The 56,394-nt window shown below is 35.3% G+C and overlaps 6 protein-coding genes, 1 long non-coding RNA gene and 1 pseudogene across 15 annotated transcripts; 7 read left to right on the top strand and 1 right to left on the bottom strand.

Annotated features, from left to right (window-relative positions):
* Positions 1 to 10,722: 10,722 nt before the first annotated feature.
* On the bottom strand, positions 10,723 to 17,892 carry LOC100853102 (uncharacterized). 2 transcript variants are annotated; one of them, XM_003634124.4, is made up of 14 exons: positions 17,547 to 17,892; positions 17,311 to 17,395; positions 16,805 to 16,907; positions 16,583 to 16,667; positions 16,049 to 16,129; positions 15,329 to 15,834; positions 14,735 to 14,816; positions 14,463 to 14,639; positions 14,338 to 14,391; positions 14,051 to 14,146; positions 13,907 to 13,972; positions 12,952 to 12,998; positions 12,098 to 12,808; positions 10,723 to 11,330 (listed from the first exon to the last, which is right to left on the bottom strand). In XM_003634124.4, the coding sequence occupies exons 1-14, from the start codon at positions 17,661 to 17,663 to the stop codon at positions 10,946 to 10,948; spliced, it is 2,595 nt and encodes an 864-aa protein (XP_003634172.1). In that variant the 5' UTR covers positions 17,664 to 17,892; the 3' UTR covers positions 10,723 to 10,945. The 2 variants fall into 2 exon arrangements, with proteins under 2 accessions (XP_003634172.1, XP_010662928.1); XM_010664626.2 differs by lacking the exons at positions 17,311 to 17,395; positions 17,547 to 17,892 and having other exon boundaries at positions 16,583 to 16,677; positions 16,805 to 16,909.
* Positions 17,893 to 18,988: 1,096 nt separating this feature from the next.
* LOC100853709 (serine/arginine-rich splicing factor SR34A) lies at positions 18,989 to 24,610 on the top strand. Of its 8 annotated transcripts, none has more exons than XM_059743319.1 (14): positions 19,017 to 19,270; positions 20,333 to 20,368; positions 20,440 to 20,704; positions 20,858 to 20,980; positions 21,479 to 21,544; positions 21,626 to 21,700; positions 21,781 to 21,892; positions 22,025 to 22,071; positions 22,157 to 22,214; positions 22,685 to 22,734; positions 22,839 to 22,895; positions 23,356 to 23,438; positions 23,534 to 23,630; positions 24,318 to 24,610. In XM_059743319.1, the coding sequence occupies exons 4-14, from the start codon at positions 20,894 to 20,896 to the stop codon at positions 24,336 to 24,338; spliced, it is 753 nt and encodes a 250-aa protein (XP_059599302.1). In that variant the 5' UTR covers positions 19,017 to 19,270; positions 20,333 to 20,368; positions 20,440 to 20,704; positions 20,858 to 20,893; the 3' UTR covers positions 24,339 to 24,610. The 8 variants fall into 8 exon arrangements, with proteins under 8 accessions (XP_019081809.1, XP_019081807.1, XP_059599302.1 ...); XM_019226265.2 differs by having other exon boundaries at positions 20,333 to 20,373; positions 20,564 to 20,704; XM_019226261.2 differs by having other exon boundaries at positions 20,333 to 20,373.
* Positions 24,611 to 26,416: 1,806 nt separating this feature from the next.
* LOC109124269 (large ribosomal subunit protein P1) lies at positions 26,417 to 27,755 on the top strand. The gene is made up of 3 exons (XM_019226299.2): positions 26,417 to 26,664; positions 26,773 to 26,985; positions 27,478 to 27,755. The coding sequence occupies exons 1-3, from the start codon at positions 26,596 to 26,598 to the stop codon at positions 27,529 to 27,531; spliced, it is 336 nt and encodes a 111-aa protein (XP_019081844.1). The 5' UTR covers positions 26,417 to 26,595; the 3' UTR covers positions 27,532 to 27,755.
* Positions 27,756 to 30,812: 3,057 nt separating this feature from the next.
* On the top strand, positions 30,813 to 31,288 carry LOC132255268 (uncharacterized). Its single transcript, XR_009467935.1, has one exon. It is a non-coding gene; the product is annotated as an uncharacterized LOC132255268 (long non-coding RNA).
* Positions 31,289 to 35,798: 4,510 nt separating this feature from the next.
* LOC100853133 (uncharacterized) lies at positions 35,799 to 40,796 on the top strand. The gene is made up of 3 exons (XM_010664630.3): positions 35,799 to 36,729; positions 37,812 to 37,888; positions 37,997 to 40,796. Exons 1-3 carry the CDS (start codon positions 35,953 to 35,955, stop codon positions 38,130 to 38,132), a joined length of 990 nt encoding a protein of 329 aa, XP_010662932.1. The 5' UTR covers positions 35,799 to 35,952; the 3' UTR covers positions 38,133 to 40,796.
* Positions 38,936 to 40,796, top strand: LOC104877361 (transcription termination factor MTERF8, chloroplastic). Its single transcript, XM_010664629.3, has 2 exons — positions 38,936 to 39,197; positions 39,267 to 40,796. Exons 1-2 carry the CDS (start codon positions 38,936 to 38,938, stop codon positions 40,559 to 40,561), a joined length of 1,557 nt encoding a protein of 518 aa, XP_010662931.1. The 3' UTR covers positions 40,562 to 40,796.
* Positions 40,797 to 40,801: 5 nt separating this feature from the next.
* On the top strand, positions 40,802 to 45,637 carry LOC100853174 (subtilisin-like protease SBT3.6; annotated as a pseudogene).
* A 703-nt stretch (positions 45,638 to 46,340) lies between these two features.
* LOC100853897 (subtilisin-like protease SBT3.5) lies at positions 46,341 to 52,603 on the top strand. The gene is made up of 10 exons (XM_003634104.4): positions 46,341 to 46,895; positions 46,981 to 47,072; positions 47,182 to 47,279; positions 49,732 to 49,890; positions 49,969 to 50,642; positions 50,760 to 50,839; positions 51,063 to 51,302; positions 51,396 to 51,510; positions 51,619 to 51,811; positions 51,899 to 52,603. The coding sequence occupies exons 1-10, from the start codon at positions 46,788 to 46,790 to the stop codon at positions 52,468 to 52,470; spliced, it is 2,331 nt and encodes a 776-aa protein (XP_003634152.2). The 5' UTR covers positions 46,341 to 46,787; the 3' UTR covers positions 52,471 to 52,603.
* Positions 52,604 to 56,394: the final 3,791 nt, after the last annotated feature.

The following is a 56,394-nucleotide window of genomic DNA, read 5'->3' as shown; positions in this document are numbered from 1 at the left end:
GGATTTATCTAACATGCGCATGGGGGCATATATCGCTTACTTGCGACACGTGTATGTGGGCATTAGGCTGCGTCCCAAAGCTGTCACTTTCTGCAGCAGTGACAGTCATCGAGATATTAATTCTCTTTTCTTTTTTTTTTTAATTCTCTTTTCTTTTTTAATAATAATAATAATATTTCTTGGGAAGGGCATCGGTTCTGGTTTTGCTACGAGACAAATTTGGCAACACCTTCTGATGTAAGCAAACGCTGACGCTTTCCGCCTTCTAAACGGCGTCGTTTTTGGAATTCAGCATTTTCAATTTTTTTTTTTCAGAAATTAACCAATTTGACTAATGTGTCAGCCTCAACCATGATAAAATATAATATTCAAATATTCTAAAATATTAAAATTAGCATGGTATATTAATAAATAGTTGATTCCACAACTTTCCTTTGAATATTTTTTATATATTGACCTAATTTTCATATTTTAGAGCATATTAATTATAATTTGTCATATATATTTATTTTATAAAAAAAATATTCGGATATAAATCATATCATATATCACATAATAAAAAAGTGCACCAAATCGTATCAAAAACGATTTTTCATATTTTTAAAAATAAATATTAAAATTATTATCAGGCTCGAATCCTCGTAAGATTATTAATTAATTATCGCATATTATCTAGCCTAGAATTTAACCATATATCACAAGATGAGTACAAATTTGAGTTGGGTAAGGCAATCATAGCAAAGAGAAGGTGGAGGAATAAATGAATGGATAGGGACCAACTACCAAATCAAGATCCATGAAATGACCTCTTTGTCTTAACATATATGGGTGTGTTTGAACTTTCAATTAAAATATTACATCATTTCAATGCATTAACATGATTCCATAATCTTGTGGCCATTTTGGACACTTCATTAAATCTCAATAATCTACGTTTCTTCCCTGAAATTCAGGGTAACAAGTTTAATTATTCCATATGAAAAGCGACGGTAAATGATTAACAAATGTTTACTTCATAGGAATATAAATGAAAATAAGATGAAAGTAAGGATAGTTGGATGTAACGTGTGGAAAAGACAGACCAAAATCTTTGTAAAAGTGGGATACGGTTTTCTATCACCTAAACACATCAATAAATAAGAATGAAATCGATTTATCATTTCATTTTTTATTTGAGTTTTTCAAATATGCGTATTTTCTCGAAAGTAAATTTATAGATATATTTTGTTTCAAAGAGTTATAATCATCATCGAAAATTAAATTATGTTCAAAACATTTATTAAAACTTAGTGATTAAGATGAATTGTGGTCTAGAGCTTTAAAAAAGTGGAAAAAAATTACGTGGTGTTAATATATTTTATACTAGAAAATAAATAAATAAATATTTCAATGAAAAATAGTATGCAAAAGGGCAAGAAATACCAAACCCAATGTTTATTTCTATGTAAATGCCTTGTGGATTGCAAAAATCTACATTAAATTAACCACCTAACATTGATTTGGTGGACCCCTATATATTGCCTTTAACCTCATTCTCAAGACATTAATGTGAACAAAAAAAAAAAAAAAAAGTGTTATGTGGGTGATGTGGGCATTTTCAAGATTCTAAAAGCCCCACCATGGGCCTAGCAAATGGTCAAGTTCTTGCCACCTCAACCATTTTGCCTTTGCTTTTGCTAACAAAGCACTGTCACATTGAAATGTACATGAATGATTTTCCATTTTTCTAAAAATAATTTATTTAGAGTACATAAATGCATAATTTTTATGGCAATAAAGCGAAGGAATATGGTAAGTACGGATCATATCAAACTTTCAATGTGAATTGTTATGTTCACATTATCATTGTCATGGGTGGTGGTTACATCCATATCACTGATTAATGATATGTTCACATTATGGCATGTAGTTACATCTATATCATTGAATAATGATATTGTTGGAATTGGGTTTGGGTGCTCAAGTGGGTTGATACGATCTGACCCAATTAATGGGAGAGATAAGGGAAGTCGTTCTAGATAGTTCTCTCTCTTTTCCTGAAAACAAAGAGGAAGAAATACGTTTTCTTATTTCCCTTAAAAATATAAGAAAAAATAATTTTTTCTTATAAATAAAAAGTCTTTTTTTCTTGAAGTTATTCATGTTTTTTTTTTCTGTGAAAATGAAGATCAAGACTCTTGTGCTATGAGAAAATAATGGTTTTCATATTTGTAGTTTCATTCATGACTTGAGGTGATAAAATTAGTTAGATTTGGATTTTGGGCATTCCAAAAGGTAATTCAGAAACCTTATTTTTCATTATAGAAATTAGGGATGAAATATATGCATTTTTTGAAAATTGTGAGCCTTTTTGGCCATATTTTCGTTCTTAAACTTGTTTTTTTCAAAATTGTTTCTAAGTTAACAAACAAAAAGTAGTTTTCTAGTATTTTATAAAAATAAAGATGTTTGACAAATTGTTTTTAAAAACAATTTTGAAAAATTAAAAACAAAAAACTTGTTTAAATAAATTTTATATATTAAGTACAATTTGATTTGAAATTTATTTATTTAATGAAATTTTTTACAGAAGTTAAAAGAAATTCATAAAAATGCATTAATATAAAGAAATATCATAAAAGTGGATGTAATATAAAGAAATATCATATTTAAAAATTTTCACATTGATATTAGATTATAAAAATATAAAGAAAATGATATTATGTTTAATTTTATTTATTTATTTAAATCTTCTATGTTTTCCTTTTATTTTTTAAAACTAGTGAAAATGGTTTGTACTTATTCTCTAAAAGCTATTATCTGTTTTACTTTGTTTTTAATGTTTGTTTATAGAGAATAACGATCAAACAATATTATGAATTTTTTAAAAACAACTTTCTATTTTTAAATCATTCACACAAACTTTAATTTTGAAAATTAAATTTTTAACTAAAAAAAAAAAGAAATACTTATTTGAGAATTAATTTGAAAAATATGTTTTTATAGGACAAATTTAAAAGATTTTTTCTTGTTTTGAAAAATTATTATTTTAAATTAATTTCAAAAACATTTCCAAACATACATGGTTTGTAAAGTAGTATTTATTGTATTAGAAAGTTGAACACAATTTTTAGAGGCATTAAATTAAAAGTAAAAGAGAAAACTTAGAAAAAGTTATTCTTCAAACAATTATTTATTTAATTAAAAAAATTTAAAACATAGAAATTAACCTTATATTTAATAAAAAAATATTTGTAATCCCATGATAATAATTATTTTATTTCTACTTTTTTTTTACCACTAAATTCATAAATTAAATTAAAATTTTTGAGAAAGAAGCATAACATCATTTGAAAATATTGGATGAATGCTCAAGTGTTAATTAATAATTATGAAAAGGTGGAATCTCAAATCATGCCAAGGATTGAGGAATTTGTTTGATTAACTTGTGTTGGAAGTTAGAAATGATGATCATATTTAAGGACAGACCTACCTTCTAATGATCACAATTGAAAACAGCCAATTTTCTCTTCCTATTCCTATTCTTTGGAGAAAATGTTTCTAAAACCCTAACTTTGATTTTACACACATTTCTAAGGTTGGTAATTTTTTTTCAAATCGCTTCCACTACAATTTCAGATCAAAGAAAACAAGATTAGAAGTGTTTGTCTCACATCAAATTATTAAAACCCATATTTGGTTGTTGTTTCTTAAGTTATCAATTTATTTAAATACTCCTAATCTTATGCTTATCGGATAAAAGACAAGTAACATCCAAAGTCTTGTTGCTTATCAAAAAAAAAAAACATCCAAAGTCTTGTAAAATTCGTATAGGGACTTATTTGTTTTTTTTTAATCATTTTTTGTCTAAAATTATAATAAATTTTAAAAAATTTAGCTATTTTTTTAATTTAATCGCATTTCTATATATTTTGTCTGAATACAAAGAGTAAAAAAATTGAATTTTTATGTAACATTTTAGTCTGACATATTTATATATTGGTCTTTATTTAAGTTTAAGACAACTTTAGATATATTCAATTTTTAAATAAATAAATAATAACAAATAAATAAATTTTACTTAAGTTATTCATTTGGGTTCGATCATAGTAGTAAAATATATTTTTTCGATTACAATTGTTTCTAATTAAAAAAGCATCATCAATTAAATAATATTATATATTCATTTTTTAGTTCCATTGTTGCATTCTCCTCTTATTTGTTTGTATTATTATATCTAAATCTCATTGGATGTTACCACGATATAGCATTTTTCTATTCATTTATTTGAAAAATCATGAGAAAAATAAATTTCACATTACATTGAAGTGGCATTATACCACGAGGATTGAATAGTGGGACCAATGGAAGTGAACTCCCAAGAGTGATGGCATGCATTGGGTTGGCTTGTTGAATGTGCCATGGAAGGCATGCAGTTGTAGGGCTAAGGTCACCATCACTGGAGCCTAAGGCTCCCATAGTAGGGGTCCTATTTTAGGGATAGTTTTCCTGCCGTGCAGGGTTTAGGACAAGGGTCACAATCACCAATGGCATGACCCTCAGCTTGGACCCTAACTAGGGTCCTCTAATCATATTAACCATTTGAATAAAAATAAATAAAGAAATATAAATAAATAAAAGAAAAAAAAAGGGATAAAAAATAAAAGTTATCGCCCTAGTATTTTTTTTGTGTCATGTTAACTAAAAAAGAACAAAAAATATTAGTTTTTCCAACACTAAATCTTTCCCCAAAACAGCCCCAATGATTCTAAGTTGTCTCAAACCACTAACAAAAAAAAGAAAACTTAATGGCTTGTGCAAACTTCAAAGCTACATATAGAAAAAAAAAAAATATAGCACTCCTTTTGAATCAACAAAAATAAAGAAATATAAATAAATAAAAGAAAAAAAAAATGGATAAAAAAGGAAAGCAGTCGCCCTAATATTTTTTGTGTCATATTAGCTAAAAAATGACACAAAATATTAGTTTTTGCAGCACTAAATCTTTCCCTAAACAACCTCCAATGATTCTAAGCTGTTCCAAACCACCCCAAGTCTAGTAAAGCTTCATTTGTTAAGACCATTGTTTGTTTTCACTAACGAGAAAAAGAAAACTTCATGGCTTGTGCAAACTCTAAAGCTATATACAGGAAAAAAAAAATATAGCACCATTTTTTAATCAACAGAAATAAAGAAATATAAATAAATAAATAAAAATGGATAAAAAAATGAAAGCTGTCGTCCTAATCTTTTTTTGTGTCATATTAACTAAAAAATAAGAAAAAATATTAGTTTTTGCAACACTAAATCTTTCCCCAAACAGCCCCCAATGATTTTAAGTTGTCCCAAACCACCCTCCCCACCAAGTCTAGCAAAACTTCATTTGGTAAGACCATTGTTTGTTTTTACTAACGACAAAAAGAAAACTTCATGACTTGTGCAAAGTTCAAAGCTACATACAGAAAATATATATATAATACCCCTTTTGAATCATAAAAAATTAAGAAATATAAATAAATAAAAGAAAAAAATGGATAAAAAAAGAAAAGATGCTGCCTAGTCTTTTTTGTGCCATATTAACTAAAAAAGGACACAAAATATTAGTTTTTGGGAAAGCCCCAAATGATTCTAAGTTGTCCCAAACCACCCCCAAGTTTACTATAACTTCATTTGCTAAGACCATTGTTTATTTTCACTAACGATAGAAAGAAAACTTCATGACTTGTGCAAACTCCAAAGCTACATACAGAAATATATATATATATATATATATATATAGCACCACTTTTGAATCAACACAAATAAAGAAATATGAATAAATAAAAGAAAAAAAATGGATAAAAAATGAAAGTTGCCGCCCTAGTATTTTTTTGTGTCATATTAACTAAAAAAAAGACACAAAATATTAGTTTTTGCAGCACTAAATCTTTCCCCAAATAGCCCCCAATGATTCTAAGTTGTCCCAAACCACTTCAAAGTCTAGTAAAACTTCATTTGCTAAGACTATTATTTGTTTTCACTAACGAGAGAAAGAAAACTTTATGGCTTGTACAAACTCCAAAGCTACGTAGAGAAAAAATATATATATAGCACCCATTTTGAATCAACAAAAATAAAGAAATACAAATAAATAAATAAAATGGATAAAAAAGCAAAGATGCCGCCTTAGTCTTTTTTGTGTCATATTAACTAAAAAAGGACACAAAATATTAGTTTTTGTAGCACTAAATCTTTCCCCAAACAGCCCCCAATGATTCTAACTTGTCCCAAACCACCCCCAAATCTAGTATAGCTTCATTTGCTAAGACCATTGTTTGTTTTCACTAACGAGAGAAAGAAAATTTCATGGCTTGTGCAAACTCCAAAGCTACTTACAGAAAATATATATATATATATCACCCCTTTTGAATTAACAAAAATAAAGAAATAAAAAAAATGGATAAACAAGGAAAGTTGTTGTCCTAGTCTTTTTTGTGTCATATTAACTAAAAAATGACACAAAATATTAGTTTTTGCAGCACTAAATCTTTCCCTAAACAACCCCCAATGATTCTAAGTTGTCCCAAACCACCCCCAAGTCTAGTAAAGCTTCATTTGCTAAGACCATTGTTTGTTTTCACTAACGAGAGAAAGAAAACTTCATGGCTTGTGCAAACTCCAAAGCTACATACAGAAATATATATATATATATATATATCACCCCTTTTGAATTAACAAAAATAAAGAAATAAAAAAAATGGATAAACAAGGAAAGTTGTTGTCCTAGTCTTTTTTGTGTCATATTAACTAAAAGACACAAAATATTAGTTTTTGCAGCACTAAATCTTTCCCTAAACAACCCCCAATGATTCTAAGTGGTCCCAAACCACCCCCAAGTCTAGTAAAGCTTCATTTGCTAAGACCGTTGTTTGTTTTCACTAACGAGAGAAAGAAAACTTCATGGCTTGTGCAAACTCCAAAGCTACATACAGAAATATATATATATATATATATATATATATATATATATATATATATATATATATATATATATATATATATATATATATAACACCCCTTTTAAATCAACAAAAATAAAGAAATATAAATAAATAAAAGAAAAAAAATGGATAAAAAATGAAAGTTGCCGCCCTAGTATTTTTTTGTGTCATATTAACTAAAAAATGACACAAAATATTAGTTTTTGTAGCACTAAATCTTTCCCTAAACAACCCCCAATGATTCTAAGTTGTCCCAAACCACCCCCAAATCTAGTGTAACTTCATTTGCTAAGACCATTGTTTGTTTTCACTAACGAGAGAAAGAAAACTTTATGGCTTGTGCAAACTCCAAAGCTACATACAGAAATATATATATATATATATATATATCACCCCTTTTGAATTAACAAAAATAAAGAAATATAAATAATAAAAAAAGAAAAAAATGGATAAACAAGGAAAGTTGCTGCTCTAGTCTTTTTTGTGTCATATTAACTAAAAAAGGACACAAAATATTAGTTTTTACAGCACTAAATCTTTCCCTAAACAACCCCCAATGATTCTAAGCTGTCCTAAACCACCCCCAAGTCTAGTAAAGTTTCATTTGCTAAGACCATTGTTTGTTTTCACTAACGAGAGAAAGAAAACTTCATGGCTTGTGCAAACTTCAAAGCTACATACAAAAAAAAAAAATATAACACCACTTTTGAATCAACAGAAATAAAGAAATATAAATAAATAAAAGAAAAAAATGGATAAAAAATGAAAGCTACCGCCCTAGTCTTTTTTTGTGTTATATTAACTAAAAAATGACACAAAATATTAGTTTTTGCAGCACTAAATCTTTTCCCAAATAGCCCCCAATGATTCTAAGTGGTCTCAAATCACCCCCAAGTCTAGTAAAGCTTCATTTGCTAAGATCATTGTTTGTTTTCACTAGCGAGAGAAAGAAAACTTCATGACTTGTGCAAACTCCAAAGCTACATACAGAATATATATATATATATATATATATATATATATATATATAACACCCCTTTTAAATCAACAAAAATAAAGAAATATAAATAAATAAAAGAAAAAAAAATGGATAAAAAATGAAAGTTGCCGCCTTAGTATTTTTTTGTGTCATATTAACTAAAAAATGACACAAAATATTAGTTTTTGCAGCACTAAATCTTTCCCTAAACAGCCCCAATGATTCTAAGCTATCCCAAACCACCCCCATGTTTAATATAACTTCATTTTCTAAGATCATTGTTTGTTTTTACTAACGAGATAAAGAAAACTTCATGGTTTGTGCAAATTCCAAAGCTACATACAGAAAAAAAATATATATATACCACCCCTTTTGAATCAACAAAAATGAAGAAATATAAATAAATAAAAGAAAAAAATGGATAAACAAGGAAAGCTGCCGCCCTAGTTTTTTATTTTTGTTGTCATATTAATTAAAAAATGACATAAAATATTAGTTTTTGCAGCACTAAATCTTTTCCCAAATAACCCCCAATGATTCTAAACGGTCCCAAACCACCCTCAAGTCTAGTAAAGCTTCATTTGCTAAGACCATTGTTTGTTTTCATTAACAAGAAAGAAAACTTCATGGCTTGTGCAAACTCCAAAGCTACATACAAAAAAAAAAAAATGTAGCACCCCTTTTGAATAAAAAAAAAATTAAAGAAATATAAATAAATAAAAGAAAAAAATTGATAAAAAAGGAAAATTGTCGTCTTAGTCTTTTTTTTTTTGTCATATTAACTAAAAAATGACACAAAATATTAGTTTTTGCAGCATTAAATCTTTCCTCCTCAAACAACCCCCAATGATTCAAGTTGTCCCAAACCACTCCCAAGTCTAGTAAAACTTCATTTGTTAAGACCATTGTTTGTTTTCACTAACGAGAGAAAGAAAACTTCATGGCTTGTGCAAACTCCAAAACTACATACAGAAAAAAAAAAAAAAAAAAATATAGCACCCCTTTTGAATCAACAAAAATAAAGAAATATAAATAAATAAAATAAAATAAATGGATAAAAAAGGAGAGATGCCGCCCTAGTATTTTTTGTGTCATATTAACTAAAAAAGGACACAAAATATTAGTTTTTGCAACACTAATTCTTTCCCCAAACAGCCCCCAATGATTCTAAGTTGTTTCAAACCACCCCCAAGTCTAGTAAAACTTCATTTGCTAAGACCATTATTTGTTTTTACTAACAGAGAAAGAAAACTTCATGCCTTGTGCAAACTCCAAAGCTACATACAAAAAAAATAAATAAAAATAAAGCACCCTTTTTTTTTTTTTTGGGTTCTAGGCAACACTTAATTGCTATATTTAATGGGTCTTAGTCCATTTCATGATTAAATTAAAAAGGAAAATTGGTATTTATTGTGCTTTTTTCTTGTGTGCTATTTTCAGCAAATATTAGCTGTCATTTTTTGAAGAAATCTAAAAATTGAAAACTTATAAGTCATTTTCAATCATTAATTTCCAATTAAAAAACTTTTACTGAATTACAAAAAATTGTTAGAACTTACCCTTTTGACGACTCGACTTTGTCTTTTATTTGCTCGAGGGACATACTCCCTACTTTCTTGATCATATGATGTATCAATTAACGTTTGCAACAACTACAACAAGATATGATATAAAAGGTGGCGTTTACTTCCTACATTTTTTGTTAGGTGATGCATTATTGATATGTTATTCTTCTGGCATAACATAAAACATAAAAAATTTTAGTGATGCGTTAAAATTAAAACGGTCATCGTCTAATTCCCTTGTTTGTAATATTTTTCGAGGAATGTAACTGAGGAGTTGGCAGCAACTACAAAGAGATATGATATGGGGATCCAAGATTGATTGCATGTAAGATGGTTTGGACCACTTTTGTGTGCATAGCTTATATCTTGACGATGGGATGAGCCTCACTCGACCTAGGTGACTGTGACTCCTTCTGTCTTCATATTCATTGACGGTGGAATGGCAGCCATTTCGAGTTGATTACTGACCATTGAATAGAATTTTTGGTATGACTCTGGAGTTGAACGGTTGAATGAAAGCCCTAGAAGGAAATTAATAAATTTTCTTACCATGATCCGGGGTTTGACCAATTTGATCCCCTAATTTTCCAAGTGGGTCATAGAAAACCCTGTAAAAAACAAACGACATTAAGCTGTTTTAATTGGGAAGTTCAGAATTAGTCAAAACGTTGATGAGAAAAAGGGTACTCCAGTATTGAAAAAATGATTGTGAAAAAGACCTGAAAGACACTCACTTTTGGTATGGTCCCAAGCTGCAGACAAGGAGATTTGTCATCAAGTATGAACAGCTACATGGAAGAAGAAATAGACAGAGGTTTGAGACGACAATGCTGAAAAAACAAAGTTTTACTCTTATTTTATGGGGCAAGTTAAGGGGGGAGTGACAATTTGTTTTGCTCTGCATTTTGGATCTTTTTGCTGCATAAACATCTAATTTTCACACTGGTGGGTCAGGTTCCAAGAACTTTCTTATAAGGGTGTTTGGCAGCATCCTAAATTTCTCAGCACTGTGCCAGTCAAAATAGATCAACTCGTTCATGAGGCTTGGGACATCATGGGCAAAGGCCATGCTTGAGTTAGAGCCTGCCCTTTCACACGAGGACACTGGGACCAAGTTTTCTCTGGACTCAAGACAGGTTTCAAAGGGACAAGGAGATAGCATATTGAGAGGTTGGAAGTATGGAAAGATACAAGAATCAAATAAAAAAGGCATAACAGATGTGTTAAATCAATACATTAATGAACTTATTAATAGAATCTGTACAGAAAAAATTCTCTCTTATATCTAAATGCTCAAAAGCACATCAGTTTCCAGTACTTTTATTCTAGACTGATGCCGTACAATAATATAATCATAGCTGCCCCTCCAGTGGGACTCAAAACTTGGAACAGCCTTTATTATCACTCATACAACAGTAAATATCTATGGTGTTTAGTTCAAATTATGCTGGTGATGCAGAGAGTAGAAATACCGGTTGTAATCTTTGTAGCAGTATTCCACAGAAGGGGCAGAAGGGTTTAGAGAAACTGTTTAAGGTGCAGGATTCAGTTGAAGACTTGAAATCCAGTGGATATCTGGGCATGAGAAAAAATTGTGGGGGAGCCAGTTTTGAAGAATATCTCTGACAACACGTGCAAAACCAGGAGGATGTAGGAGGGCAGACCTGCATGCAAACGGCACACCGTGCTAGTTTATGGCTCTGACCAACCCCACCACTGCACTTTGCACCTTGGCAAAAAGCAATCTCTGGAGATTCAAATGGAACAGATGCTGAACAATAGCTACATTGCTCCCCTGCTACATATTCACAAACAGAATGCAGCTTCCTGTTGAAAGAAACACAGATAAGATTAAGAGTGATCGAAAATACATAGGCATGTGTACATACACAAACTAACACACACAACTTCCGATTTTTGCAAGCCATTTTATTTGTTATAACAGAGCCTGGCACTACATGAACATCAGCTGCTACAAGAGCTTAACATTTAAGATTTAACCATTTTGTTTTCCTTAACACTTGGAGATGAGCTTATTCTCATTCCCTTATGCAAAAGATTCTCTCTCTCTCTCCATATTTTTATGCTTATAAGCTTTTATAGTAAAACTTCATCTGTCATCACAGCTTCATCTTATCAACAATTGGTTGCACTGGAAGGGGGGTTGCCTATGGTCAGACCCTTAGGTACAGGCATCTGAAACCGAAGGGAGCCTGCTTACCCAACTGGGAAATTAGTTGGATGAAGCATTTTGAGTTGTGTTATAGATGATGATTGTCTCTAGTAATTCACAAAATGGTGTTTTTTTTTTCCTGTTTTTTCACAATCATTTATGCTGTAAAACTCTATCTTCATCAACAGATGTCTTTACATACAAGGGAGATGGTCAGAATTACTCCTCCCTATGACATATGTTTGCCCTTAATTTTCTGCCATTTGCATAAAGGTACATATTAGCTACTTGTTTATCAACATCCCGACAGTCTCCACCAAAACCGGATGAACTAACCAAGGATCTCTATGGTTTCCATAACATAGAACAAGATCAAATAAAACAAATTAGTACAAAATAAAAGCAGGGTCACAAGAAGTACCTCTTATCAAGGTTTCTAACTTCTGATGCAAGGAGTTTTAGTTGATCCTGTACATGATCATAATTAAGTGCAACCCACTGCTCCATTTGTGCTAATCCAACAGGATCCCAGCCCTCAGCTCTATAAACTTTTGCAGCCAAAGAGGACATGAGACCTAAAACAGTAGAAAAAGCAAAACCCACAAGCCTTTCACGGAGTTCTCTTTCACTGCAAAGAAGTAGCTCCATCCACAACTTCAGTTTTTCCTCCTCAGCACCACCAAATTCTTCTAGATTAGGCTGTTTGCTGTTAATTTTATCTGCCTTCAGCTCAGATAGTACTACATGTCTACAGATGATATTGAAAAGGTGCAACTTTCGGGTAGTAGTATTTGAGAAAGTTCTGGAGGCATGAGACAAAATATTTCCTGTTGAAAGGCCCAGATGGGATTCCACATTTGAAACTGAGAGCCACTTAACCAGTACAAGTTCCACATACTTAGGTGCAGACTGCTTGAAAGCCAACAATGCTGCAACTATATCCCAAACTACCAAAGGCTTATCCAGATGCTCATATTGACTTAAATACCACAACATATTACACTCCCAATAAATCAATTCCTTCTTAGGAAAACCAGGAAAATTTTCAATACCAAACTCTAGGTTTCTGTTTGTTGAACTTTCAAGTTGTTGCCCACCTATCCAGAAGAACTCAATGGCAGCCTTTTGAGTCCTGTGTATTTTAGCAAAAGATGTCAATTTATCTTGTTGAGATTAGATACAAAACAAATCAATCCAGGGAAGGTTTTCACCTTTCTTGACTAAATCATCATTTCCAAAGTAAACACAGCAATAATATGTGTATGGGCACTTTACCTTGCCTGATACATTGGATTCAATAGACCAGCATCAAAACCACGAGCCTACAAAGATCAAGTGCAAATAGGTTAGTTCTTAGACCCATGGTATGCAACAGTACAAGTATGCATCATCATCATCATCATAAAATAAAACATAAATATATGTTCCAAAGAGAGGACAGTAAAACACCAAGGACAGACAAAAAAAAAATCTAACAACAACCCCAAATGCAAGAATTTCATCCTCCATCAAGCCATTTATTCTCCTACAGTTAATAATTGGAAGGTTGGAAACGACTGGTCACCTATTTAACATTCAAATTTCTCAAGCTTTATAATCTTTTTAGATAAGCAAATCCCTAGAAGGCACCCAAGTGGAACACAACTCAAGCACAAGTGAAGAGCATTTAAGGAAGAGAAAATAAAAAGAAACACAAAAACACATCACCCCTACTTATCTCACAAAGAAAATTTATAAAAGAGCCACAAGTGGAAGCCATCAGCTTGGACAACCAAATGAAAAGAGACCTCATGCTTGAGCCTATCAATCAAATGCACCTCTTCTAAACTTATACCTATTCTTCTCCTTTGAGATACTCCATAAAAGACAAGAGTAGTTCCTAAAAAGGGAAATAGCCTGCTGTCAAATTTTAAAATATCCGCACGACATTTACACGGAACACCACAAATCCAAGAATAGCACATGTTTCTATTATTGGATCCTCATGCAGCAATATCAGAGGAAACAACAGGTACCAAAAAGGGTCGCAAGAAAGTATTACAATGCTTTTAGAGTAAAACTTGTCATGTACATATGTACATATAACTTATATTGGGGTATATCCAATTAGCTCTAAAACATAAGCAGATATATATAACCAAAAAGGATTACTTTTCCAGAAACTGCATATGCATAAGGAAACACATAACTTATGAGATTAAGAAACTTTTGCAGGGATGAGATATCATACCACAGCAACCACCAGATTTCCAGGGGATACTGCTACACCATAGCATGAACCAAATAAATATGGGAGCTGCAAAGAAAATATCATATTTTGTTGAAATAGAATAAGGATAATAGAACAAGAAGAAAAAAAACAAACAATAATTACGTCATCGGCAGGGTTCTTTACACCAGGAGTATTTGGAGGAATGGGTACTTCATCGAGGGAATTCCCACATAAACTCCAGCTACGCACAGAATTATCCTATTATCATCAAAAAAAAAAAAACATTGTCATTGAAATCCATAATACTCTGTGAGTTCAAGCTTTAAGCAGCCCTTATAATAAGAGATTGGATGCAGATAATTAATAGAAATAATTGTGTGGGTTATGTGATGGAAACTACTAATTCCTAGCCAAAATAAATATATAAAAAAATCAGATAAAATGACTACCTGGCTGCAGCTGTACAAACAACATCCATCGAAAGCCCAAGCTAAACCTGTAACCTGGTAAAATTCTTAAGCACATAAATAATCATCAATTTGAAGGTAAAGATTAATCAAGACAAGAGACTTACAACATGATCATGTGCATTATATGAGCCGATTCTATCAAATTTTCTGATAGATAAATCACATATCCATACTTCAAAAGATCCACATCCCTTGCCAACTGCTAAGAACATCTTCTGTGGTGATTGTACAGGCACAATAAGCGTGAGAACTGAAACTGGGACAGAATCAGCATTTATAACCTATTTAGAAGCAAAAATTTGGAAAAGATTAAATTAAATTCTTTATCTTATTAATTTGTATAAAACAATTGGGAGACATATTTTTAAAATATTACCTCTTTCAACAATGAGAAAGGGGGATCATTGACCTCAGATGATTTCAGCAATTTCTCACTGTATTCTAGCCAAATCTTCACACTGGAAGAAAGAACATCACAAGGAAAGTAAACCTTGACTATAGTTCATCCTTGTTTTAGCAAGAATTGCAGTAGCGTTGAATATCTCTACTCTTTATCATTAATTACAAACTCAATTAACTATGTAGTAGGGAATGATTTAATTTATCACTAAAGTTTTTTAGGTTCTCCAGTAACAAGAAAAGGACATAGTAAAAAATATACCATTTCCTAGGATCAAAGCAGCCACCTAAAATCATAACACAGACCACAGACCTAATTTTCTATATTTTGCTATAAAAAAAAATACACAATAATTAACCAAATAAGATTCAAATTTTCCCCACAAAATACTGCTACTTTAACTGGAAAAAAGAAACTGAAATAAGGTTCAAGCAAACAAACATGTACACATATACAGAAGCAAAGAGGAAAGGAACATTTTATGATAAAAAAACATAAGAATCCTCTCTCATAAATATTAACAAAAGAAATTTTCGTTCCAGAGAATAATAGTCTAAATAAATAACCCACCTCCCATCTGTACTCCCTGTAGCAAGTAAAACCTGAGGACTTGAAGCATCAGAAGTTAGTAATGCCCAACTGATTGCAGTGACCCATGTGTTATGTGCCTGATGGAATCCAGCAAGCATCACACTGATGGGAACCCTGCTGTGCTCAACAGTATAGGATAGCGGTTCATGAACTCTCCAAAAGGAAATTTTACCAGATTTCCCACCAACTGCAAGTAGAGAAAAGCAGTTGGATGAGTTATCTGGAGGAGCTGAATCGGTTTCAGGTGGTAAACACAGCACTGGCGACCAGGCAACAACCAGTGATGACAGCATTGCATTGCGAGAAGCATATTGATTCACAGTTACCAGTGGGAGAGTGCAGTCTTCTCCTATCTTCTTGAGTGATCTCGTTTTATATGTGCAATCTTCTCCTATCTTCTTGAGTGATCTCGCTTTAGATGTACGCTTATAAACAATTTGAAGTGGATTATTTCCTTCCAACTTGCCAGAATGTGGCTGAAACACCTGAAGAATATATAGAAAAAATCAGAAACAAGGTTCCAATGAAGTTTCACAGATGTGCAAGTTAGAACCACCGGAAAAGTAAAAATCATTGCATGGAAGATTAAGATGTCGAGTTACAAGCATAACTTAGCAAATGTACCAACTTATCGCAGTAGTATAAATCAGCACAGTATTTAGAACCATGTAAAGAGAATTGTAAGGTGAAAGAACTTACATCAGAAGATACAGCAGTTTCTGACTCTCCAAAACTAATATTTGCAAGATAATCATAGAGCATGTCTGTTATATCCACAACCTATGGAAGTTTGTTACAATAGATAGTTGTCAATATAATCAATACAAATAGAAGGGAAATTACAAATTAAAGCTCCTGACGAGGATGACAAATCCAGCATGATGACCATGATATAGCAGCAGATTTTTCTAATAATTATTAGCATTTAGACAAGCAAAACTATGCATTTAGATCAAATTCTCTATGATGAACCACTGGACAATAAATTGTAAACAAAGGAAAATGCTTATTAGTAGATAAAATTGGCTTGAAAGAGCATTTAGAAACCACATAAATGAAAAACATTCCATCATCTTTTTGGTAGTTTTGGTGAGGACTCTATTCACATGAAGAACTCGTGTACTCAACATGAGTTCATTTGTTGTTCTATGGTTCTGAAGCATCCCTTTGGTAACAAAACGATCTATCATCAGTCCTAAATATGGGGCATCAATAAGTCCTTCCCATACGTACCTCTACCCACTCAACTTGGAACTCACAAAATGGTGCACGATACAGCTTCACACGTCCTTCTATGGTGCAAATAGCAAGCAAGCATCTGTACCACACTAAATTTCAATTGAAATTAAACCCACAAGATGACTTAGTCATCCATATAATTATGGATGCCTTACTGCAGCAATTAACAATGGGAAAGACAAAAATGATAAAATGGTAAATATATGAGGTTCATACCCTGCATTAGGAGCCAATCCTATATGTGACCATGAAATTGATCTAACACATGGTCGGATGTCTCGTGATAAACAAGTGCTCAACAAGCAGCCTGAGTATAAATCTGCAAAACACTCCAAATTAAAATAAATTTCGGATGAAACTGAACCATGGACAACTGATGCAAATTACTAATTACGATAGTGTAGGACTCATGGGGAGATTTTTGACACTGTGCAAATGCAAAAAAGGGAAATTCTGGTCACCTATTAAAAGTAACTGGCAAGAGAGTTGTAAAACACAAATTAAGGCATATTCCCATCACTCACATGCAAATATAAACACTTCAAGCAATCAGCCACACTAACATGGAACTCGAAGAAAAACATGAATTTGGTTTCTATAATGAGAATGTCCATCGAAAGAAATCTAATCTGCTCTACAATTAACATATAGACAATTCAAACAGCACTATATTTTGATCATATAGTTGCATGTACAATCTAATCTGCTCTATAATAATTTACCTTGTCTTTCTATCACCCCAATCGGAAAGGGCTTGTTGGCCGGAATCGTTATCAAACCTCGCGGTCCAAATGGCAATGCCGGATTCTACCACAAAATAAAACTAATAAATAAAAAAAACAGAAATTCCCGTTTGCTTACTGAGAAAAAAAAAAGACAACTAATCCGAGAAGTGTAAAAATCAAACTTTGCTAGCTCAATTTGACAGCGGATGATCAGTACAAGTAAAGAGAATCACCAGTATGGTGACGAGGTGGCCGGTGGCGACGGCGATGAGGTTCTCGTCGGACCAGGCGACGGCATTGGGGTACGACGGCGAAGCCACGAGCGAAGCGGCTTGGAAACGGGAGGCCATTGGCGGAGGCCTGTGGACGGAGGTGGTTAGAACTGAATGGGAATTTGGAGGGAAAAATCAAAGATTTTGCGGAAGATCCAGGGATCAAGTCCGGTGTACAACCGATTTTGAGAGGCGGCCTTTATTTTTTTATATTATTTTTTGATTGGGTGGTAGTGGGTAGTGGAGAGAGAAAGGAGGTAAAACCCTAGTTCGAATCCCATTGAGATTGTGGAATGGAGATTAATTTAAGAAAATTTTAGATTTTATAGTATGTTATTATTTTTTCTTCCTCTTCTTCTTCTTTTTCTAATTTTGACTTTATTTTAAATACCGCTGTTTGGATATATTTTTTATTTTTAAAATTTTATTTGGTAATTTAAGAAAATACCGTTGTTTGGTTATATTTTTTATTTTTAAAATTTTAAAATAAATAATAATAACTGTGGTGCGAAATATAATGATTTTTAAAAAATCAAGGTATTAATTTATTTTACTATTTTAAAATTTTAAAATACAAGATAATTTGTATTCTATTTTTAAAGTTTAAAAATAATAATAAAATTTATTTAAAATTTTATTATAAAAAATATTAATATTTTTCTAATTTTAAAAATAAAAAACAAAAAGTGCATCAAAATCAATATTGTAGAGCCTTTTTAATAATAATTTTAAAACGTGTTTTTAACTTTAAAAATATTTTTAATTATTTGAAAAAAAATTTAAGAAACACCTTTCAAAATATAAAAAATCATTTATAGCTTTGAAAAATTTGTTTTCTAAATAAATATTTAATAAGTAATTATCTTAAAAATAATTTTAGATTAAATATTTTCATTAAAAACATGTGATTACATTTAATAATAATTTTATAAAATGTTTCTGGTATTAGTTACACTTTAAATTTTTATCTCTTAAGTATTAAAATAACTAAAAATATTTTTTAAAATCATTGTTAATTATCGGTCGATTGTTATTTTAGAAAGCAGTTTTAACCTAAAAATATTTTTAAACAAAAAAAATTAATAAAATTTAAAGAAACACTTTTAAAAATTACTTGCAATATTTTTTGAATAAACACTTGATTGGTAATTATTTGAAAAATATAGAGAAAATGCTTCAATTAAAAATATTTCAAATAAAAACACTACCAAATCCTTTTTATTTTTATAATTAATAAATTTAAAAATATTTTATCAAAATAACTATATATATATATATATATATATATATATATATATATATATATATATATATATTTTTTTTCAAATTTAATAATTTCAATACTAATTCTAATTTTAGAAAAAATTAGTAATATTTACTTGGGCTGGGAAAAATTTGGGTCCAATTATTTTCACCAAGTGCCAAACCGGCGCGCCCTGGTCACCAGAATAAGACGGACCATGGTCCCTATATAGGCAACCCACCAGCCGCCACGAGCCGCGACTCACCCCGACTCAATCACCATTGGACAATTCTCCATCTCAAGCAAATCGAAACCCTAACGTATTTTTCTCTATTCTCGAAGGAGAAGGAAGGAGCTAACCCTAGCTCTCAAGCTCCAAACACCGTAGACGGCCGTGCGCTCCGTCGAAGTCTCGCATCTCTTGCTTGAATCTTCTCCTCCGGTATGATCTTAATCGAGCTCCGTTAATCTAGGGTTTTGGTATTTCCATTCTGGTAAATTATTTTGGCTTTTGCTTTACTATCTATATTATTTGAGGACCATAGAAGCGTTCGGAGATTCGTAGGCCTTGAGAGTGGTTTTTTTTGTTTCTATGGAAACGAGGGAAAATTTGTGCGAGGGAAAGTGGATTTAAGGTGTGAACTGCGAAGACACGCTACCTGTTTGCAAATTTGTTTGAGATTTTGGTGTAGGATATCAATCGAGGTGAGTGGAGCGATAAAAAAACTCTTTTTTTTTTTTTTCACGGAAAATTTCGAGGGCTTTCCCCCCGAGATAAACAGAGGATAATGGAAAAGAAAAGTCAAGTGTGGTGTGGGAGAACACGAGGAATGTTAGCGATAAGGCTTTGTTGTTTTGTTTGTAGTCGGTTTGAAGCTGGGTTAGCATGAAATTTCAATGAAAAAAAAAGGTTAGATACGAGGATGGGGTTTGATGTCAGATGGCAACAAAATTTTTCATTGGGAGTTGGAAACTGTTAAACCTATATTTTTAGTATCAGTTCTGGTACACCAACATGCTTTACGTATGGATCTCTTTTAAATTGCTAGATTTGCATTTTTAGTATCAATTTGGGTCTGTCTATCCTATTTTCTTGGTTTTTTATTTTTATTTATTTTTTGTTATTTTATATTTGTCCTTTTCCATCCCGCCTCGATCTGGTTCCTGAGAAATCATTGAGAAAATAATGAACATTGGAGTTGGAGTGGCTTCTTCAAGATTCTAAGATTTTGGATGATAGATTGGTTTAATTTTTTTTATGGTTCAAGATTTTAAGTTCTTGTAGCCTTGTAATTCCCTGTGCTTCTCCCTGTATGTATGTGCCTGTTAGCGTACATGTGTTTGTATCTTCTTTTTCTTTTTATTTTTTTTCTTCCCCTTTTTACAATTTTTGTGCGAGTATATTGTCAATCACTGTCTCTTTGGTGTGCATGTTTTAACATCAGAAAAGTAGGCATTTGTGTCGGGTGCCATTTAACTGAAAAATATATTGCATATTTTTCAGGATCATTTTCTTCAATTGCAGTTAAAAGAAATCTGAGTAAGGTAAATGCATAGATATATGTCAAAATCTCACATCATCTCATGACACAGATGCTTTCTTTATGATAGATGACCGGCGCTTGGACAAATATGAGCTTTGCTGTCATACATAGGGATGTAGAGAGGGAATGGGAGAAATCAGGGTGGAGTTTTGGGTCTTTGTTTTTAATTGGAAGTTGTTGCTCACTCTCAGAAGATCTATACATCTGCAAAATTTTGAGAGGGGATGAGGAGAGCAAATTTTATTTCAAATTTATTATAGCTGTGGAGCATCTTGGAGCATATGAGCAATGGAGCTTGTGGAGCACCGCTCACCTCGAGGATTGCTCTCTTGGTTTGCTTCATAGTTTTGGTTTTGCTTTAATTCCATTACTGTTGAACTAAGTACATGATGATAAGTGCAATGGATAACACAATAGCCTGAGTCCTTGCAAAAAAAAATGAGCAATTGTTTCTTCATTTACATGATTGTATTTTCTTAATGCAGCAAAACTCGTTCACTGAGCCCTTGCCGGTATAAAAAATGAGTGGCCGATTTTCTCGCACAATCTATGTTGGCAATCTGCCTTCGGATATAAGAGAATATGAAATTGAAGATCTATTCTACAAGGTTTGAGTTCTAAAGTTTTTCATCCATGTCTATTTTTAGCAATGGTTCTATATATGCTTCCCAATTTCTCAGTGAAGTGATTGCTCAGTGCAATTATGTCTTTCTAATGGTGAACCTCAGTATTAACTAAGCTAATCCTCACACACTGAAGTAGATTCTCAGCTAAACACATCATTTCTGCACTTTTATTGTTGTGTTATTCAGGTTTATGAACTCCCATGTTTTAGCTAGTAGCTGTTAACATGATAAGTTTTAGCATTTAAATTACTGAGTATGCTTCTGGACCAACATTATTTCAGTTGAGGGGTGCCTTCAGTGATATTCTTGTTTATCTACAAATTTTCTCAATGCTAATCATTTTCATCTTGTACCTTGATGTAAAAGCTGTTTAGCACTTGTATTAGTACTGGATACCACATTATAGGGCCTGCCATTTCTTTCAATTGAATCCATAAAAATTGTATGTGTATGACAAATATAAAATTTTGCTCTTTTCAGTATGGTCGCATATTGGACGTTGAGTTGAAGATCCCACCTCGTCCCCCTTGTTATTGTTTTGTGGAGGTATTTTTTAGCCTTTGGTTTTTTCTTAGATGTATGTGGTATGATAATGAGTTTAATCGATTATTTTTGTGTAATTGGCAGTTTGAGAATTCTCGGGATGCGGAAGATGCAATTAGGGGTCGTGATGGCTATAATTTTGATGGTTGTCGTCTGAGGGTAATAAGACTTTCCAACTATTTTCTTGTGTATTTCATTTTATTTTCCCTTAATTGATTCTTCTTTGACGGCTAATGCAGGTTGAACTTGCCCATGGTGGTAGAGGGCAATCATCTTCAAGCGATCGTCGTGGTGGCCATGGTAGCGGGGGTGGGGGCCGCTTTGGTGTTTCACGCCATTCTGAGTATCGAGGTGCATATGAGATTGGGAGATACTGTTGGAATCTTGTATCAGAATTTCTGTCAACTGTTTGTCTATCTTTCATACACTTTTGTTTAAATATCTTTATATGGTTCTGAGTACATGGCTGATTTTGGTGTACAGTTATTGTTCGTGGGCTTCCAAGTTCTGCTTCCTGGCAAGATTTAAAGGTGGGAGAATGTATTACATTCACAAACAACTTAAAACTTTTGTTCACAATGCCATATTGTCACCTTGGTGGTAAATGGATTTCAGGATCACATGCGAAAAGCTGGTGATGTGTGTTTTGCTGAAGTTTCCCGTGATGCTGATGGTATGATTTGTAATACTTATTGCTATTAGCATTTTTCTAAACATCAAATATTAATACCAGCTTTTTATTCTGATGATCATTTTCTTCTACTGTTACGGGGCGGGGGGGTGGTTAAAAATTACATTTACATGTGCCTAGAAAGGATGGGGACTTTTGAAGCCGCAACAGGTGTTTAAATTTTTGTAAGCAGGATGATACCGTTTTAGTTGTTCAATGTAGACAACCTTTCTCAATGTTAATGGAGTTAATGAATTGTATTGATGACTATATCCCACCTAGCAAAACAATTGAAAGATATAACTATACCATGTTAGCAATAATGCTTTAGTATATATGCTGCATTTGACCTCAAATAAGGTCTGATTTAAGCATTATAAGCAGTGAGATTTCTGTCCTGTTGAATTATCATAATTATTATTCCTTGAGATTTTGAAAAAACAGTTGCAAGTAAGTTATTTGTGTATTTTCAGGAACCTTTGGTCTTGTTGATTATACCAATCATGAAGACATGAAATACGCTGTAAGTTATCAAGGGAAACCACTTGTTGCATCTTATTATGTTTTTCCTTGATTCATTATAACTTCATTCGAATGCAGCAGCTGACATGTTCTTCTCTTTCTCAGATTCGGAAACTTGATGACACTGAATTTAGAAATCCTTGGGCAAGGGCTTATATTCGGGTAACCTTCCTCTTTTTAATCTTTTTAATCTTATTAATTTGGTTGGGACCTTAATTACTTAGGGTAAATATATATGAATTTGTTCAATTATTTATGATACGTGGCAACGGATCATTTTCCCCTTATAAGTTATAATATATGGAGAGGCTTGCTTCTAACTTCAATTCGACTAGGTAGAGCATCTATTTTTACACATCTTGGATCTGATGTAGTTTTTCTCATGCAAAAGGAGAGTCCATAAATGAGTGGTCATGCAGCAAAAACATGACTTTCTTTAACCTTTTTTTTTTCCTTGATGACTGGTTTTAACCTACCCTTTGTTACATCATTTTTGCAATAATAATGTTTTGACACCAAGCTTTTGTGGTGTGGGATCAATTACCATTTTTTACATCAAAGCAACCAATAACACTATGGCATGAATTTGTGATGGTATTTCTTTGCTCATGAACTGGAGCAGGTGAAGAGGTATGATGTCAGTCCAAGAAGCCGAAGCCGAAGCCATAGTCCCAGTAGAAGCAGGAGCCTAAAAAGGAACCGGAGGTATACTCTCTCTCTCTCCCCCTCGTCTTTCTCTGTCTCTATGGCCCACATTTTATGGCTTTTCTACATTCTTTGAGTTTCTTTTCTTTCTGCAGCAAATCATTGGAACGATCTGTATCAAGATCAGCTTCAAAATCTAGATCTCCATCTCCTGTCAGGCGATCAAGGTCCAGATCAGCATCTCCCCGTCCGGTGAGCCCTTGGTTTGAATAATGATAAAATACTTCACATGCATATACATAATATATATAACATTCTTAGACAGATGTACACTGTCCTAGTACAACTTAGAGGATGTTGAACGATCTAAACCGGAGGACGATCATCTGTAAATAAGCTGGGTGTTGGAAGAAATCAAGTTGGAATAACTTTGAGAGTGCATTTGACACTGCTTCTATTCAGAAACGTTTTTTTATAGTAGAAGTGTTTTCTAAAAGCAATGTCTAATGAACCCTTTTAGAGTTTGAATGGTGATTTTGATTAAAGTGTTTTTAATTTGTAGGACTTTTCAAAAGTGATTTTTGGAAGAATCACTCACCAAGTGATTTTCAAGTATTAGCCAAACTCAAATTTCTGCTAGGAAGTGCTTCCAAGCATTAGAAAGCGCTTCCAAGTGTTAGAAAGGGCGTCTTACCTCTTTCAAAATCACTCTCTAATGGGCTCTTAGTTAAGTTGCAATAGTCTAGTAGCATTGAGTAGATAACAGCTACAAAAAGAAAATGCTTTTTTGATCTTGGTGTTAATCGATTCTCCTCCTATCCATTGAGCATGAGCATGATTAGAGCTCCCATTACTCAAACCAGAATAGTTTATCAACTAGTGATTTGCTTCAAATGAGAATTTCTAACGTGTCTTATAACAAGCTTGATTTCTTTTCAGGCCAGATCAGGTAGCGCCTGAATCCTGACTCCTCGACAGCCGAAGTTGGAAATATGCTTGTTGTAGCCCTGCTTTGATAGACAGAGACAGTTGGGAGTGCAAGTATTGTTAGTCGATATATGAGACATGAGTGGACTAGTTACTTGAAGAAAAAAAAAATATCCTAAAACTAGGCTATTTTAGAACTAATATCTATCATCATTTTGTGGTTCTTGTGGAAGACACTAAATCTTTACAGTTCAGTTGTTTTGTTCCTTTTCTATTCCTAAATCTGAAGTTACTGCTTACCTATACATTTTTTTTTTGCTGATGTTTTGACAATTATTCATTTCTGCCTTTTGAATTGATGAGTTGGCCTTAGGGTACTTTGAATGAAGGATGAAAATATAAGTAATTATGGATATATAGGTATTTTGATTTTACGGATATATCAGATATTTAAAACTATTGATACGTTTAAAATTAATTAAAATTTATAAAAATATAAAAAAAATTTCATAAAAATATAATTAGAAGTATAATAGATATTTTAAAGTTGTTTTATTAAAGAATTTGATATATATATATATATAATATGATTTATTATATTTGATAATAATATTGTATAAATGGATAAAAACATGAATTTTATAAGTGTGTATTTATTAATAAATTATATTAAATATTATTTCATAATAATATTATGATCTTTGATTATAATGTCTAATTTTAAAATAAATATTAATATTAAAATTATGATTAATTTAATTCAATTGTATTAAATGATATAAATTAAATTGTGATATATGTACAATCTTTTAATATTTAATTAATTTATTAATGATACTAAAAATACTATGAATATATATGTTGAATGCATCATATTTAACAAGGGGCAAACTTGCCCTAGTGGTAAGGTGAGCTGAACCCTAAATCATTTGAGTCCCCTTAACGGTAAAAATTGGCATTTTTTAGGTGGCATTTGTAGTGGGGGCACTATTGTGCGTTTGACCACCATTTTGACCCACGTTGATCATCTGATATATCAAGGAAAATTGACGATTTATCGTCATATCGTTGATTTTTGGGATTTTTTCTTGAAATTTCACTAGAATAATATTTCTCCATCAAATATCATTTCTATAACAGAGATACACTATATATCAACGATATATCACTGATATTTCTCGACATTTTCATCCATGCTTTGAATTGTGTTTTTAATCTGAATGTAATTTACTTTAGGCTTCAAATGATATTTTTTTAAGTTGGGCTTAACCTAAGTTTAATTTGATTGTTTTCAAAAGTAGTTTTTAAAAAAATGAGATAGTATGATCGTGTTTTCTAAAACTTGTTTTTAAAAATTATTTTCAAGCTAAAGATCAATAATACTAAAATTAAGAGTGTTTGACAAGTTTTTAAAAAGCGGTTTTAAATTCAAATTGTTTTTAAAAATACTAGGTTTGTTTGCCAAATTTAATGCCACCTTAATAAGAAAATAAAGGAAAATGTAATTATGCATGAAGAATGAGCAACAAGTCATGTTGGAAAGTAAGAAAATGTAGTGCTACGCAAAATATGAACAATAGAGGCATTGTTGACCATTTTCTATACCTTTTTTTTTGTATTAATTAAATTAATATTTGAGTTTCAAAATTATTAAATTCATAGAGTGAATTTAACAAATCATGATTTGTTTGATTTGAAGTCTATTTACATGTTTTATAGTATTAATTGAATCGGGTTTGGAACTTAACGACTTTTTAGTATTACTTGAATTAATTTTTTGCCTTTTAGCTTTCAATTATTTTTAAAAAATTAGTAAATAATATGTAATAAGTTTTATTTGATTTGAAATCTATTTATCTAACGATAAAATTTAGAAAAATTTAACAAAAAATAGAAAAATACTTCAAGTTCAAAAAGATCGTATTTACAGTTTTAGAAATTAGGTGGTGTAGTGAGAATGAAAAAAGAAAAAGTTGTTCTATTTTATTTATTTTTTATGATTTTTTTTAAATTTATTTTATTTCTTCTTATTTTTCTCATATTTTCTAAAATTTGTTTGCTCAAAACAATAGCTAAAACTATAGCTCACTGATCCGTCAGAGGTCCAAGAAGATACGGGCCACAAAAACAGGCCCAAAGTTAGAGCTAGGGCTTCCTTAGCCGGACGTTGTCTGATCAAAACCCTAGACTCAATGAACTCTATAAAAGCCTTGGGCGTTTCGCCATTTCCTCTCTGCTGCGTCTCGTCGTCTCGCTTGCTCTCTCGGCCTTCTTTGTGCTCTGCTCCAAAATGTCGATCGGCGAGATAGCTTGCACTTACGCCACTCTCATCCTCCATGATGACGGAATCTCAGTCACAGTAAGCCAATCTCTATCGCTCTTTCTCTCGTTTCCGATGATTACTTGTTCGATTCGTTTTGTTGCGGTTTTGATGGATTTGTGGACTTGGTCGTTGATTGATGGTTAGCCGGAGAAGATCAATACTTTGGTGAAAGCTGCGAAGGTGGAGGTTGAGTCTTACTGGCCGGCTCTATTCGCTAAGCTAGTCGAGAAGAGAAACGTTGAAGATCTCATTGCCAACGTTGGTTCCGGTGGAGGCGGTGCTCCCGTCTCTGCTGCCGCTCCAGCTGCTGGTGGTGCTTCGGCTGCTGCCGCCGCTCCTGTAGTTGAGGAGAAGAAGGTATGCTGTTTTTAATCTAGTTTTTGGTACAGCTTAGAAATTTATTGGTCACTGGATTTGGTTGTAGTGGATTTAATATAGCCTTGGAATCGAGATTTGATACGAGTGATTTGGAATTGGATCTGAACTACGCTATAATCAATTCCATGGTGGGAATCCCACTGTAAGTGCAAGAGGATAAGCTCTATAGGTTTAGAACTCCAAATGGAGTTCAACGGTGCATCTGTGCACTAGTTTGAATTTGGTTATGTTTCCAAAAACATGAAAAAAAATTCACATAAAGTCTAAGCTAATTAGTAGTAGTTGTGTTGGTTTAGTTTTCAGCTGTTTCAAATAATGAAATGATTATAAGAGAGGGAAATGATTTATATTATTGCTCTCTAAGCAACATTTATTTTTCATAGTTACTGTGATGAGTTTTTTTCATATTTCTAATGACATTGAGTTTTTCTTGTTTGATTTGCTTATTACTTGTTTTTGAATGTGATACAGGAAGAACCAAAGGAAGAAAGTGACGACGACATGGGATTCAGCTTGTTTGACTAGGAGCTCCTTTCGGCTTTCAGTATGATATTGTTCTTTTTGCAAATTAGGACATGCTGGAGTGGCAACTCATTAAAGTTTTTGTTTTACGATTCTATGAATTTGGTTGTATCTTGACATCACTCTAGATTCTTAGAAGAAATTTTCAGACTTACAGGTAGTTGAAATTTTCCAAATTCTATTATGTTTGGCTCTAGTTGAAACTTGAGATGAACTCTATTGATTTAGATTTGGCATGGATTGTTGAATATCTAAGGCATTTGGCTCTCATTTAATATTTTTGGGTGGGATTTGGTTTTTGAGTGTCTAGGCTATAGAGAAGGTGAGGGGCCGGGAGGTGGGGAAGAGGAGGAAGAATACATTCTCCTCAAACTTGAAAGGAATTCAAAGAAGTTGGATTGTTTTGTTTTTACATGGGGGCAGGAGGTAGTCGTGTCACGTAGTGGCTAGAAGTGGAATTTGTTGATGCTCAAATTTTGGGCGGTATGAAGGCTTTGGCCAGATGGCAGGCTGCGGCCTGGGTTTGCCTGTGAATAGGTCAAATATATTGGGTTTACCTGAAAATAAAGTATGCAATCTTGTCTTTCCTTCACAGTTGAATATATGAATTTTGCTTAGATGTTTAATGGTTTTGTTTATAGTTCTTTACATTCATTGCCCCTTAATTAAACCCTTTTGGTGTTTTGTATTTCTTTTTTCTTGAACCTTGAAATTAGGTGCCCAACCCCTAGTGAGAAATAATCCCATTAGTGCTACAATTGACCTTAGTCCCTGTTGTCATTATATGGATTTTATAAAGCAGAACTAGGTTTTAAACTGTTTAAAGCTGATTTTCTAGGTAGTTTCTGGTGTTGATTTAAGCTCAGATAGTTCTACACTTGATGGTGTTAGACTACATGCAAGATTATCCCTTGCATTGATGCAAGTAGATAGTAACACAACACATCGGAAATATTAGTGACACTAGATGCCCTTATATGCAAGGGTCATTCTATTACTCAACCTGATTGGATGGGTATTCTTGGTTCTAAATCTAATGTCATTACCATTACACCAGTATGGTGCTTGTCACCATGTCCAATTGAACCTTTTCAGCTGTTATATTAAGGACCTCTACTCCTTCATTCTGTAGCTGAGAACATTTAAACACACCAGCAGCCTGCTATTATTAGTTTTTTGAAGTTTATGGGGGCATTGACTAGCTACAAAGCTGAACAGGTGCTATGTTTCTCAAGTCCACAGGGAGTAGTAACTATTTCCTTTAGCAAGAGGGGAAAATAAATTCCAGAAACCTTAACTTATTAGTCATGGGAAAACTCGATATCTATATCGTGTTAAGTTTTTTCTTAGTAGGTAGTGTGCCCATCCTATTCTCTTCTTAAGCTTGTCCACCTGATGAGAAGCCATTTCGCCCGGCTATAATGTCTTCAGCTTGACTTGATTCTGCCAGGTTTTTCACTTGACTTGATGAGCGAAAATAGGTTTTCTGGTCTGGCCTTAAGAACTAGTTGATATATCCTTCCTAGCCTTCTACCTTCAGATATTGGAGATGTGTGCCAACTTCTTACCTTGTTAACATCGAACGAACTGAACCCTCATTCCTTACTTTGAGTTAATCCAATGCACAAAGTCTATTATGATCATATACTGTCTTACCCATTCCAAAAATGCAGCTCATAAAGAGAGGTTAATTGTGTGTTCTTATAGTTTTGAGTCTTCCAATGTCTACATGTTTTTCCCTTTCACAACGTCCAAAATAGATACAATGGAGCGGTCTTCCAAGCTTTTTTGTTCGGTTCTTGTTCATAAAAGTTCCATATCAGCTTAACCAAACCAAGAGAATATGAATTGCCATGGGATACTTGCTGTAGGATAGTGAAGGAGCAGGTATTTAGTCCATCTGCACATATTGCATTTGTTTGAAATAATCCTTCCCCTCCTTTTAAATTTATTGGTTGTCAAAATTTTATCCCACAAAGCTTCGTAAGCCAAAAAACCACACCTTCACAGGAGCCCAGGCATTCCAAACACCTTTTGTAGGAAATGGCTAGCTTCTTCCTTGGATTAGTGATGGTAGGAGGATTTGAGGGATAACCTGCCACCTTCGCATTCCTGTTACTCCTAACTGTCATCCTTCCATTTCCTAATTAAGCATGCCTGGAGTTTCTAGAAAAAGGATGCCACTCCATATTCTCAATCATAAATTGTCTTTGGGAAATGAGGGTTCCCCCAACCTCTTTCCCCAAATTGTTCCCATACCATCGCTACTTGTACATCTATAGTGTTGGCCAGAGAGAAAAATGATCAAAAGGATTCTTTATGGATCACTACACCATCCATCTCACCAAAATTTGGACATTTGTCCTTGATATGGACTCCTTTTGATCGCCTTCCAAACATACCCTATAACCATCGCCCACTGCCGTTGAGCACCAACCCCCCTTTTTCTTGCTTAAATTTAAGAATAATAACTTGCTCCCAAAGAGAGTGGCATTTAGCTGCAAATCTCCAACACCGCCTGCAAATCTCTGGTCACCTTCCCCGAATTTAGGTGCTCGATCTTGGGCCCAACAATTCTTATTCATCTCTTTGCTAATACAAGGGTACCATAGCTTGATAGGCACCTTCTCATGGTGGTTGTCACCCGCCATTGCATCCATAGAATTAACCTCGTATCAAGAGGGAAATTAGCCTAGCAGAGGTTCATTGCTAACTGATAAAACGGGTTAAGATTGATTGAGAGTTGGGATTGGAGAACATTTCCTCACTGTGGCAGCCACCCGTCTAGAATTCCTTGAGTGGGCTTTGGGCCTGAGGTTTCTAGAATACTGATTTGAATTGGGCCGTGGGTTAGGTGGTCCATGTATCCACTCCAACCATCTCCTCCAACACGTGCACCATTTGATGATGTGTGAAAGGTTAGTTTACAGGTTTTACAAGTTTTCTTCGGTCAATGTAGTTTCCCCGTGGAGTCAAACGTGGCATCCCCACGCCACGTCAACCACGACCTCTTCTATTCAATTGACTCTCCAATCTCCCTTCTCTCCACCTTGCGTGACCCACACACTCTTGGATCTTCTCCCACAACGCGGAGCAGGTGGGTTCATGCGATGGTGTGCACGCGTGGGCATGGCTGACGGGTAAGTACCGGGTCCATCCAGAAGCCACCGCCACACACCCACTATGGCCTTCTACGACTCTTCGAGGCCACGCGTCAGACCCCACCCTATCAGCTCACCGTCTTACCAGAAATTTCTGAGCACTCCCCTAATTCTCAACCCTTTATAAACCTACGGTGGTCTCCTCCAAAAAATCACACAATTCTCCTTCTTCCAAGTCTCTCTCTAACCCTCATAACCAATCTGTTTTTTGTTTCTTCCCTCACAATATCATTATGATGACGTCGATGATCAGCGCCTTCGATGCTCTCAGCTTCGAACCCTTCTGCCAGAAATTGAAGCTCTCCTTGGTTCCATCTCTCAGGGAAAAGACGGCTCCGAAAGAGGCGATGGTGATAAAGAAGGAAGAGAAGGAAAGGAGCAATACTTTGCCGCCGCCGCCGCAGTCGCCGCCGTCGCAGCAGAAGCAGCGGCGGCCGGAGGAGAAAAGGTCTAGGTTCGCGCCGGAGTTGGATGGATTGCACTGTTTTGAAACGATTGTGCGTTATTGAGTAGAGAAATTGTAAAGAAAAACGATCCGCAGATAAATTTTGGAATCATTTCGTAGAAATGATATTAAATTAACATTCTTTTTATTACTATGTGATTTGTTTATATTATTTCATCATCTTTCATCTTCCTCTCATCGCCATATTCCGACCTCACTAATTACATTAAATTTAAAAATGTTGCAATAATGAAATATATACATATAAGAAAAAAAATTCAAAATTTCACTCAAGAAAAAATAGAAAGATTTTTGTTTTTGATTTTTTTAAAATAAAATTAATCTATTTCTAAACTCAAATATTATCATACGAATCAAGAACACTAGAAAAGAAGTGGTTGTTGTAAATTACATGGTTCTTGTAATGATTTATAAACTACATGGTTCTTGTAATGATTTTATAAACTTTTTCCCTATGTGCGATGTCACAAACCCCCATCCCAAGCTTTAGACCTAAAGGAGTCCTTACGGTTTTAACACGCGTTTATTTGGTTAAGATGAACCTCTACATATATAGTGTTGGAAGCTTTCTCTCCTATTTGATGTGAGATATTACAAACACTTCATCATATAGACATAATGTCCTTGTTGTGTCCCATGGGATTATGGGGTCAAACATACAAACACCCCATTTAGGTTCAAAACGGACAATATTTACACGATTGGAAGTGAGTCGTTACAAATGGCATCAGAGTCGATCTTCGACTTCGGTGTGGGGGTTTATTTGGCCCCGTAAGAGTGTTCGTCTATTTGGCCGCAATCCCGTGAGACACAATGAGGATGTTGTGTCTATATAGTGGGGTATTTGTAATATCCCACATCGGATGAAGGGAAAATTTCTGATATTATATAAGTATGAACTTTTTTTAATCCTATAGACACGTTTTAAATTCGTGAGAGCCCCTTTAAATTCAAAGTGAATAATATTTTTCTCGAGGCTTACGACCATGTCAACAAAATTTTCACCTTCATGAAACGTGTTTATTGAAAAAGAGCATCAATGGGGGTGTGGTGTCCACCTCCAAGGGTATAATAGCAAGACAAAATAAAATAAAGTGGGAGATGGCTTAACAAAAATTTCACCTTCATGATACGTGTTTATTGAAACAAAGCATAACGGGGGTGAGGTGTCCACCTCCAAGGATATAATAGTAAGACAAAATAAAATAAAGTGGGAGATGGCTTAAAGTGACGGTGTGACGTGTCCTAGTTTTGATGTTCCACGTCATCCACTTCAAATCCAATGGATTTTTTTATATATATATTTAGAGGATAGATAGGGCTATCCTGTTCTTCTTCATCCGATCATTGATTCATATCCATTCCTATCTCTTTATCTACCATGTCAATGTCACCACCTTTAAATAGCCTAACATCCAATATAAATTACAAACATTATGTTACTCTAACTCGTGGCTTAATTTAGTTGGTTGGTATAGTGTCGGTTAGGTGATGGCTTCTATTTTTATTTTTAAAATGAGAAGATTTTTTATAAAAGTAAAAAAAAAATAAAAAATTAAATTACGTCTTTAAATATTTTTTAAAAACTTATTATTATTTTCAATGAGTCATTATTATTATTATTTATTAATATATATATATATAAAATAAAAGTATTATTATTTTTATTTTAATATAAATTATTTATAATTCTAAAATTTAGAGTGTGTTTGATAATAATTTTAAAAAATATTTTTAATATTTATATAATAAAAACTTTTCAATGTTAAAAAAAATAAATTAAAAATTCTTTATAAAATCATTGCCTCAAACAAACAGATACTTCTTTTTTTCGTTTGCTTTCTCAAAGAAGATACGCTACCTTTAATTCCTATAAATTATTAATTGAAATAAGAAAATACCCTTTTTTATAATCAGAATTCTTCTCAATTAATGAATTTAATGACTATAAATACATATGATATTTCCTTTTACAGGTCAGAAGCAATTTTGGTACGTGTCACCTACCCACCTCGATTTCATGGAAAATCCATAAGAGGGGAGGTGAGAATATCAGAGAACCCAATTATAAAATTCTCCCCCCCTCTCTCTCTCTCTCTCCATCTCCCTCTCCCTCTCCCTTCAATTTCTTCCCATTCCATTCCTTTTCTTCTCCACCAAGACATCCCATATTCCTTTGCTTTACTCCCTCAATCTCTTCCACAATACCCGTACTTAAAAGAGCTGAATTGTCTCTTCTTCTTTGCTCTCTCTCTCTCTCTCTCTCTCTCTCTCCAATGGGTTTAGGTTCTGTATGTGTGACAGTACCAGCTGTGGCTGCTGCTGTTGGGTTTTTCTTCTTTGATAGGAGCCATTCCAGAGCTAATCAGGTGATAAAATAGCTTGTTTTTTATTTTTTTTTGCTACAGACTTGTAAACAAATCTGATCTTTCTCTTTCCCTTTTCTTTATACTGAATTTGGATTCAGGGTTTTGGAGGATCCATGGAGGATTTGGTGGTGAGAATGAAGGAGAAGGTGAAGGGTGGACAGGTGGCCAAGGTGGCAGTGGCGCCACAGCTTGATGGGCTGCATTGTTTTGAAACCCTGGTGGAGGTGGTGGGCCGTTAGTCCCTCTTTATTTTCATGAAATACTGAAGGGTTTTCTTGTATTTTTATTTGTATTTTTATTTTTATTTTTATTTTTTGTTGAAGAGCAAAAATGTTGGAATGGAAAGAAAAAAAGAAAAAGAAAAGAAATATTTACAAGGAGTAAAAAAAAAAATATTTGGGTGTGAGATGTGGGTGAAGGGTATTTTTGCCTTCAAAATTTTTTTTTAACATTTTTAGGAGTGGGAGATTATCCTCATAATTAAATGACTTGATTGATATATCTTGACCTATGACAACTTTGGCTTGCATTGATGTTGATTCTTCTTTTTCTCACTTTAATGGGTCATGTGGGAAAATTGGAAAGTGGAAAGAGGGATGAAGCATCTTAGAGTCTATTTTGATAATTATTTTCGATATCGGTTTTCTGTTTCTCGAATAAAAATTAGGAAAATATATTTGTCAATAAAAAACTTTTTCTTTTGTTCTTAATAATAAAAAATAGAGTATTTTTAGATGGTATTATTTATTTATTTATTTATTATTATTATTATTTAGGGTTGCTTTAAAAAATAACTATACGGAATGATTAAAAATAAGATATTATATATAAAAATATTTTTAAAATATATTTAAAAATAAGTTAAAAATATTTTAAGTTTTCAAATAGACTTTATTTTTATAAAATATAAAAAAAAAATAGTTTTTAAAAACTGTTCTAAAAAATTGTTTTTTAAAATTATTTTTGAAAAAAGCTGCCAAACAAGTCCTCATTATTTTTTATAAATTTTGGAATATAAATAATCAAAAGAAAGTTTTCCATACAATAAGATACGAGAGTTTTAACAATAAATAAAAATAAAAAAAATAAATTTTTTTTTCATTGGCATGAGATTTGATTGGATGGATGCATTGTCATTCTACAAAACAATAATGCATTCAAATGAGTGGGGTGACAACTGCTTGAGGCAACATTATCTTTTTGTTTTAAGGGTGGTAGAGAATGACACCAATTCAATTATAACCAAAAAAACCATTCATAACAAAGGTTGAATAAAATTCCAATTAGCTTTTGGTGGGTGGCATGGCATCCATCCATGACCCTAGATAGTGAATTCCACCTCAAAATTAAACCAATCACATTTTGCCACTTGGATATTGATCAAGTGATAATAATTTAATAAATGTGTATATCATGGAAAATTTTCTAATACCAAATGATATTTTGGTTTACTGAAAATATCGAGGAAAAAGAAAAAAAATGTTACAGAAAATAATTTTGTATGTTTGTGTGTGAGAAATGATATGAAAAAAAAACCAGATATAATTAAAATTATTTGAAAACTTATTTATTTTTAAATTTATATAAAAAACTTAAAATAAGTAAAATGAGTTTCAAGTAACATATAAAAATAATTTATTGAATTTAATTTTTCTTATTTTTATCAATATTTTTGAAAACCAAATATAATCTAATGAAAATGATTTTATTACTGTAAACCATAAATCAAATGCAGTTAAAATTAGTTAGAAATATATGTATTTTAAAATTATTTAATTTTTATACAAAAAAATGAAATGAAATGAATTTGAAACAAATATACAAAAAATAATTTATTTTATAATTCTTTTTTTTTTTTTCCCTTTCCTTCGTATTTTCCTCTCTATTTTATTTATCTTTCTATTTTCCTTCAAATCATCCAAGAACCAATTGTGTAAAAAGAATTATAAATTTTGGAATTTTATAGCTAAATTATAGGGGAAATTATTTTGTGTTTTGATGAAATTTTTATTTTTATTTTTTATAATTATGATTTTGATACCAACTTCAACTTCTAATTAAAGAAAAAGCCCAAAGATTTAATCAGCCAGCTAAATTATTAGGTTGGGCTAAATGGACCCACCACGTTCTTTTTCTAGGTGGGCCTGGGCCCAGCCCAACTGGTGGCCAGCCCTTAGCGGGCAACCACCAAAAAGTCCTTAAATCCAAGGGCTATTGTAATCCAGTAAAGTCGAATCTGGACCATTGAAATAAATCCAGAACGAGCAAATGGTCTTCGGGGTCGTCCACGTGTCTCAGATCTGGAAGACGAGCAGCTAGGCGTATCGCGCACCCACGCGCACAATAGCATTCTTCTCTTAACTGCGAATGCGCTTCCCCCTCTCGTCTTTGTCGCCTCTCTGCAGTTCCGGTAGCAACAATCTGAGCAATGCTCTGTTCGATCTCCACCGGAAAATCCGGTTCCAAGTGGCTCGACCGCCTCCGGTCGGCCAAAGGTTTTCCGACCGGCAACGACGATGATCTCGAGCACTTCCTCACCCACCGAGACCCTAACCTGTCCAATTCTCCAATCACCAAACCCTCCGATCCCAAATCCATATCCGATTCCACTTGCTCCGATGAAAAGCCGGTTCAAGATCGGAGCCAGCCGCCGGAGACCGGAGAAAAGGAATGGTTTGGTATAATGAGCAATGTTCTAGCGGAGCTTTTTAACATGGGAGACTCCAACCAAATCCCCAAGCTTTCCGGGAAGAAGAGTTCCAGGAAACAAACAAACCCTAAAATCTGCCTTCTCTCGAGTGTGCGGCAGGAGGATGAGGTTCCGGCGACGGCGCCGTCCAGCGGCGATAACAGTTTGACGGAGATGAAGGATTCGAACGGCGAGGTGAAGACGGTAAATCAAGGGAAGGTTGATTGTTTGGATGCTGAGGAAGAGAAGTGCAATCAGGATCTTTCGGCGTACTCGCGGAGTGAAGTGACGGTGATTGATACGAGCTGTGCGGTGTGGAAGTTTGAGAAGTTGTTGTTTAGGAAGAAGAATGTGTGGAAGGTTCGAGATAAGAAAGGGAAGTCGAGGAGTATTGGGAGAAAGAAGAGGAAAGCGAGTGAATGCGATGAGCAGTTGGAAGCGAGGAAAAAGATGAAACTTTCTGTAGAATCATTCAAGGAAAGAAATGAAGAAGAGTCTGCAATGCCATCAAATGAAGTAAGATTATCTGTTGCATTTAATGATGTTTTTTTTTTGTTCAATTACCTTCCTTTGATTACAAACAAAGTTGCAGCTTTAGTTTTCCAGTATTGCATGCTTACGAGAAGCTGATTTCTTCATATTTTCTGCTAGTTTTGGCGATGATTCTATCTGCAATATAGCCACCATAAAAAGTTAGCGATGATTGAACATGGGTGTTTGCTTAGATCAATCAATAATTGTTTAAGCTGCCAATTATCGTCTAGCTGTAAAGTGATGTTCAATTATTGTTCATTAAGATGCCACTGTCCTATACTTAGTTCTAATATTTGAATATGGCTTCAACCACAATGGGTTTTATGCAGATTTTACTTGCTCATGGTCTTGTATCTCTTCTTTTCAGCTTGTAATTGCATGTGTTCATTTTCACATTCATCTTGATACCATGGGTCAAGCTCGAAAATCGCTGGTGTCTCTTTTTTTTTAGCATTTCATGTGTATTTTACCGTCATGTTCTTTGATTTTGGGTGCACTTGGGAGTTCATTGAATTACAGGCCTTCTACCTGCCCTTCAATCATGGCTGGTGAATTCCTAGTTTTCCTTGATCCTAAGCTCCATCCATCTAAAGTTTCTTTCTCTTTTGATGCATAATCAAATTCCAATCTATTTGGAACTGGAGATAGGTGTTCCATTGCACTAAGATGGCCAAACCCGTGAGACAGACTATATACACAAAGTCTAATTCAAAGCATTACAAGTGTGAAGAACTTTTATGTATTATAACATTAACCAGTTGGGAAAATTTATGCATTTCCTCATCTCCCAGGTTTTCTAGCATCGATGCTCCACTGAGAGCTCATTTCTTTATAGAAAAGTATAAAAAATTGTAGCAAAACAGGGGTTGAAATACTGAAATATCCCAGTTTTTCTATGAAATGAAGGTAGTGCCTTTCTTTCTAGGACGTATCATGCTTTGAGCTGTGATTTGGTTGGAACTGCAGAGGTTCTGTGCATGGCTTTGTGGGTCGTGGATGTGTATGCATGTTTGGTTTTCCTATTTATTGAGCTTCATTGTGGCTTAATTTCCTACTCTATGCAGGAACAAAATCCTCACAATGCCAAAAAGGAAGAGTGCAAAGAGACTTCAGATGGTCTCAGCCAAGTTCCTAAAAAGAGGCAAGTCATCTTGTTTGCGAGATGTAGTTTCTACCATTATTTGTTTTCTACTCAAATTTGCTCGCATAAAATTAGAGATATATTTCATCCTGAGTGTGTACATTGCAGGTCGCCTTTCTCTAGATTACCCAGGAAATCAAGGGAGGGAGGCTCACCTGTTATCCTTGTAAGAGGCAGCAAGAAAACTGGGGCAAACCTTCCTAAAATCACTCTCAAGGATACTTCAAGACGGCACAAGGCTTGATCAATCTGCTATTTCAAAGGTCTGAAGCAAAACCGGCAGTCATCCCCAGTACAATCAGCTATCTGCCATTTCTCCCCTTGGTGCCACCAGAGATTCAACCACAGCTATTTGACATCTCCCCTTGTGAGGGCACAAGCCATCCAATATGGGCATTTTGTTCCATTTACTAATCTACTTCCCTTTTGGAAAAAGTTAAAGAGGAGTTCATGATAAACTTTGGATTACATCTAAAACAACTTCATACCCGACCTTATGATTCTGCATTTTCCTCACCAATCAACCATGGTGTGACCTTAATTTATCTTTATTTTGTATCCCATTGCAGCAATCCATTAATAATTTTCAGTTCTTTTTCAATTTTCCTTGTGTAACCTGTTGGTTGGAAATACCCAGATGTAGTTCGTGACTGTTGATGTTGTTCTCGGTGGTCATTAGGTAATTGGAAACCCTAGAATATTGGCAGGTGATGGGGAGTTGCCTAACAAAAACACCCAACTATTGGAAAAATCTTTTTCAGTAATGGATTAACCAAACCCCATTCAAATTATCCACCATTTACTGGTTTTTTGATGCCAGTTCTGAATCGAATGAGTGATTTCTTAAATGATTTTTCCTGCAAGATGTGTTTGGTTGAGGAGAAACTGAAAGAAATCCAATTCTCACTGGTGGGTGCTGAGGGAGGCATGCTAGCAAGGCAACAGGCATGAAGCACCAGTATAAAACGACGTCGTTTAAGGAGTTGGCTTTGATTTCATTCCATTGAGAGAAAAACCTGTCAACCGGAGAAACAACCATTTGCAGCGATGGCCGCTCTACTCTCTTTGCTTCCGAATCCATTCTCTTCTTCTTCTTCTTCATCTTCTCCGTCGCTCCCTTCGGTACCCATCAATACTCCGGCAACACCTCAGTTCTCAGTTGCTTTATCTGCAACTAGTCATCTTCATAATTGGGTTTCTGTGATCAATGCTAGTATAACCAGAACCAGTCAACTGAAGACGCTGTTGCTGCCCAAATGCTTCGCCATTAACAGCACCATCTCCTCCTCCGATGTCTTCAATGACACGGGCGAGTAACTCTCTGAGTCCATTTTTCAAACACGTAGCGCCCTCTAAAATTGGTTTTCCTTTGTTGCAGGATCACTCTTCTCGCTCTTCCAAGGACTTGGAGTCGATGAAAGGGAGGTGGAATTACTTTTAAACAAGAACCCGGCTCTCCGGCTTGCGTCTTTTGATTGTGTACATGAACGGGTTTGTTCTTTAGAGTCACTTGGAATCAATGGGGTTGCGCTGTATAGCTTGATTACCAAATGTCCAGATGTGTTAACTGCTCCTGAAATTGATCCATTAATTAGTTTCATTCGGGACGATTTAGAGGGGAAGATAGAGCCCGCCCAGATTTGCCGTCTTTTGAAGGCCGCAGAACCAAGATTCTTGGTGGGTTTTGATGGGAAGGTTAGACTGCTCGTTCATCATGGAATCCCCCAGGAGAGGATTGCTCATGTTCTCAACAATGTTAATTTAACCAGGGCAATATGCCTTAAGTCAGCTGAAGAAATTGAAAAAACATTCACCTTCTTGAGTCGTTTTGGCGCTGTTGATATAATCATTAAGCGCCCGGCAATTCTCAATTATGACTTGGAGAGTCAACTGATTCCTAGGGTTAGGGTTCTTGTAGAGCTCAGTGGGGGAGATGATGCTGCCACAGGAGTGGTTTTGCGTAAGCTCCCGGCAATTTTGAGATATAGTGAGGAGCATTTGGGTGGTCATGTGGAGTTCTTGAGGTCATTTGCCGGTCTTAGTGACCAGGAAATTTTCAAGATTGTATGTGTGTTCCCTAATGTTTTCAGTGCAAGCAAGGAGAGGAAATTGAATCCCAGGATTGATTTTCTCAAGCAATGTGGGTTGAATTCCTATGATATCTTCAGGTTCTTGATAAAAGCGCCTCTGTTTCTAGGGTTGTCCTTTGAAGAGAACCTCGTGCACAAACTCAGTTTATTGGTGAAGATCGGATATCAATATAGGACAAGGGAATTGGCCATCGCCATGGGAGCTGTGACAAGAACAAGCTGCGAGAATTTACAGAAGGTGATTGGGCTATTTTTGAGTTATGGATTATCTTGTGAGGACATTGTTGCCATGAGCAATAAGCATCCCCAGATACTACAATACAATCCCACTTCTTTGAAGGAGAAGATTGAATACTTGATTGAGGACATGGGTCGTGAAGTTGATGAGCTGTTGGCTTTTCCTGCGTTTCTCGGTTACAAACTTGATGACAGAATCAAGCATAGGTATGAAGTAAAGAAGAAGATTATAGGAGAAGGAATGTCTCTCAACAAGCTTTTGAGTGTGTCTACAGAGAGATTCTCAAGGAGGAAGAAGAAGGATCCAGCACATACAACTGAGAATCCGAGTGGAAGTAAAGGTTAGATGAATTGGATGCAACACATATGTTTCTGTTTTTTAGTCTTCATGGATTGTTTTCAGCCCCAAGTTACCCCATTGCTTTATTCAAAGCTTGCTTGTAGCTTTCTCCTTGTTTGCGTCATATGTAGGGGAATATTGGTTCTCCCTAGTGGCTGGAGCTCAAACACTTGAGAATGACACTATTTTATTAGTGCATACAACTTGAAATTATTTCTTCAAATAGCGATATTTTGGCTTTTGTAATTGTGCAATTAATTTTGAAATCTGCTTAGGGATCGGCTTTGCTGAAATGGGCTTTGTGCCTATGTTTGTTTGTCTGAAGCATTAATGGCAGGATTAAATCTTCTTGAAAATGCTTCCATGTTTTGTTTTCCTTGGTTGATATTACTGTCTGTTCTCTCCTTGGCGGGAAGTTGTCCCAAGATCTTAGATTCCACTGCTTGCTTCCAAAAATGCCCGAAAATAAGTGTCCAGAACATAAAAATTACTTTAGTTGATTCTGAATAAGATTGAGAGCAACGACGAAGAATGAGTAATTGTATTTTGTGAAGCACTTCCTCCATGGAGATGCTTCCAAAAGCACATCTTCAGCCACTTAGGGTTTACTACTAGGTTCATCCATTGTGTTTGTATATGAGAAGACCAATTAGCATGTATAGGGCTAGGCATAAGATAACAAACATCGATATTGACAAAAATGTCTAGTACACGTTTATAGCATTTAGGTTGAAAAGTGGATGCCATCAGCAAGCTACTGTAATGGAAGCACAATAATTATAATGCAGACAAATGAGGAGGGCCATGAGAGGATAAGCAGGTAGGAGTTATATGGAAGTAGACAAAATTTTATCTTCAACAGTGGCCCTTAATGGGTGATGCAGAGCAGGGGAGAGGTTGAAAGGAAAACGATTTCAATGTGTCACCTCTCGGGTCACAGCAGCATCCAGTTATTAGATCATGGTTAGACAACAGCAAAGAAGAACCAGGATGTAAAAATTGAACTAGTGTTTGTATACCTCGTACAACCTGATTCACAAGGTGAAATAGCTAAGCCTTCCTCTTCCCATGGGTGATTTGATCACTTCCCTTAACCGAATTATTGGTGACAGACAACCTTGGTCCAGAGATGGTCCATGATTAACCTTTGAATAATTCTCGATATCATATTACATGTGGATCTGCCTTCTGCAAATGATTGAGCTTTTGAGTCCTTATAAATAGCCTCTGAGAACTCAAGGTTTCAGCTGCAGCACTCAAATTGTTCTTCATCATCTTCCATTTAGAGAGTGGTGATTACAGTACCGTGGTTTCTTAAACTTCAACTCACCACATTAATCTTTTTCTCTATTTGAGAGTAGTTCTCCTTTCTTGGCATACCAACACACGCAGAGACACAATGAGCTCGCTTTCACTTCAAAAGAAAAGCTCCAGTGCTCTTTGGTTTGTTATAGTTTCTGTGCTCTTGATTCTACATGACCAGGTGTTCTTCCCTGCTGCTGTTGATGCCAAAAGCAATGTGAGTAGTCCCTGCCCATCTTGCTACATTTTCTCTTCTTCTTCATAATGCAACCAAGTAAAACTTTTATGAAAAACTGGCAGGTTTATATAGTCTATATGGGAGAAAGGCAACATGGCAACCTAGATCTTATAACGGATGGTCATCACAGAATGCTCTCTGAAGTCCTTGGAAGGTATTGCACAAGAAAGAGAACTGTTTTGATGTTTTTTTTTTCTTTCTTTGATTGACATTAGCCAGAATTAGCTGTTGGTTCACTATATGCTTCTCATGGTGCAGCGATGAAGCATCAGTTGAATCCATGGTCTACAGCTATAAACATGGCTTCTCTGGGTTCGCAGCCAAACTGACGGAGGCTCAAGCGCAAATGTTTGCAGGTAAATTCAATAGTTATTCTTCTTATTGATTTTGCTCGCAGATGTAATGGGGTATCACGACTAAGGTCTGTACCAGTTGGCTTCCGTGTCCATGCTCAGGAACCCACTAGGGAACACACTGGTTCAATTACAGCAAGTTTGCACATGCATTGGATTTTATGTTTGTGATACATTTTAACTCCACACATGTGATCTCCTTTGCAATTCAGCCATTTTCTGGTTGAATTGCTGTGCTGGTTCAATTTTTGAAAGTGGCTACCTAATGTAGAAATGTATGTAGGTGGTTAGGCCTTAGGACCATATCCTACTAAGCCTTCCCAGAACTATCTGTTTGGAGGCAAATACTGGGTAAAGGCCTTTGAGAGACCATGAAAAATTCTGGAAACCTTCGCCCCTCAAGCATTCTGATATGTTAATTTTCATGTATTTGAAGCTTATCCTTGAATTATCGGTTGCTTGTAGAGTTACCAGATGTTGTTCAAGTCATACCCAATCGTTTACATAAGCTGCAAACAACGAGAAGCTGGGATTATCTTGGACTCCCTTTGGATTCACCAACCAGTCTTCTGCATGAAACCAAGATGGGTGATGGCACCATCATTGGCCTTCTTGATACGGGAATATGGCCAGAATCAGAAGTTTTCAGTGAGAAAGGTCTAGGGCCCATCCCCTCTCGATGGAATGGTGTTTGTGAATCGGGAGAGCTCTTCCACGGAGCAAAAGCCTGTAATAGAAAACTAATTGGAGCTCGTTATTTAATTAAGGGACTTGAAGCTGAGATTGGACAGCCATTCAACACCACTGAAAACCCCGACTACTTGTCCCCCAGAGACTGGCTTGGACATGGTACACACACATCTACAATTGCGGTGGATCCTCTGTGCATAATGTGAGTTACAATGGCCTTGGTCTTGGAACAGTGAGGGGTGGTGCACCCCGGGCCAGGCTGGCAATGTACAAAGTGTGCTGGAATTTATATGGTGGTGTATGTGCAGATGCTGATATATTCAAGGGCATTGATGAAGCCATACATGATGGGGTTGATGTATTATCACTGTCCATCAGCTCAGATATTCCCTTGTTTTCCCATGTTGACCAGCATGATGGGATTTCCATAGCTTCATTCCATGCTGTGGTGAGGGGGATCCCTGTTGTTAGTGCAGCAGGTAATAGCGGTCCAAGTGCTGAAACAGTATCAAACACAGCACCATGGATTATAACTGTTGCAGCTAGCACCATGGATAGATTGTTTGCCACCCATATAACACTTGGAAACAACCAGACCATAACAGTAACATCTCTGCAACCTTGATTATTCATTTGGTTACAGGGAAAAAAAATTGATTTCGGTTCCATTAGTCTAATGATTGGTCCATCAATTGTAGGGTGAAGCTGTGTATTTAGGTAAGGATACAGGGTTCACCAACTTGGCGTATCCAGAAGTCTCAGACCTCCTAGCTCCACGGTATTAGCCCATTGATGCTTAATTGTTAGCATTCATAGTCTTGCAAGTTGCAACACAGCTTAAATTCCCAATTGGCATAATCCAAAATCCAGCTAGTGGGTGTGGCTGATTCCTTGGATTTGGTTGTGCTTGGCATAGACCGAAAGGAATGAAGCATATTCTGTGTTGTTTGCTGCAGTTTTCTTTTCTCTGGTGACTATTAACCAGGGTGTTTATGCAGCTATTGTGAATCTCTCTTGCCAAACGACACTTTTGCAGCTGGAAATGTGGTGCTTTGCTTCACTTCAGATTCCAGTCACATTGCTGCAGAGTCTGTCAAAAAGGCTGGTGGTCTGGGGGTGATTGTTGCCAGTAACGTAAAAAATGACCTGAGTTCATGCAGCCAAAACTTCCCATGTATCCAAGTAAGCAATGAAATTGGAGCCAGGATTCTTGACTACATTCGCTCTACCAGGTACCATAACCATTCTTGCTAAAACAGATAATTGTAAATTGTAATCATCATCTTCATGATCGTATGACCATCTGAGAACCTTGCAGGCATCCCCAAGTGAGGCTAAGCCCTTCCAGAACACATCTGGGCAACCCTGTGCCAACCAAAGTGGCATCCTTCTCATCTAGAGGACCTAGCTCCATTGCCCCGGCAATACTCAAGGTATTTCTCCCCTAGTCATCATGGCTAAGTGATGAAACCAGTCACTAGAATCCGATAATCCTGTTTACTCAGCTTGCCATCCCTGAATTGTACAGCCAGATATAGCAGGCCCCGGGTTCCAAATATTGGGAGCAGAACCTTCTTTTGTTCCAACGAGTACAAAATATTATCTCATGTCAGGAACATCAATGGCAACCCCTCATGTATCTGGGGCAGTTGCCCTGCTCAGGGCACTGAACAGGGAATGGTCCCCAGCAGCTATAAAATCGGCAATTGTCACAACAGGTACTTCATTTTTATAACATGTTTGCAGCATTGCGGAGTATCTGATTCCAACCATGGATGGTGTGATTGCAGCATGGACAACTGACCCTTCTGGAGAACCGGTTTTTGCCGAGGGACAGCCAATGAAGCTTGCTGATCCATTTGATTTTGGAGGTGGAATTCTGAACCCCAATGGTGCAGGAAACCCCGGTCTGGTGTATGATATGGGCAAAGACGATTGCATTCTGTACCTCTGCGCTATGGGTTACAACAACTCTGCTATTGCTAAGGTCACTGGACGACCCACATCATGCCCCTGCAACCGACCTTCAATTCTGGACGTAAACCTTCCTTCCATAACCATCCCAAACCTCCAATACTCGGTCTCTCTCACCAGAAGTGTCACAAATGTTGGAGCTGTTGACTCAGAGTACAACGCTGTTATCGACCCTCCACCAGGAGTCACCATAAAGTTAGAACCTGATAGGCTCGTCTTCAACTCCAAAATCAGAACCATCACTTTCAGAGTCATGGTTTCCTCAGCTCGCCGAGTGAGCACGGGATTCTCTTTCGGAAGCTTGGCTTGGTCTGATGGAGAGCATGCTGTAAGAATTCCCATATCAGTTAGAAGTGATTTCGCCATTCCATAGCTGGAGGATCTACAGGAACATCAGATTTGTGCATGAAGACCTGCTTTTTATCAAATATGAACCATGACTAAAACAAACATCAGATTTGTGCATGTAGACTTGCTTTTTATCAAATATGAACTATGAATAAAACAAAATATCAGATTTGTGCATGTAGACTCGCATTTTATGATGATTCCATTCCATAGCTGGAGGGTCAACGAAACATCAGATTTGTGCATGAACTATGAATAAAACATTGATGATGATGATGGTCCTTCTAACTCAGATGTTTTCAGGGCTGTTCATGGTGGAAAGGATGACATAAAATTATCCTTCACCTTTGTCCTCGTATTTTTCTTTAAATTTTTTGAGAACTGAACATAAGATTAGTTATTTTTAATGTGGAAATTAAGCTTCATAATCACAAGGCATATTAATGGATGCCCAATTTGTTTTTCCCCCTAAGTTTTTAGATGTTTTAATATCGTTGGTCTCTTAAGAAAGACACAGAATTCTTTTACTCCACTTTCTTTTTCATAGCTTTCTACTCTTATTTCATACAAATTCAGATTTATGCAGACTTCAGACCAAAATATCAACCCAAATTCAGAGTGGTCTCCAGAATCCGGACAGGGCCTGCTCTCCTTCAATCAGGGTCGTCACCGGCGGTGGGTTCAGTTAACCACCAGTGGGTCGCTGTCCCTGATGGAAGGAAACTTCCTCTTAACCCAAGAGGAAACTTCCTCTTAACCCAGGAGGAAGCTTCCTCTTACCCAAGACTGGAAGACTCTAATACAAACTTGGGCGGTGGTCTCCTCCCGCAATTTCCGTTAATAGGCATCTCCACATCACCTGTGGGTCTCCCCAGATGGAAAATTTCGCCCTGAAAGGCTGATCAATGATTAAAGAAGACTGGAAAAACTAAATCATCTCACCAAGCCTTTTTCCCCACCTTAAGCATCTCGTTGTTTCATGGAATCCACCTCAATTTCCAAAAGCTTTTTCCCCGAGACCTTCAATCAGTCTAAATGGGGCGTTCCCATTGCTTGATCGATCAAAACATCACCTGTGGGTCTCCCTAATGAAAAATCTGTTGCATAATTCAACGGAAGTTACCTCCGTGAATAATCAAAGACGAGGGAAATTCTGCTCATAATTCCAGGAAAGCGACCTCGGTGCATAATCGAAGTCTTCAGAAGACTGGATATGCACCAAGTCTTCGTCGTCTTGGTTGGTGCACTCATCCTTTTTCTTCCATTTAAGGAGCCATTGGACCCCCTTGTTGTATAGCATAAGCCACAAGCCCCATTAGCACACACAATGAGTTCGCTCCATCATGGAAGTCTCATGCTAATTTTCTTAGCTTCTTCCATCTTGATTCTAAACGAGAAAGTTAGCTCGGTATCTCCGGCACAAGCCAAAAGCAAGGTAGGTGATCGAATCATTGTAATCAGTATATCCCTTCTAACTTCACCACCTTCTATATCACTAAATTCTCCATGGAAAACCGCAGGTCCACATCGTTTATTTGGGAAAGAGGCAGCACCATGATCCAGAATTCATCACCAACACTCATCATGAAATGCTCACTACAGTTCTTGGAAGGTAAACCGGGAAGAAAGAAAGAGTCAAAATCTCTATGTTTTTGTTTGGAATTCTAGACTGAGATAGTCCAGTGTCATAACAATTGGTTCACCATGTTCTCATGATGCAGCAAAGAAGCATCTGTAGATTCCATGCTCTACAGTTACAGACATGGCTTCTCTGGATTTGCAGCCAAGTTGACAGAAGCTCAAGCACAAGCAGTTTCAGGTAATCTTCCATGTCACAAAGATTACAAATTCTACTGGTGAATGCTTTAGACTCTAGGTTTATTGTCATGCCCCAAAACATACTCCATGGGCATGACAGTGAAACAATACAAACATTCATATTGTAATTGAAAATTACTAATTACCAAATTCTTATTGAAAGTAGTAAAATAAATAAATTCTATAATCCTCAATTCTCAATTATAAAAATTAACACATCAACTAAAGTGTTTTTGTCCAAATAACTCAAAACTCAAATAATTCAAATAGTAATTAAATTTTAATATCTAAATAATGTTTATAATAAAGTTTGAACCAAAATCCCAATAAAGAAAAATTTCCCAGCCTAGCCATCACTCATCGTCTAAACTGAGAGTACCTAAAATATTATCAACGAAGGGGCATGGCCTCAAAGCCTAATAAGGAACATTAATATAGTTTTGTGAATCAAACATTTTCAATTATAATTATAAACATGAGATATAACGTATATTCATTTTCATAAAAACTTTTGAGTTAAACATGCTAATACATTTAAAACTTTTTAACAAAACTTTCTAATATCCATTTCAAAACAATTTCTCTTTAAAACCCAATCAAATACATTTAAAATATCTTCACTCTGGTTATCGAATAACAAATAGTGTCCAATTAGGTGGTACTTTACAAATGAGTGATTGGTTTTAAATTTGTTTCATTTAAAGTGAACAAAACCAAATGTTAACAATTATAACCCGTTGATTAGGGTCACAAGATCAATTATTATAACCTGTTGACTAGGCCATAGAAATCAGAGTCAAACACTTCATTTCATTAATTCAAACTTACAAAACAAAATATTATATCTATACAATTTTCATCTTTCATAAACAAAGAAAATATTCAAATATATTTTCTATACAAAACATATATTTGATTCATGCATAAAAATAAAAATATTATTTTTATACATTTCAAATCAAAATGCAATATAAAAAGAAACTATTGCATTTTATAAAACTTACATTAATTTCTCTTACTTCAAAGAAACACTAAAAAACCTTTAAGTATTTAATCCCGAAGAATTTTGCCTTAAAGAATCTATTTCAAACCTAACAAAAAAAGACACAACTATTACTATTAATTATTTATCTAAATTTATAGGTTTGAGAACCTAATAATTTTCTATATTATGTCACTTATTATTTTTAACTTCTTAATCAATAATAATTTAACACATGGGTTTTTAAATTCTTCTAAAAAAATTGAGTTCTTTCCAAAATTTATCCCCCAAATTCCATTAGTTTATTGTTATTATTTTTAAACTAAATTTCTTAATAATATATTGTTTTTCTATTTATTGCATTAAACTATTATTATTACTAATATTTCCTTTGTTAGCTTAAAACTAAATATTATTATTTTTATTAATTTTCAAATTCAATTTATAACCAACATATTATCCTTCTATCTTCATTACACGTACAAAGCCCTAAGATAAAACACTAAGCCTTCTGTTTCTTCTCATTATTTATTATTATAATAATATATTTGCATATGCAATATTTTTCAATGCCTAAGCAAACACCTTGGAAACACACGTGTTCTCTAATTTATTTATTTATTTATTTTTATTATTAATTTTCACATGGTACATATATCTACACGTTTTTTTTTCCAATCTAAAGGCTCCACAAACCATTTATTTATTTATTTTCTAAATCTATTTTTTTTCCTTCCATTGATTTTTTTTTTCTATTCAATTGAAATTTTCTAAATTTTCCTATTTTCCATCATAAATTAATCCCCATTCAAAAATTTCTTATCTTTTGATCTAAAAATTAATTTAACAAATCCTAATCTAGATTGAGATCTTCCAAAGAATATCTAAAGTGTTTAAAACTAATTAATGAATAGAAAATATTAATTTAAATGTTAAAATCTTACTTGAAATTTGATCTTCAACCCTAAATCTCTAATTTGCCCTATGCTATTTGATATTTCTGATCTTTGTGTAAAAGGCTTTTCTGAGTAGAGAAGATAAGAAAGATCTAATTAATACTTAGGGATTTTAAATATGAAAATATATTTTTACCCTTATTAAATAAATAAATTATTTTTTAAATTACAATTTTACCCTGAATTGGGTTTGGGGCATTACATCTATGATATGGCATGCATGGTACACCTCGTATGCAACGGCCTTCATCCACTGCATGCACAACCACCACTGAATGAGGATTTGTGTTTCACATCAGAATGGCAGCCTGAAAAAAGGCATATAGCAGTAAGTAAGGTGGCTGCCTTTGGTCCTCTGAGGGCCATTTCTACTGAAGGCAAGTAAAGGGTAAAAAGGGTCCATAGTGGTATTTGGAAACAGGCATAATATGAAAAGCCCATCGGTCATCTTACAAGCAATTTATGTTGTTCCATATAATGTATTTACGGTTTTTCCCTCTTTGTCCTGGTTTTAGAGTTACCTGATGTGGTTCAAGTCATGCCCTCCCGCCTTCATAAGCTGAAGACAACAAGGAGCTGGGATTACCTTGGCCTCTCCTCTTCACACTCTTCCACCAATCTCCTGCATGAAACCAACATGGGTGATGGAATCATCATTGGTCTTCTTGACTCAGGTTCTCTACCTCTCCCCTGTGTCTGCGCGTCTCTATGTCTGAATAAAACTGAATTGCCTCCACTTGAATTGTGAGCAGGGATCTGGCCTGAATCAAAAGTTTTCAGCGATAAAGGTCTGGGGCCAATCCCGTCTAGATGGAAAGGTGGCTGCAGCTCAGGGCAGAGCTTCAATGCAACAAAGCACTGCAACAGAAAACTTATTGGAGCTCGTTATTTCTTAAAGGGACTTGAAGCAGAGATTGGAGAGCCATTGAATACCACTAAATACCTAGAATACTTGTCCCCGAGAGACGCACTTGGACATGGTACACATACATCTTCTATTGCTGGTGGTTCTCCTGTGGTCAATGCCAGCTACTATGGGCTTGGTTTTGGAACAGTGAGGGGTGGCGCACCTGGGGCTCGGCTGGCCATGTATAAAGCGTGCTGGAATTTGGGCGGGGGATTCTGCTCAGATGCTGATATACTGAAAGCTTTTGACAAAGCCATCCACGACGGAGTAGATGTGTTATCAGTCTCACTCGGTTCCGACGACATCCTGTTCACTGAAATTATCAAACCTGATAGCATCCTCATTGGTTCATTCCATGCTGTGGCACAGGGGATTTCGGTTGTTTGTGCAGCAGGAAATGGGGGCCCAAGTGCTCAAACAGTAGAGAATACAGCACCGTGGATATTAACTGTAGCAGCTAGCAGCATTGATCGGTCCTTCCCTACACCCATCACACTAGGCAACAACCGCACCGTCATGGTAATTCTCCATAATCTGGATTTTGCACTGCATAACAACATAAAATAAAATTTTATGTTAATGACTCACTCATACAGCTCTTTCTGTTGCATTATTGAACAACTTGGTTACTTGCAGGGTCAAGCCATGCTCATTGGAAACCATACAGGCTTCGCCAGCTTAGTGTACCCAGATGACCCACATCTCCAGAGTCCTAGGTAAATATCTTCCAAGGACAGCAACCTTCTGTTCTAGCTTGGTGTTTCACTATTTCTGTTCAGGGCCCTGTTTATCCCTTGTCCTGCACTGTCACTTCGGATCCCACCTCTTGGAAGGCCTACATTTAAAATCGAGTCCATAAAAATTATTAGACATCAAAATAAATGACTCACTTGTCTGTGTAGCACATTCTATCTATTTACTACGACTCACCTGTTGCAGCAATTGTCTATCTATATCACCGAATGACACTTCAGTGGCTGGAAAAGTGGCGCTCTGCTTCACTTCAGGTACAGTTGAGACAGAATTTTCTGCATCTTTCGTGAAAGCAGCTCTTGGCCTGGGGGTAATTATTGCTGAGAATTCTGGAAACACCCAGGCATCATGCATCAGTGACTTCCCATGTATTAAAGTAAGCTACGAAACTGGAAGCCAGATACTCCACTACATCAGTTCGACCAGGTACCATTATCAAAATTATCACAAAAAATATCATCATCATCATCATCACCATCATTATCCTCATATGGCTTTGTTGTTGAGAGGCTTTTGCAGGCATCCCCATGTAAGGCTGAGCCCTTCTAAAACACATGTTGGGAAACCCGTGCCAACCAATGTGGCCTACTTCTCATCTCGAGGGCCAAGTTTCCCCAGTCCAGCAGTATTGAAGGTATTTCTCCACTAGCCATGCCTAATTAAGATAACCATGTCAGGATTTTGAGAAATTTTCTCTTTTTAGAATTTCACTGACAGCCATGTTGGGCACTGAATGGCACAGCCAGATATAGCAGGTCCAGGTGCCCAAATACTTGGGGCAGTTCCACCTTCTGATCTGAAAAAGAACACCGAATTTGCTTTCCATTCTGGAACATCCATGGCAACTCCTCATATTGCAGGCATTGTTGCACTACTCAAATCCCTGCACCCACATTGGTCCCCAGCTGCAATTAAATCAGCAATTGTCACAACAGGTATATGTCCCTTCCATTGAACTGCTAATTTCTTCACAAACACCCCCCATCCACTGTCTCTGGATGCTTAAAAACATCTTATTGCAGGATGGACAACTGATCCGTCTGGAGAACCAATCTTTGCCGAGGGAGATCCAACAAAGCTCGCTGATCCATTTGATTTTGGAGGCGGAATTGTGAATCCGAATAGAGCAGCGGATCCTGGTCTAGTTTATGACATGGGTACAGCGGATTATATTCATTATCTCTGTACCTTGGGCTACAACAACTCTGCCATTTTTCAGTTCACAGAACAATCCATACGCTGCCCCACTCGAGAGCATTCTATTCTTGACTTGAATCTTCCTTCCATAACCATCCCAAGCCTCCAAAATTCAACCTCCCTCACCAGAAATGTCACAAATGTTGGAGCTGTCAACTCCACGTACAAAGCCTCTATCATATCCCCAGCAGGCACAACCATAACAGTAAAACCTGATACTTTGATTTTTGACTCTACCATCAAAACTGTTACCTTCAGTGTCACAGTTTCCTCAATTCAACAGGTGAACACAGGATACTCTTTTGGGAGCTTGACTTGGATTGATGGGGTGCATGCAGTGAGAAGCCCCATATCTGTGAGAACTATGATCAAAGAATCTTATGCTAATGACAGCTAAAAGTAATTCGGCTGCTGCGATTATGTCCAGCTTTTGGCTGAAAATTAAAATATAGAACTCTAGTAATGAGCAAACTGCTACTATGATAATCAAAATCAGATAAGGAAATAAAATTGTTTCTTCTTTTGCTCCATGCTGTACGTCATCAATGATTGTGTTGTTTATTAGAAGAGAAAAATCCACAGAAGTTTTCTGTTCTGTTATTTTCTCAAATGAGGCACAGAGAAGATATATATGGGAAGCTGGGAACAGAACGTGAAACCGTGCAAACTAAATGCCAGCTCATCCCTCATAACCAAAACAACTAAAATGCAACTAATCAACTCTAATTAGTAAAGTAACCTATCTTAATACTCCCCTTCAAGATGGAGAGTGTATGTTGTGAACTCCCATCTTGCTTAGTAAGTGAGCAAACTGAGCCGGGAAAAGAGCCTCTGTAAGCAAGTTTGCAATTTGATGCTGCGATGGTATGTGAAGTGTCTTCAGAATGCCTTTTTGAATCTGTTCACGCACTAGATGACAGTCTATCTCAATATGCTTCGTGCGCTCATGAAACACGGGATTTGCTGCAATTTGTAGTGCTGCTTGATTATCACAGAACGGCAAGGCTGGTTGAGGGTGTTCAATATACATATCCTTGAGTAGAGAGAGCAACCACATTAACTCACAAGTAACATTAGCCAAGGCCCGATATTCTGCTTTGGCAGAAGAGCGTGATATGGTGTGTTGTTTCTTGGATTTCCAGGAAACTAGAGACTCTCCTATGAAAACGCAAAATCCACTAATTGATCGATGTGTGTTTGGGCAAGCAGCCTAGTCCGCATCAGCAAAGGCCCTAAGCTGAACACAAGACGTTGTGCTGAAAAATAAGCCTTGACCAACTGTTGACTTGATATACTCTAGAACATGATAGGCAGCTTGAAGGTGAGGAACACGTGGATTAGCTAGGAACTGACTTAAATGATTCATTGAATAAGATAAATCTGGTCTTGTGATTGTAAGATACAAAAGTTTTCTAATCATCCTTCTGTATCTAAGAGAATCATCAAGTAAATCATCATATTCTTGAGACAACTTTAAGTTTGGATCCATTAGTCTTTCGAGTTTTGCATCTAAGATATCTGGCCTCAGATAAAAGTTTCAAAGCATAGTGACGCTGACTGATTGGAGCGAAAATATGTGCTCTAATGATACATATTCAATATGATTTGAGCATCAAAGGACACTCAAATCACCCAACTTAACCTAAATCGATGCTAAGACCCTAGCCATGAGTTTAACTTGTATTTTGGAGATTTATCTAAGGCTCAAGAGAAAAAAAATGATGCAAATTGAATTACTTTAGATTTTGAAAAAAATAAGCGAGTCAAGACTCATGGACCAAGAGAAAAGGTAAGACGAGGATATCATGAGTTTGGGAGATGAGAAATGACCATTATGGAGTAAGAAAGAAGGCAAGAAAACATGGGAAATGAGGCATGAAGCAAGATTCAGTTGCATAGAAATTTAGAACTCAAAATATGGTGGCAACATATATTTTGACTTTGAGGAAAAATTTTGAGTACTTCCCAAAGTCCATTTTAGGCATATTGTATATTGTTTTGAAGCTCAGGAAGTCAAAAGTCCAACGCTTCAAACAGTGTATAAATCGAAGCTAAAATGAAGAAGTTATGGTCATTCGAACAATTGTGCAAAACTAAAGGGCATTTTGAAATTCAACTCATGAATTCGAAATCCAATTCAAAATGACCCCAATTTCGAATTCATCCACTGCCACTTTGATGTTTCACCTCCTTTATCTTGGGAATTGCATCTAGGGCACTCCATCCACCCGAAGTGGACCCCACATGACTAGAAATCATCATTTGATTATTTTTTAATCATTTTTTAGATAATTATTTTTGTAGTAAGTGATCAATGAGAGTGTGTCACATGTTAGGTAATTAATGATATTATATAAACTCTCTTAGTTCTAGGTTTTAGGGATCTTGAATTTTTTTTCGAGAAAGTTAGACATTTAAGGTGGAAGAAGATGAGAACTTTGATTTGTTTTCTTTTTCTTCTTTATTAAATATATTGTTTTTAGTTTCTTTTTATTCAAATTATAGATTCTTACCTTATTATGAATTGTGAATGTGACATCACTCCCATGAGAAGCTAGGAAGTCAACTTGGGGCTTGAAACATGAAAACCTAGGGGTTAGGAAACCTATAGGGATAATGGATAAATTATTATAACAATGAGATTAATTATTGATTGAGTAACAATTTATCAATTTTTTTTATCCTATCCTTGTGAGTTAGTTTAGGGAATGATACAGTAAGTTATTACTCAATACTAGTGATTCTTAAAAATTCTTGATCATTAGTTATCCATGTCTTCTCTATCGTTGTTTGCCCCAAAACAAAGCTATAAAGAGTAGGAGGGGTTAAAAAAAGCCAAATTTTAAACTAGTAATCAATCTCATTCATTTCATGGTTTTAGAAATCTGTTTTAAAAAGAAAAAATTAGGTTTCAGATGCAATTTTGAGTTATAGAACTCAAGTTGATTGCAAGTGGCCAATGATCCCAAAACCCTAAGATCACTTTACTTAAGAAACCCTTGTTCTCTCTATTTCTATACCTTAAGTTGAACTGTGGAAAGCCCCAAACTTGAATTGATTGAATTAAATCAATATTCGTTTTGTTATTAATTTAGTTTTATTCACTTAATCTCATTTCATAAAAGATAATTCACAAGTTGTTTTTCACTTTAGGATTTAAACAAAAGCAATTAATTTATTCTAGTATTGACAATTTCCATAAGTCAGTCCCTGAGGACAATGCCCAAAGTACTACAAAAGCGGTAGTGACTCTTTCTCTAGTTTTTTTTTTTACTAGAGTTGCAACGTAAAAAGACTAAATATTTTGGAATAATAGAGAAGTTTGGTCACTGACTAACTGAAATTCCTTTAGAAGACCAGACAACTTCAAGACCCAAAAAGTATTTCAGATTTCCCAAGTTTTTGAGTTTAAAATGATTATCCAAAAAAACCTTTAAATTGTCCACTTCTTGTTGATTGTTATTGACAATGACAATGTCATCATTGTATACAAGCAGAGTTAAGAAATATGAGTCAGCCTTCTTGATAAATAATAACTATCAGAGACAGATTGCTTGAAACCTGTGGCAAGGAGTACACCAAAAAACTTAGAAAACCATTGTCGTGATGCTTGTTTCAGACCATACGGTGATTTGTGCAAATGACAAACAACATTTGGAGGTAAAGGCTCGCCCTCATGGTGATAACTAGGAAGAAGAGACATACAAACTTCCTCATGCAAATCACCGTGTAAAAAGGCGTTATTAACGTCGAGTTGAGTGGGAGACTAGCTATGAATTGCAACAAAGCTAAGCAAGACTTTGACAGTAACAAGCTTGGCAACTGGGGAAAAGTTGTCCAAGTAGTCCACTCCTTGTTGAGTGTAGCCTTTTGCTACTAAATGAGCCTTATAACAATTTATAGAACCATCAGCAAGGTATTTGATTTTGTACACCCATTTACAGCCCACCGGGTGCTTACCATGAAGAAGAGAAACCACAAACCAGGTTTTGTTACTTTTTAGAGCTCGCAATTCATCAGCCATAGCAATCTGCCACTCTAGAATGTCTATAGCATGAGCATAACTTGCGGGTTCGACATGGGAAGAAAGAGCACAAACAAAGGTTGTGTGTGTGGAGGACAATTTGTGGTAACTAAGTACTTGAGATAAGAGATGAGAAGTAGAAGAGGACTCAACTATTGTGGAATAGCAATGATAATCCTGAAGATAAGGAGGGTGACGAATATGAGTGGAATCGACTTGTAGTGATGGGGAAGTGGAAGAAATAGAGATTTTTGGTGAGGATGAGGAAACTAGAGTAGGAAGAATGCAGCCAGAGAA

This window comes from Vitis vinifera, chromosome 16 (genome assembly GCF_030704535.1).
Source record: "Vitis vinifera cultivar Pinot Noir 40024 chromosome 16, ASM3070453v1".
NCBI classification, from domain to species: domain Eukaryota; kingdom Viridiplantae; phylum Streptophyta; class Magnoliopsida; order Vitales; family Vitaceae; genus Vitis; species Vitis vinifera.
This window is presented reverse-complemented; position numbering and strand designations above follow the sequence as displayed.

Coding starts and splice junctions, on each gene's coding strand:
- LOC104877361 (XM_010664629.3), top strand. CDS start 38,936: ATGGCCGCTCTACTCTCTTTGCTTCCGAATCCATTCTCTTCTTCTTCT. Junction 39,198..39,266: donor CGATGTCTTCAATGACACGG/GCGAGTAACTCT, acceptor CCTTTGTTGCAG/GATCACTCTTCTCGCTCTTC.
- LOC100853709 (XM_019226262.2), top strand. CDS start 20,894: ATGAGTGGCCGATTTTCTCGCACAATCTATGTTGGCAATCTGCCTTCG. Junction 20,981..21,478: donor TTGAAGATCTATTCTACAAG/GTTTGAGTTCTA, acceptor TGCTCTTTTCAG/TATGGTCGCATATTGGACGT. Junction 22,215..22,684: donor AGTTTCCCGTGATGCTGATG/GTATGATTTGTA, acceptor GTGTATTTTCAG/GAACCTTTGGTCTTGTTGAT.
- LOC100853133 (XM_010664630.3), top strand. CDS start 35,953: ATGCTCTGTTCGATCTCCACCGGAAAATCCGGTTCCAAGTGGCTCGAC. Junction 36,730..37,811: donor CTGCAATGCCATCAAATGAA/GTAAGATTATCT, acceptor TACTCTATGCAG/GAACAAAATCCTCACAATGC. Junction 37,889..37,996: donor AGCCAAGTTCCTAAAAAGAG/GCAAGTCATCTT, acceptor TGTACATTGCAG/GTCGCCTTTCTCTAGATTAC.
- LOC100853102 (XM_003634124.4), bottom strand. CDS start 17,663: ATGGCCTCCCGTTTCCAAGCCGCTTCGCTCGTGGCTTCGCCGTCGTAC. Junction 17,396..17,546: donor GCCACCTCGTCACCATACTG/GTGATTCTCTTT, acceptor ATTTTGTGGTAG/AATCCGGCATTGCCATTTGG. Junction 16,668..16,804: donor GGATTGGCTCCTAATGCAGG/GTATGAACCTCA, acceptor AGTGTGGTACAG/ATGCTTGCTTGCTATTTGCA.
- LOC100853897 (XM_003634104.4), top strand. CDS start 46,788: ATGAGTTCGCTCCATCATGGAAGTCTCATGCTAATTTTCTTAGCTTCT. Junction 50,643..50,759: donor GCAACAACCGCACCGTCATG/GTAATTCTCCAT, acceptor GGTTACTTGCAG/GGTCAAGCCATGCTCATTGG. Junction 50,840..51,062: donor CCACATCTCCAGAGTCCTAG/GTAAATATCTTC, acceptor CACCTGTTGCAG/CAATTGTCTATCTATATCAC.
- LOC109124269 (XM_019226299.2), top strand. CDS start 26,596: ATGTCGATCGGCGAGATAGCTTGCACTTACGCCACTCTCATCCTCCAT. Junction 26,665..26,772: donor ATGACGGAATCTCAGTCACA/GTAAGCCAATCT, acceptor ATTGATGGTTAG/CCGGAGAAGATCAATACTTT. Junction 26,986..27,477: donor CTGTAGTTGAGGAGAAGAAG/GTATGCTGTTTT, acceptor AATGTGATACAG/GAAGAACCAAAGGAAGAAAG.